Source organism: Setaria viridis, chromosome 8 (assembly GCF_005286985.2).
Source record: "Setaria viridis chromosome 8, Setaria_viridis_v4.0, whole genome shotgun sequence".
Taxonomy (NCBI): Eukaryota; Viridiplantae; Streptophyta; class Magnoliopsida; order Poales; family Poaceae; genus Setaria; species Setaria viridis.
The window spans coordinates 19,511,235-19,582,109 of record NC_048270.2 but is presented as its reverse complement, the minus strand read 5'-3'; the positions used below and the strand labels follow the sequence as shown (position 1 = coordinate 19,582,109).

The following is a 70,875-nucleotide window of genomic DNA, read 5'->3' as shown; positions in this document are numbered from 1 at the left end:
GAGCCACGACGAGCCGCGGCACGAGGGCGAGCTTGCTGCATGTGGACGAGCTGCTGAGGAGCTGCTGGACGTCGACGTGATCGACTACGTACGACTACGTTGATCGACTTCACTGCATCGACGTGAATCTACATCTTCCGCACCAGTAGTGCATCGAGTGGTAATCCCGTGATCCTTATACGGTAGTTTTTCCTAATTTACGCGGTAGAAATTTTGATTTGCGCTAGTGTAGCCTACCTCGTATCCCAATAGTGCAGCCTCTCTGTCACTATGACGCCATCGCTGCTTCAGCCGACTTCATTTCAAACTTCGCTGCGATGACCTCAGGTTTCTGTTCGCCTACACATTGCTTGGGGGCTTGAGGGATATGGGTACCCTATGGGTCCTCACTGACCAGCATACTGGCTGGTCCTAACAAGTGGGCCCGTCCGACCAGGGCATGTGGGCGAAGGACATGAAGATACTTGGAGTACAAGTCAAGGAGGCTGGGCGATTCAAATCAGCCCGAATATTGCAAAATAGGTATTGTAATCCGACTCAGATTATCTCCCATGTAATAACCAAGTAGATTAGATTCAAACCAACTTGTAACTATAGGTCGTCAGCCTATTTAAGGCGGCCAAGGACGCCTCCCGAGGGCATCCGATCTCAATTCTCAAGCAATACAAACTATCAGAATATAGGACGTAGGGTATTACTCTCTGGAGGTCCGAACCTATCTAAATTCTCGTGTTCTCGCGAGCATTTTCAAGTTCTTGATCTCGCAATCCTCTCTGCTTACAAATCACCAAGCTACTGAGGGGTGTTTGGTTCCACAGACTAAAGTTTAGGGCCTGTTTGGATACACCCTCCTGATATGAACCCGCTAGGGTTGATTCCAACTGATACCAACTGATATGAACCCGCTAGGGTTGATTCCCGATCTTTCGATGAGAGGCGTGGGATAACTCGATTGGTCGATGAAGACGATGTTCACGGCCCGACTACAGCCTTCCAAGCTGCGCCTTAGCAACCGACACACCACCTCCAATTGATGCCGCGATCTTGTGGAGCGCGTCACCCGGCCACTAGGGCACTCGTCCTGCAAGCAATCGAAGAACAAGCAAGAACAAGCAGAATAAGCAACTCAATTGCAAATATGGAGATGAAAACTAATCTGAACTCATAAAGTTGGGGTTCTGAATCAAGTAGAATGGATGGTCTATTCGACACACGCGTCTACAAGGAAGTAGCAATGGCTAAACTTTCAACAAAACAAAATCCCATCTGTTTGTGGTGGCTCTAATCCTTATTAATACCTAGGAGGACGACCAGGAGGGTGTTGGGGTCGTGCTCCAACCCTAGGACATGTCCCTAATGGACCCAACTTGATACACGGCCCATTGGACCAAAATAAGACGACGCAGCACCTCTGGACAGAAAATCTCTCGGTAGTATTTCGGTGATTGCGGCTGACTCAGAATATATATGGATATGAGTCCAGATCCATATGAAAATAGACTTCATAAGGATTCTAAGGAGTACTTGAACGCCTAAAAGGGAGTCCGGATGAGATCGTGGCGGCCATTGCAAGTTGGGGTAGAGCTCCAGTCCGAATCCAGTGCCAAAACGTGTTTGATTAGATCTCTTTCTTTCCTTGGACCAAAAGTGACGTGGTGGCCTGGTGGAGGACGTTGAGAATACTTAGACTTGGTTCCTAATCTACTTCTTTGGTCCTCCGTACCTTCCATGTGTATTTAACATTATTTTTATCCACGTATGTATTTCTGAAATTGACAATGAACACACATCATGGTGCAACATCAATTCATCAAATGTATCAAATACAATTATGGTAAAGAATTGTTTCACCTGTGAATCAAAAGTTACTAATGTGGTTGTATCCGAGCAGGTGATGTCCCCATCACCTCCTAAAGATTAGGAGTCCACTTTTAGGACACTTTTTGGACTTGTGCATCCAAACATGGGTCCTAAAAGTGAACCCCTAAATTTTAGGAGGGCCATTTTCATTAGGAGGGTCAAGGGGTACTAATGGATCCTATTTCTCCTAAAAGTGGTCCCAAGTCCCCCTTTACCCATATTGCCCTCGCATGCATTAACGACGTGAACAGTGGAGGGGTAATTTAGAGGAGTAATTGAGGGGTAAAAATGACATTTTGCCTCTAAGATCCTAAAAATTAATAGTCCATCCAAACAGCCCTTTACTAAACTTTAGGACTAGCAATTTGAGGGTCCTAAACAGTTTAGTACACTACTAAACTTTGGGAGTTTGTATCCAAACAGGACCTTAGTCCCTATCACATTAAATGTTTAGATACTAATTAGGAGGATTAAACATAAGCTAATTATAAAACCAATTGGACAGATGGAGGCTAATTCGCGAGATGAATCTATTAAGACTAATTAGTCCATGATTTGACAATGTGATGCTGCAACAAATATATGCTAATCATGAATTAATTAGGTTTAATAGATTCGTCTCGCAAATTAACCTCAATCCGTGCAATTAGTTTGTAATTAGTCTATATTTAATATTTTTAATTAGTATGAAATATTTCAGGTAGCAGTGACTATAACTTTAATCGGTGACACCAACCACCCCGTGAATCCGACCACCTATTCACCTTCCGCTGATCACTTTGCGAAAGGCATCTGGAACGCCATATACCACGGACCTTGCGGCCCTTTCCGCGTGCGGGGCTGCCGGCGTGCATGTACGCAAACCCGGCATGAATCGCGCATACGGCGCCGACCGCCACAATCGCGAACGCGGTGCCCGGGCCCCCGCCTTTCTTTTTCACAGTTTTTCCCCGAGAGCTTTAAATTCGGTCGCATGAACCAGGCACTGCAGACAGGCGCAGCGAGAGCAGAGGGTCAGGTCACGGAAGCTGTGACAGGACGACGCCCTGCATGCCGCGCTTGACGCGTGAATTGAAAGATACGCACCACTCCCACACAGTGCCCACAGTCCATAGAGTTATGGCGTGCCAACCAACAGCATTCCTTATCAAAATTCAAAACAAGAAAACAAAACGGAGTAGTACTAGGCCTTGTTTGTCCACCTTTTCCTAATTTTGGCACTATGCAAAAAGAAGATTTTCCATCACATCAAACTTGCGGTACATGCATGGAGTATTAAATGTAGACGAAATCAAAAACTAATTGCACAGTTTTGTTGTACTTTCCGAGACGAATCTTTTGAGCCTAATTAGTCAATGTTTGGATAATAATTCATAAATACAAACGAAATGCTACAGTTGTGCATTCATGGCAAAATGCAAACTTTGCCACTCCCAATTTGGGAACTAAACAAGGCCTAGTATGCCTTATGGTCCCGCCAAGTTTTTCAAACTGCAAGTTTGAAAATAGTGTTTGTTTCTCGGAGAAGTAAATTCCAAATAAATCTGGCAGAGCCGCATCACGAGATAGTTTCAGAGCGATTTTGTGGAACTTTTCCCACTATATGGGGTCTTCAGCTCCTCGAATTATGGTGAGGCACAAGATATTTGTGCTAATTTTTGCTAGCTCCTCTATGTTAGCATTGTTAGTTATCCTCTAATCCTCCGCATGATATGCATGAGGCTGACCTAAGTAGCATGCAAGGAGGCATCTGAGTAATATAGTATTGGAAGAAGCCAATACTACCGAGAGATTCGGTTTGAGCTTCACACATTGACCTCAAAAGTTCGAGTTGATCGAGTATTAATTGATTAAAAGTCCCAGATTCGGTTTTGCTGAGCTCAGCCACTTTTGATCTCGCGGCCATGTGAAGAGCCAGTGAAGTGACGTGTCAAAAGTGGCCCCGTCGCCACATTTTTTTTTCAGCTTGGCTGCTTTTACCACCTTCGATCTTCCGATCGAACAAACACCCCGTCGTATAAAGGGCCACTTTCGTCATACAGCTTGAAAGGTGTTTCGGTGCATGTGAGGATTGTGAGCAGAGGAAAATGGCAAAGAAAGCCAGCGATTTGACGGCAACAACCCACGTGACCATCGCTCTCGAGTCTCGCTCTCGCCTAGTACCTCCGAACAAGGAAATTAAGTAATCGACTAATTAAACGAAAACTTGTATGAAGCAACGCGATCTACATGCATTTGTGTAGAAACTCCTTTTTCTTTAGATTAATTGTGCTTGGGGTAGTTTTATACCACCTATTTGAAATCTGGGATTGCAGAATTTTTTTTCTTAATGCCCCGGTTGCATCTTATTTTGTAACTTTCTTTGAGGTACTATAAAAAAACTCATCATCGAGAACCGGTGTTTTTTCAGAGCTTTTGTTTCTTTAGTATCAAAAAAACTTTCAATTTCAATCATAAAAAATGAGACTACCAACAACAACAATAACGGTAGCAAAATCGTATTTGACCTCTCCACCTCCCAAGCTCTCCAGTGCAAATCCACTCAGCCCCCTCCCTCCTACCTCCGGCGAGCTCACGCGTGGGGCAGGGAGTGGGGCTATCCCCAACCTAGATAGTATAGGGCTCCTTTGGTACAGCTTCAAGAACAGCTCCTGTAGCTGTTTTTGGTGGAGCTGTGCCAAAGCGCTTAAATGGGAACGGCTCCTACGGAAAAGCCATGCGGAGTTGGAGCAGTTTTTCAACGCACGAGATGGAGCCAGTTTTCGTGGCTCCGTGCGGCTCCCTCCCGCACGCCAGCGAGCATGTTACACAATTGCCCCTTGAGTTCACCAAATTTACATCAAAATTGCCATTGCAGACAGGCAGAAGCGCGTCGTTCCGTGCGGCTCCCTCTGCCGCACCCCATCCTCGTGTGCGCTCCCTCTCTCCTCGCGCTCGCAGGCAGAGGACGGCGGCCTTGCCTGCGGCGGAGCGACGGCGGGGGATCCGACGCCTCCTCCTGCACCCCAGGGGCAAGGGCTCGTCGTCGTCGCCGCTGTCGTTGTCGCCGCCCCCACCCGTGGCGGATGAGGGGAGGCGTAAGGGGTTCGCCTCGACGGCGCTGCGCGGGTTAGGGTGCACGGTGGCGGCAGCCTCGCAGGCATACGTGCCCGGGGGGGTGGCCGTGCGATCGTCCGCGGACTAGCATGGGCGGTGGCGGCGGAGGGGGAAGGAGAGGAGGAACGAGCGGGGAGGCGACAGGCGGGAGGCGACAGGATGGGAGGCCGGAGGAGAATAACGAAGGAAGAGAAAAAAAAGAAAGAAAATAAATATGAAGAAAAGGAAAAGGAAAAGGAAAGAGTATTATGGGTATTTCATTTTATCTAACCATTTTAAACTACACGGAAGAGTCATTTTGCCAAATGATTTTTAAAAAAACTTCAACTTCACTAGAGAAACCACTCTACAGGAGTCAGAATCGGAATGGATCCGAAGACCTACCTAACTGACGTAGCTTGTTTTTCCGGTGCTCGAATGGGCGTTATGCGGACTGACCTTGGGAGATCGAGGTGAGCCCAATAAAATAAGGCCTGGTTTGGTTCCCTGACTTATTTTTAAGCACCCGTCATATCGAATGTTTAGATACTAATTAGGAGTATTAAATGTAGACTATTTACAAAACCGATTACATAAGTGGAGGCTAAACGGCGAGACGAATCTATTAAGCCTAATTAGTCCATGATTTGACAATGTGTTGCTACAGTAAACATTTGCTAATGATGGATTAATTAGGCTTAATAGATTCGTCTCGCCGTTTAGCCTCCACTTATGTAATAAGTTTTGTAAATAGTCTACGTTTAATACCCCTAATTAGTGTCTAAACATTCGATGTGACACGTGCTTAAAAATAAGCAAAGGAACCAAAACAGGCCCTAAATCCCCCAATCCCTCCCATCCGAGCGAATCTTCACCTCGATTCCGCTCACCTCCGTTGGGATTCGCTCGTTCCCATCCCCAATTTAGCTGTTGTTATTGCGGATCAGGCCGCCTGTGCCGCGAAACGGGCCGTCTGTCGTGCAGATCGGGCTGTTCCCATTGCGGCCACCATCGTCTCAGCTCCGAATCAGGTCGCCTCCACCACATAGACCAACGGGTCTTCCAGTTCGGCCGCGACAACGTCCTCCGAGTTCTCCACCGGCCACCGCGGGGTTCCATCGAGCCAATCTTTTACACTCCAGCTCCATTGTTCTTCATCAGTCAATTCGCCGGAGATGTCTTTTGCTTGTGGTTTCATGTTTATATTTCGGAGAGTGCCACATAAGTAAGAATGCATTTAATTCACAGATGAAATATCTCACACAATGCATTGCTTCATGGTTTGTTGTTTCCAAGGTTATATGCACATAAAGCATTTTGAAAACCGTGTACACATGATTTCATCCCTATAAAATCAATTTCTTCTCCTTACCTTACAAATATGGTGCCATATCATCATAATTGTCTACATGGCATCTCATTTATTGTTCATGGAATTGCCATTAAGAATGCCCTTATAAAAAACAATCATAAGGATTCGCAGTGCATGTCTCGACCAGTCAGCATTCTTGAGTGTATTCGTGCCTATTTTGGATCCCTTGGACCTCGGTGTATACGGAGATGATCTGTATATAGGGTAATGTGACCCTATATATATGTACCTGAAACGAGTGATCTGTTTGAATTAAATTACATGGAAAGCTACAGTTTGAACTAGGAAATAAATTTGGCCAGATTTGCTAGTTAAAATTCTAGAAAAGCTTCTTCTTCAATTGGGGATGTTATTCAGTTGCCTGATCAAACACTCTCTTTTCGGGGAAGTGCCAAAATTTGCCGGATCAAACACTCTCTTCTTGGGGAAGTGCCAAATTTTGTCGGGTTTTGCGAGGCAGATCCGAAGATGCACTGGTGTGCTCCTAGCATACACCAGTACAGGAGCATGTTTGGAAAAGGGTGCTATAACTTTAGCATCTCACTTTTAGCACCTTTTAGCATATGGGCTCCCAAATAGGGTGCTAAAGTTTAGCACCTCCATTTTTTTTATACACTCAAGGGGTGCTAAAGGGTGCTAAACTTGCTAAGAGGAGGGCCGAAGAGGAGGGCGCGGAACTCCTCGAGGCAAATGAGGAAGGCGTCGAGGAGGCGAGCCGTCTAGGTGAGGGAGAGAAAGTCGTCACCATCATGGCCCAGGAGATCGTCGAGGAGGTCGGCAACGCGGCGCTGGAAGGCGTCGGCGGCGGAGGGAGCGGATGGAGCGGCTGATGGAGGCGAGCGGCGCAGCCGGGGAAGAGGAGGAATCGGTGGCTGAAGGAAGAAATTGAGGAGGGGTAAAGGAGAGGAGGGAAAGGAGGGGTATAGTTATCTTTTACCACTAAATGTGTTAAAGTTTAGCACTCTATCCAAACACCCAAAGGTGTTAAACTTTAGCTCTTTATTTAAAGGTGCTAAACTTTAGGACAGTGCTAAAATTAGCACAAGGTTTCCGAACAGAGCCTAAGAGTGCACGTCACCAAACTACGTCACCGAACTAGACCTACGTCGCTGTCCGTGGGACCGGGTATGTCGTGCGGTTTTTGCGTTCGCTTCGCTTTGTCTGCAAGCATCGACTTGCAGTTACAGCTTAAATGACAGCTAGGAGTCTAGGACCCCGTCAATTTCCAGTTGTACAACTTGATGTATCTATACTGAGCAAATTTGAGATCAATTCTCCCACTCAAAGTTGTAACTGGGGAGGACGACGGAAGGGAGGGAGTAGACCGATTTTTTTCCAGTATCCATGGCATGTTGCCGCTCTACCACGTCTAATGTTTATGAATTTTTGTTACCACACATTTTTTTACCCGTTGGCTCCACCTCCAGCGTGAGCATGGTAAATCACGATCAATCTGTTCGGGTAAGTACCTTCCATTCAAGTCAAACGATCCATCATGGCCAATCCGGAATAATCAAATCAAAAATAACTTCGAGTCCCTTCCAATTGAAACCTGCAAGCTCATTGTCCTGATTGACGATCAGTCGAAATAATTAGATCACCAATCATGTTGAGTCCCTTACTGTTACCTCGAAACCCTTCCAATTATGACTCCATTGCCCCACCAATCAAATTTATTGATTGATTGACGATCGATCACGATCAATCCGGAAATAATCAGATCACCAATCATGTCGAATCCCTTCCAATCACCAATCACGTTGAGTCCCTTCCAATTTCGTTGAGTCCCTTCTAATTTTGAGCCCAACAATTATTGAGCCCAATAACCCAATTGTTGGGGTAAAATATTAACGACCTCATAATGACCTTTAAAACAATAATCATGAAGGCCCAGGCCCACCTGCGGTAATGACGACTGCTGCCGGCCCAGCATGGGTAGGAAACGTTCCACTCCGTCTCGCCCGACCCAGGACCTTGGGGTCGGACACTCCCGACCCCTCGATGGCAGAACTCCGCCTCGCCAGACCCGCGGTTCCAGGGTCGGGAGCGCCCGACCCCTCGCCGCAAGGTTCCGCCTCGCCCGACCCCAAGCGTAGGGGATCGGACTCATCCGAGCCCACAAGACAAGGGTCCGCCTCGGGCGCAGACCGGCAGACGAGGGTGCGGATCTCGTGGGCCCCTCACCAATCTTGCCATAAATGCGCCGCGGTTCTGACGCGCAGAAAGGCACCCGCCGTCCTCGACATGACCGCCACAAGTACCCGGGCGGAACACTGTAGCCACGACCGCACAGGCTACAGTGCCCTCGGTGGCGGCAAGCGCAACCGTCGCGAGGATGGTGCCCTCGATCGGCGCATCGGGAGCCATCTCAGCAAGTAAGCGAACCCGGAGCATCAGCAGCGCCACCCTCCGAGCATGGTACGATCCGATAACTCTGGCCCCGGTCAGCCCCTTTCCCTTGAGGTACTCGACGGCCTGAAGCAAACCAGCGATCCGCTTCTTCTCCTTCTCCACTGGGCCGTACGACCACATTTCCGGCGCCGCTTCTGTAACACCTGGTGTTTTGATAATCAAAGATGACAAACAAAGGTTAAGGGTGAATTGTGGAGAAAAAGGAAAGAAATTGACTGGAAGTCAAATTCAAGTCGAATTTGATCAAAATTTGAATTTTGGAATTTAAATTCGGAAAAATGTGGCAAAAATATGAACTTGAGACTTGAGAAAGTTTAGAACTCAAGGAGATGAAATTGGAAACTGAATCAGGCTCAAAAATCCTCAAGAAATACTTTTGAAAACGAAAAACAAAGGGGTACTGTTCAATATCTGAAAACAAGAGAAATACAGCAAAACATTATGAGTATCCATTTTGGAAATTGATTTCTGCCAAACTTTCCAAGTAAGTGGGCAAAGGCAACTACACAGCAATGAAGTTTGATCTTTGGAAAAGTTTAATAGGGTGTTGTTGATCAGGAATAGTAAAGGAATCAAATTTAAATTCAGGCTCAAAGTCAGTGCTAATTTCGGCCTAAGTACTGAACCTGCACTTTTTCTAAGTCTGAAAACAGCAGCAAGTAGCTATGTTTGGAGCAAGATTCAAAGAAAAGTAGTGCTAGAGGTATATGTGTTCATGGGCAAAATGGAATCCTTGTTAGTTGTAGAGCACGAATGGTCAATAGTTGAGCTATATGGAATAAGTTTGGGCTACTGAAATTGAGTCAAAAGGAGGGCAAATGGCACTGTCGCGGTAACTGTCGAACTGAATCATGAAGTTCAGAGCATTTTAGTTTGCCCGAGAGAAAAATTCAAAAATGTCGGTGTTGGGATGTTTATCTCGAGTAAGAGCCAAAATATAAATTAAAGAGCTCAAGTTTATCTCCAACTTTGCTTAAGAGACTCATGGACCGTCGGATTCAAAATCGGCCGTGGGGAAAGTCTGAACTTTCGGGTGAAAGAAAGAAAGGGGAAGGAGAAAAACAGAGAGGCCGATACGTGTCGCCGCCGGCACCCTTGCCCGCTGTCCAGCTCAACGCTTAGGGCCACCTCTTCACCACGCAAGCCTACGACTAGGCCACGGTGTCGCCCATGCGCGCAGTGAAACCTTTGCATTTCTACCGCTCCTGCCGTCGCTTCTACCTGCTATCTTTTTACCACCGCCCGCAGTCCACGGCCAAGCTTCTGCCACCGAGCTAATTCCATAGCTACATCGCCTCCCGCGTCGATTCCTTTCGCCCACAGCTCCGCTAACACCTTGCCAACAACCGAGCCTACTTGTTTTCCAGCTTCCTCGCCGGTGAGCTCCTAGCCGTCGCGGTTTCCATCCGCCGCCGCCAACCTCCCTGCTCACGGTGAGCTTCTCCTTGCCGCCACTCTCCCTCCTTGTGGTAAGCTTTGGGTAAGTCCGTGGATCACTAGGAAGCTGTAGGTGTAGTTGGAGGGCCGAGTTGTGCCGTTGCCGTGCTTGGCCACGGCCGGCCGTCGGTCACGCCGCCTGCCGCCATGGAGAGGCTAGCCCCGGCCATCTCCCAGGGAGTCGCAGCCGCCCACGGGTGCGCTGTGGCTTGGGGATGCCTCCCCAGCCCGGCCCCGTCGCCGGTGGGGCGCCGCCGTCGAGCCGCGCCGTCCCCTGCCGCGCTCTGTTTTGGCGCGAGGTTGAAGGAGGCGCTGGCGCCGAGGGTCCGCGCGTTAGGAGGGAAGAAGGAGGGCGTGCGGTTGAGTTGGGCCGTAGAGAGGTCACGGGCCGAGGCGCAGTAGAAGCCTAGGAAAAATGGGCCCGTTTAGCAGGCCGGATGCTGAGGAAAGAAAAGAAAAAGAAAAATGGGCCGTTGGGCCGGCAAAGGAATAAGAAAAGGAGGAGGGAAGAGAAATCGGCCCAGTGGGCCCAGTGGCCGGTGGGTAAAAGAGAAAAGAGGAGAAGGTGGACCCAAGCCGCGGGCCCAGCGCGAGTGAGAGAGGGTAGAGAGGGGGCGAGTGAGAAAAGTTAGGCCGCGGGTTTTGAGATAAAATTTCTGTTTTCCATTATTAGATTAATAGATTAAATTCGTTTATCACCATTTAAATCACAGAAATTTCTAGGAGTGTCCAAAATTAGTGAAATCTATTTTGTTAGGATTGTTTTATTTTCCTTTATGCATTAAAATTCTTATACCTTAGGAAAAATAATAAAATTTAGGTATTTGTTTAATGCCTTTTCATTAAGGTATTTAAATAAATACTTAACCTTTATTAAATGCATAAAATATGGAATAATGTTTTCATATTCACAAATTGTTATTAACCCATAGGAGTTAGGTTTTGAGACTAGAAAATATTTATAATATTTTCTAAAAATAAAAGAAAAAGCCTAAGGTAGGATTAGTAAAGAAAAATAAAAATGATGGGTTAATCTTTTTGGGTTTTTTGTGTGTAGGCTTGCAACTTTATCATGATAAATTGTGTAGTCACTTGTTGGCTTGCAACTTTATCATGAAGGGAAATTTGTATAGTCTTGTATTCAAAAAGTTGCATCACTAAACCATGCATGTATTATATCGTAGACACCGAAGCACCTGAAGAGGAATTCTTGGAATTATCAGAAGGACCTTCGGAATTTGAGGAGATCGTTGAATTGATCCCCTGTGAAGCCAGTCTGTCGGACAGTGCTAACATTTTTATAGATCAAGGCAAGCCTCGGTGCATTTATACCTATCTATTTTGGAGTTATTATTTCATGTGTCCAATTATTGGTGAATTTCTATATGAATGTATTAAGTCTAGGAGTTGATTGAAACCCATTCTTGTGCATGATCTTACCTTGTTCTAAGGACATATTTGCCACTTATTCAATAATTAGTAATTAACCCAAGCTTAGCAATGCTTAGATACTTAAAGTAACTTGCTTACCGAACCTTAAGGTAAAATGTTGGGTCATACATGCTAGATATGGAAAGATAGCTTGGAAATCTGGAAAGCCGACAGAAGCTAGAGATGTTAGTTATGTCTGCTAGATTAATTTGGTTAAGGCCCGATCGTTGTCTAACCTTTGATCAAGTGAATGTCACCTGATTACTTATTGGGTATGGGACCAGTAAAGCCCGGTAGGTTAGTAGGCTGTCTGATCGGGAATATTTCGTACCCGTGCTTGATGTGCTGGAGATTGGCAGGAGCATAGCCTGAAACTCACATGGAGATCGGGACAGACGTGGGGTTCCATGTGGGGGTGCGTCCCTGGGTTTGGGTAGTCTTATTCCCAATCTTTGGGTATGCTAATCGGAAGGTCGTTATGTACGACCCGGACAATTGTACATAGCTGGTGATCAGGGTGCTCTCCTGCAACATGTAAATTGATCCGGATCGCCGCAATTCTCGGTTATGAATGCACTTGATTATTGTTGAGCATCGTAGTATAATCAGAGGAACGCAATGTCTTTCCGGAATTAATTTGTTGTATGACTTAATTTCCTACTGGTTGCAAAAGTATTTCTTTTTCATCATCTAGACTGGTTAGATAATAACTCAATTGATTTAAAAGATAAAGTTAAGGTCTCACTTTTAGTAAGCTCTTTTGGCAAAAGGTGAGTCAGCCAGTACACTAGAACAGCTATCATGTGGTTCCAGAAAAGCTAGTATATTGGTTAGTTGGGTAAGTCTTGCTGAGTACCCCCGTACTCAAGGTTATCCCTCGTTGCTGTTTCAGAACCACAGCATGAGTCCACAGAGGAGGAAGCCCCGAAGAACTAGGGTATTGTTACGAGTCTCGTAATACCCTAGAAATAAAACTTAGATGTATATCTTTCACCTGGACCAGTTTATGTTTTTAACTCCTAGAACCGCTCTAACCTGCACTATTAAGTTTGTTTCAAACTATGGTCTGTAATAATCCGTACCCCAGTATGTATGTAAAATGTAATGTTTGTTGATGCCTTCCCATCGTGGAAGCGATCCTGGTGTATGGCTATGAGACATGTCGTGGATCTTCGAGGAGTCCTAGGGACACTCGACGGACTACCAAACTTATGCTGTTTTAAGCGCGTTTCGGATAATTGTTGTTCCAACAACAATGAGACACATTTAAACCAGTTTTAGTTGGGCAGTTCCGCCACAGCTTTGATGACGTGGCCGGTGAACTTCGGCAAGGGGGAGTTGGAGTAGTTCTTCACATGGAACCACTGCTGATGCCACCCCTTGTGGGACGCTGCGGTCTTCATCGCCATGTATTCCTTGGCGCGAGTATGGCGAAGGTGGATACCGGCGCACCCTATCGACACCGGGGTCGCCCGCTGCTGGTTCCCCTTCTTCTCGGCCTTCTGGTATAGGCTGACCACAAAGAAGTACTTCTAGAGCGAGAAGTTGGGCTCGATGCCCAGGAACCCCTCGCACAGCGCGACGAACGCCGCGATGTGTTGGATCCCGTTGGGATTAAGGTGCTGCAGCTCGAGCCCGTAGTAGTGCAGCAGCCCGCGGAAGAAGAGGCTCGGCGGGGTTGTGAACCCGCTCTCGTGGAAGTGGGCGAACGACACGACGTAGTCGGCGGGCGGACTCGGCACCTCCTCCATCTCGGGGAACTGCCATTCGCCCCTCTCGGTCCTCTCGCAGAGGAGGCCCTTCCTCGTGAGGCCGTCAGCGCGCGAGGTACCAAAGGTTGAGCGCGCCCAGGATCTCATTGCGAAAGGGAGAAAGGTTCAACGACGGAGGGCAACGAAAGCTGCTGCGCTTGGCGGAGGAAGGCAAATGGTGCGCAAGAAGGCAAAGGGCGCGCGAGAAGGCGAAAAGACTTGGGAGCAGTTGTGGGCGGAACCGGCGAGGCAGACTCCCCATCTTATAGGGAGGCGCGCGGGGAGCGGAGCAGGCGGCCCCATCGCGATAAATGCAGCGCCACGTACACCCCGTCACGCCCGCCTTTTTTCGAAGTCATGCGCATGACCGACTACAGGAAAACATCCCCTCCTCCCTCGTTTCGCGGGCCGGCATCTTCCGCCACTCCGCCTCCCGGGGAACGCACGCGCACAACCTCCTCCATGTCAGGCCCAAGGCCCATCAATAGGTAAGAAAGGGATACGGGGCCGAAAACGCCCCTACGGCCCATTACGGTCTAGGGGTTCGAAGGCCGGTCCACTACGGGTTCAACAACCGCCACAGGATAACCCCGAGCGAGGGGTGAGAAGGGACGGGTCCGCTAGCAGCCATCACCCCGGCACACGACAGCCTAGGGCGTCCCAACCTCACGTTCGAGTCTGGACTGGCATCAAAGTTCATGGTTTTTCCCCGAAGAAAGGCAACGAGCCCCCGGGTTCGATCGAACGAACTCGGGAACTATATGAACTGGCCGGCCAGAATCTGGGGTACGCCACCAGCTTGGCCCAAGCCGAACCCCCCCCCCCCCCCCCAAGAACGGGGACCGGAACCTCACTCGAATCCACCCGTTTGCAACTCAACGAGCACCACGGTTCGTCCGGCGAGGATAGCATGGCACGGCTCACCCCCTCCGTCTCACTGAACGGACGCTTGAGGGGTAACGTTCAAAAGTCGATCTAGCCACCTGACCGGTCCCCTGCAAGGCGCGAGGGCTCGGGGGCTAGCGTCGCAGCTAATGACCAGACATGTGGTCGTGATTCGAGATCTCAAGGCAGGAGTGCCCTACGAAACAACGGAGAATCATCCCACACCAAGACATCCACAGGACGCCCCGCCTGATCACTCTCCTCGGTCAAGCCGAGCAAACAACACTCCCTATCCCTGATTAACTGCAGCTTGCAGGACGAGTAGAATTCCTCGACGAACGGCGAAAGCAGCCTCTGGAGGAGCATTCACACTCCACCATAGGCTCGGGGGCTATTGTTGGGGGGAAATATTAACGACCTCATAATGACCTTTAAAACAATAATCATGAAGGCCCAGGCCCACCTGCGGTAATGACGACTGCTGCCAGTCCTGCATGGGCAGGGAGCGTTCCGCTCCGTCTCGCCCGACCTAGGACCCTGGGGTCGGACACTCCCGACCCATCGATGGCAGAACTCCGCCTCACCAGACCCGCGGTTCCAGGGTCGGGAGCGCCCGACCCCTCGCCGCAAGGTTCCGCCTCGCCCGACCCCGAGCGTGGGGGTCGGACTTATCCGGGCCCACAAGACAAGGGTCCGCCTCGAGCACAGACCGGCAGACGAGTGCGCGGATCTCGTGGGCCCCTCACCAATCTTGCCATAAATGCGCTGCGGTTCTGACGCGCAGAAAGGCGCCCGCCGTCCTCGATGTGACCGCCACAAGTACCCGGGCGGAACACTGTAGCCACGACCACACAGGCTACAGTGGCCATGGCTCCCCCTGGTTCTTCGTGAGGCACTCATGGCCTGTGCCGCCCGGCACAGGAGGGAGCTCCGCCCGTTCCCGCGCCCCGCGTATCTGGCGACAGGGATGCGACGTCCGTGTTCCACGGGCCGCAAGCAGGACAACAGGGGTCAGCGGTCGCCAGGAAGATCGTCGACGGGGTCCAAAGGTAGCCACCCTCCTCCGGTGGACGCACTGACAGGGGCCGAAGGCCAGAGCAGGAGGCGGCAACCCGGGGACTTGGTCCCTCTCCTTGTATTTTACTTTATTCAGCTTATTTCTTTTACTTCTCTTCACACCTGACTCACATGTAGCCCGAAGCTCTCCTTGCGCTATAAAAGGATAACCGGGAGCCCTGAGATAGGGGGAGGCTCAAGCCAACAGAACACACACACTCTCCTCTAGAGCATCAGTACACACCCAAGAGACTTGGGACCGGCTCCCTCTCTCGCTCACCTGTAACCCCTACTACAGACCCCGCGTGGGCAACACGAGCAGCTCCTCATACTGGACGTAGGGCTTTCCTTACCCGAACCAGTCTAACCCTGTGTCCTCCCGTGCCACCATCCGAAGCCTTACGCACATAAAAGAAATTTACTAGCCGTAGTCTTGATCCACAAATCTTGACAACGACACCAATCAATTAATTTGATTGAAGATGGATACTTTGTATAAGGTGCTTAAACCCCCCCCCCACCCCCAAGCCAAATTTGTCCCATGATCCACTGTTTGAGAGGGTACAAACTTTGCTACATACTTCTTCCGTGTCTTTTGAGGTTGCTATGGCAAAATCTTATGGATCTAAGGTTTGACGCAGAGTTATGTTTTGTTGGTACAACAGATTGCAATTTACTTCCTATCCATATGGAACGGGAATTATATTTGTGTGATGCCAAATTAATTATTTTCAATCCACTAACAATAGAATTATTTTTTTATTCCAGTTTTCGTATGTCTATTATAATAACCTAACATTCCTCCGTCTCGCAATTGACAATTCAAATATCATTTAGTTTTGGACATCGTTGATATAAATAATAATAGCCTAATCAAGTGTGTATTTGATATCAAATTTATATTTATTATATTTTTTAAATGTGGCTCGAATTGGAATTTGAAGAATGCTTTTGTGAGAAAATTTTCTACCTGTCCAAATATTTATTTTCAACATCACGTCTACTAAGGATATGTGTTTATATTCTTGTTATTTATCAGTTGCAAATAAGTCTCATTTAGAAAAAACTCATCAGGCACGCAGACAATTTTTAAATATTCAAACCTAATACATACCGTGATGAATAGGCGGCTTATGAACGAAATTTTTATCCAAATAAAAAGCTAATAATAGTCCCCATGTGTTTGTCCCCACGATATTCCATGCATATCACTCACGTTTCATCACATGAGTAGCTAGAAGATAAATTTAGAATTTGTCGAAGAAGATTCGCACATTCTTTGGGCGAAGAAAGAAAGAAGAAGTGATTTGAAAATACAAATGAAAAGCGGGAACAGGGAATATTTATGACTACCTACCAACGAACGAGCAACAGCTACTGACAGCTGACCCCGTTCCTTTCTCTCATGGAACACTCCCATTAGATACCAGTAGCCTCGCGCTGCGTGCCGTAGGCCGTAGCCCTGTAAAGGCGAAAGGCAATTCCGGCTGCAACCGTCCACGCGAACACCTTGCGTGTAAATTTCATATAAGTAATTTTCAGATAAAATATATTTCAACAAAGAAATGACTAAAAAGCCCTTTTGTGAAAGTTCATCATTATTTGTTGCTCACAAACACAATTACATTAGGGAACACATAATGAATTAGTACATTTATTGCGATTACACATGATGAGTTATGAATAAACATGGATTAAATACCTAAGGTACTGTTTGGTTCCAGCCTCCTAAAATTTTAGCTTCTAAAAAATTTTAGTCCACTTTAGTCCATGGACTAAAGGGATGTTTGGTTCCATAGATTAAAATGGGCTAAAGTCCATAAAACTGTTGAACAAAGACACTTTTACCCTTCTTGCTCCTAATCCTGTATCCCTGCGCGAAAAAAGTCCGCATCAATTTCTTGGCCGGCAACGTAAAGTCCGCATCAATTTCTCGGCCGGCAACGGCAACGGAAACAGCTTTGCGCAGAGACCGTCGACGGCGACGTTGGCGTGGGTCTTGATTTGGGAGTCGGTGCGCGCGTGCAGGGTATGGGGTAAGAAGGTGGACAAGGCAGAGCTGCGAAGCCAGGTCGTCATACCACTCCACCTGCGCCACGCGGTCGCCGCGGCCATCGCAGCCAAGGACGAGGCCGCCGGCATGGCGGCGGCGGCGTCAGCGGCGGAAGAGGGGGAAGAAGGAGGCCTCGGGTCTGGCGTGTGGATCCTCCTACTCGTCGAGGGAGCAGGGGCACCATGGCTAGCCCGTGCGGCGGCACGAGGAAGCAACTTTTCCTCCCCTGTGGTGGATATAAACTGACTATTCATACCCCTATTCAAATATACACTTTTTTCCAACATTTAATTGGAAGTAAGTAGAAATTACAATGATGGAACTCGTTTTATCCTCATTGTAAAATCATTGCGACACGTTTTGTCCCAAGGTCATCACAAAACATAGCAAAATAGAGGGTAAACATTTATACTTATTTTTCAACACTAACAATAGGATCGACCTCATGTCATTTTTATATGACGTTGATTCTTTTAGTTACGCAAATTTGATCTTTTCTTGACCTAAGTCAGCACGGAAAATTCCTACCTATTTTATTTCAGATCTATTTAATTCATTCCCACAGGAGTTGAATCTGAGCGTGCTGGGTGCTACTTAGGTGCTCTAACCACTAGGCTAGAGACCCTTTTATGCAGATGGGATCTTTGGCCATTAGTTTTCTTTTTAAATACTTTATTAATAATTACAAAACATAAATCCTTTGCAAATACTTTAAAATACTAATCTATAACATTATCATTTTTAATACAACTCACATATGGTTGTATTATAACTCTTTCTTTAATTTCAATTTGGACCATCAATTTGTGGTGTATATAGATGAACAGATGAAATATCACCTTTTTGTGCTGGAAGGAAACATCTGTCATTGTATTATTATTTAAAAAATATTGTAATTATTTTAAGTTTGTTTGTATAACAGTCGATATACATAGATGATATTTTTCATTAACCGTGTTTACTATTTTGTTAAATTTTATTTAGCAACAAGTGAAATGTTCATGCCTCGTTGCGTTTGCGATATCATGCAAATCCATCTACTACGTTGAAAAAAAACTATGCAACGCCGACACGGATACGTGTATCAATATTGGCCCTATATGAATACACGGGAAAGTCAGTTTTCTAAAAAAATTAATGGTACAAAGCTGTATGGAAGTATTGGATACGATATGCGGATACGTGATACGGCCATATTGATGTATTGGATAACATAGAAAAAAATATTAGTAATATTACTACCTATATTATTACCTTTATATCGTTTTCTTTGATGTTGGATAGTTCTAACCAACTCCAAATATTATGTGTCGGAGGAGGAGTAACATGTATCTTACGATTAGAAATTATCATAACTACACATGAGATAAAGATTTTAAATTATAGATGGTTTTGCAATAATATCTTACGGGTAAAATTTAGAAGGATGATAAAATCAAATAGCAGAAAATTCTCTAAGGCCCAATCTATTTAATGGAGTAGGCTAATTTATGTTGGAATGTGGCATTCCACAACTTTCCAAAGTTTAGATATAAGCCTATCTTAAATTCATGGGGTGGGAGATAGAAATTGATTTTATAGATTATGGTTATTAGAATGGAGTTCAATTCTTATAGCACGCTCTTGGACTCGCTTCTCCATAGTAGAAGTGCAACATATAAGTATCTCTCCCATATCACCAACTATAATATACAACTATATTCTACATACAATTATATTAGCTTAATTAATTTATGTCTAAATTATGATTATTAGGATGGAATTCAATTCCAATGATCCAAACTGGGCGTAAACAAAAGGGAAAGAAATATTCGTAGAGCCATGTATATGGCCGTGTTGATGGAAAGCGACAAGAGTGGCTGAACCCACCACGCCCCCATCGCCAGCCCACACTTCCCAGGACGCACGCCGCGCAGCCGAAGAAGATGAATGAAACGAGATCCATCCAGGAGAGAGAAAGCTCCGACACACACACGCAAACTGCAACAAGAGAGAGAAGCTAGGGAGAGAAACGAGAGGGAGAGGGGGTGGAGGAACGGAACAGAACCAGAACCACAACCACCACGCTGCCGGAGACGCCCCAAAATACCATCCCTTCCCGTCCCAGGCAAGAAATCAATCCTCCACCAAAGAATCCGCCGCATTTGCGCCCCGGTCTGGCGAATCCGCCATGGGGAGGGAGGGATTTCTCCTCCTGCCCCTCCTCATCCTCCTCGCCCTCGCCGCCCCCGGCCCCGCCGCCGCGGCGACGGCCAATACGGCCGACGCGGGCGTCATCTTGGAGCTCGCCAAGTCACTGACCAACCCACCGCCGTCCTGGACCGGAACCGACGTCTGCGGCGGCGCCACCTTCCAGGGCATCACCTGCGACGGCGCTGGCCGCGTCACCGGCATCAACCTCGCCAAGCAGAGTTTATCCGGCACCCTCCCCGCATCCCTCTCCGACCTCACCGAGCTCCAGTGGCTGCTGCTCCAGGGCAACGCGCTGGAGGGAGCCGTGCCCTCCCTGGCCCGGATGGGCTCCCTCGAGACCCTCGCGCTCGACGGTAACGCCTTCACCGCCCTGCCCCCCAACTTCCTCGAGGGCCTCCCCTCTCTGCGAAGTCTCAGCATGGAAGACCTGCCTCTCAAGTCATGGAGCATTCCAGACGCCGTCGCGGGATGCGCCGCGCTGCTGAACTTCTCGATCTCCAACTGCTCTGTCTCTGGTCCCTTCCCGGCGGTTCTTGCCAACCTGACATCCCTCCAGCTGCTGCGGCTGTCGTACAATTACCTTACTGGGGGCCTGCCGATGGTGTTAGAGGGGTTGGGCTCGCTGGAGTCACTGCAGCTTAACAACCAGAAGTCTGGTGAGAAACTGTCTGGGCCGATCGATGTCGTGGCGAAGTTGCCGAGCTTGAAGACGTTGTGGCTTCAGTCCAACTCGTTCACTGGCCCGATCCCAGAGTTCAGCCCTGACTCGCAGCTGGTTGATTTCAATGTCAGGGACAATAGTCTCACTGGGGTCGTACCGCCCTCCCTGATAGGGATCGCAAGCCTTCAGGTTGTGAAGCTGTCCAATAACAAGTTTCAAGGGCCAAAGCCAAAATTCACAGCTACCACTGTAGATATTGATTCTGGGAATGGGTTCTGTCTCAAAGACCCTGGGCCTTGCAATCCACTGGTGACCATTCTGCTTGATGTGGCCTCAGGTTTTGGATACCCACCTCAGCTTTCAGTGTGGGCAGGAAACAGCCCGTGCGGAGGTAGCGGAAATGGTCAATGGCTTGGTGTTATCTGCAAAAACAATGATGTGATTCAAATCAATTTGCCTAGAAAGAACTTGTCAGGGATGATTTCGCCAGCTTTTGCAAACCTGACTAGGCTTCAAAAGTTGGATCTGTCGAACAATCAACTCACAGGGAAGATACCGGATAGTTTGACAACGCTGGCAACCCTCAATTATCTTGATGTCTCAAATAATCGCCTCACTGGACAAGTGCCTGAGTTTAACCAGCCGGATATAAAGCTGATGACAGCAGGAAACCGGTGGGGGGAATCAGACAGTGATAGTGGTGGAGGTGGTGGTTCCGATGGTGGGTCATCACCTTCAAATCCAGGTTCACGGAACTCAAAGTCGAATGCTGGAATGATCATTGGAATTCTTCTAGCTGTCATTCTTCTCGTAGTCTGTGTTGGGCTTTTCCTACATCATCGAAGGAAGAAGAACGTGGACAAGTTCAGTCCTGTCTCAACTAAGAGCCCTTCTGGTGAATCTGAGATGATGAAGATTCAGGTGGTTGGGACAAATGGCAATAGCAATGTAAGTGGTTCAATCCCAACTGAGTTTTTCAGTCATGTGAGCGCTGACAGTACAAACATTGCTGATATCTTCGAGTCTCATGGGATGCAATTGCCGATGAGTGTGCTACTAAAGGCCACAAACAATTTTGATGAGGACTACATCTTAGGTAGAGGGGGCTTTGGGGTGGTTTTTAAAGGGACTCTCAATGGAAATCTGGTTGCTGTGAAGAGGTGCGACAGTGGCACTATGGGGACTAAAGGGCTGCAAGAATTCATGGCTGAGATTGATGTTCTTAGGAAAGTGAGACATCGACACTTGGTTGCATTGCTTGGGTACTGCACCCATGGTAATGAGAGGCTATTGGTCTATGAGTACATGTCGGGAGGAACACTGCGTGAGCACCTGTGTGATCTTCAGCAGAGTGGTTATACTCCTCTTACATGGACACAGAGGATGACAATAGCTTTGGATGTTGCTCGGGGGATAGAATATTTGCATGGTTTGGCGCAGGAGACTTTCATCCATAGGGATCTGAAACCTTCTAATATATTGCTGGACCAAGATTTGAGAGCCAAGGTTTCGGACTTTGGGTTGGTCAAACTTGCTAAAGATACAGATAAGTCCATGATGACAAGGGTAGCAGGGACATTTGGATACCTCGCGCCTGAATATGCTAGTATGTCCACTTCTCACTACTATAAATATTTTGTTTCCATGTACCATTCAGCATTTTTCTTGCACAAAATTCTCATATTGTTACATTGGTTGCTTCAAAAATTGTATCATAGTTTATTTTTTCCTTGAGCTTTATGCTTTCTATCGACACTAGTCAACAATGTAGGATCTTTTAAAAATACTATTAGGCTCTTGACTCTAATATATGATCCTTGCAAGCGGAAGTGTTTACCACAGTAGAACTATGCCTTAACACAATATCAGTTTTTGGTAATACACCAGCAGATTCCTCAGGTCTTTCCTGAAAAGAAGAGAGTAAATTCCCTCAATGCCATTAGAATTTATAGAGATTCCCTCAATGCCATCAAAAATTTTCTCTTCCCTTCACTGCCACTATCTTTAATTTTCATTCCCTTGGTTGCCATTGTTAGAGTATATTTGGTAGTTGTATATATATGTATCGTAGACTGCCATATGTATCTGGGGGAGTCTTGCCCCCTAAGTCTCTGTACTCTATATATACCAGTCGAGGCCTCAATGCAATAAAATCCATCTATTATACGCAATCTATTCCCTCCTACATGGTATCATGAGTTTAGGGTTTCAGATCCTAGGCCAAACCTTCTCTTCTGCTTGTCCCCCTGCCTCTTGCGCGCCGCTGGCCGTCTATCACAGTGCGCATCCAGCGCCCCCCTATCGACGACCTCCTAGCGCGCCCCCAGGTAGGTTGCCCATGACCTCCGTCGGGGCCAGCACCCTCCATCTCCGCGGCGGATCCAGTTAATCCGCCGCCCTCCGTCGTCAAGCAAGATGAAATCGTGAAGAAACTCACTCGGGTGTCATCCTCCACGGGCTAGCCACGTCCTCCCTCCTCGGCTCCGCACCGTCGGGCCTTGGCTCGCTGGTGGCCGTGGCGGCGGCTGGCCCTACCCAACCTTACCGCCGCTCCTCCGAGGCAGGATCCCCTAGGCTGCGCCCCCTCCCCGTCCCTCAGGCCGCTTGCCCACCCCTCGGGCTCCTCCACCACCGGACGGGCCTAAGAAGAGCAACGCCTGGCGCCGGCTGACCCGGTGAGACTCCGTAGCCCCGGTGCGGCTCCGTCCCACCACCACCCCCGGCGGGATCTGCTCCACCTCTGCCACCTCCACATTGTCGGGCTCCTCCGCCGGCCAGGCACTCCATCGTCGCCCCATCATTGGTCCCTGCTCGCCCGGCCCGATTGCTCCTGTCCCTCTGCTGTATTTGTTTTTTTGTTTTCTTTGCCATCGTTGACCGCGGAGGCAGGAAAATGAACGAACAAGTGAGCTGGGTTTGGGTATAAGGTCTGCTACGTGCACCTGGAGGTTCTACACGAGATGCTCTTGCTGTGTCTTCTTCTTTTGCTCGATCAGAGATCGGGATTGCGTCGCTCACCGCCCGTTGACCTCTCGCCTCTACTTCGACATCGGCGTCGACTTCACCAGCTCCTGCCCCGTCTTCGACTGTGCGGCTTGGCGAGATGGACGGCGCCCTAGGGGACGCCCGTGTGCACCGCCCTCCTCGCTGCTTCGTCCGCATGTCGACCTCTGCCGGCTCGTCGTCGCCTCCACCGATCAAGCCACCTCCGCCGACTTCGCCCATCATCGTCTCGCCTCACGCATACTCAGTCTGATCAGCCAATGTGCGTGATCCACCTAGCTCCCGTGACCTTCGTCCTTGTATTGCGTGCCTCTTCCCCGAGTATGGAGGGCTACCGCTGCATCACCTCTTTGGGCAGCAGCGGGGCCACCCGTGGTCTCCTTCGCCGTTGCATCCTCCCATATGCCACTGACAGCATGACCCCACTAATGCCATAATCCCTTATCTTCTCAAGACCATCACACATAACCAGCCTGCTGTGTCCAAACCGATAGCACGCAAGGGAGGAGGTCGCCGAGCAGCCGCGTCTGGAGCGCATGTTCATGCTGCCCTGCGCCGGCGCAGCTGAGGCCGCACATGTGAAGAGGAGCGTCACGTCTTGCCCTTCAATGCTGCTGCCCTGGCCTGGAACGCGCTACGCAGCTGGAGTTGCTCGAAGTAGAGCATCTTCAGCTTGGCAAGCATGGCATGCATGTCCCGGGTTCAGTTTGGTGTGGGAGGTGAACGCAGATGGGAGGATGTTGGAGTCGAGCGTCACCTCTGTGACTTGAGGTAGCTGTGCAGGTCATGAGCTTAAGGCTAGCTTCGTTGGCGAGCTTAAGGCTAGATTAATTATTCAGAGCATCTGTACGATTAGTAGGTTCTAGCAGCGGTAACTTTGATTATTAAGTTTCCTGAATGTCCGTGGCACTGAGGCACTTGAACGCCTCGAATGCCACCACCACGTGCCACCGCCATAGTGCCTGCGCGGCCACATCGGCTCGAGAAGGGCAGGGGCTGTTGCGGCGCGCACGCTGCACCATGGCCGCAAGCACCTGCACCAAGCATGCTGTTGAGGATGAGCAGCAACGCGAGCACCTGCTGCCGCTTGCTGGCACAGGTGGTCATGACCGTTAGATGTTAACAGAAGTACTAACGGAATGGCAACCAGGGAAAAGAAAATTATAAATAGTGGCAGTGAAGGGAAGAGAAGAATTTCGATGGCACTGAGGGGATCCATATAAATTCTAGTGGCATTGAGGGAATTTACTCAAAGAAGAAACATGGATTAGTAGCAGAGGTGTACTTATTCTTGTGTCCTCTGATATGTAGGTCTATTATTTTGTGAGATATTGCACATGGGTTTTTGGAATTTGGAACAAGATAGATTCTTGATGCAGTCACTAATTCACTATCATAGACTTATCCCTTAAACAGAACATAGGTTATTTTATTGGCATGATCTGGACGACTTACCAAACCACAAAAGGCAGTTATATAATTGAATCTACAATCTCACTCCATCACTTTTGAAGTGTAATAAGTTACAGCTTCAATTGACCTGTATGGTGCTAGTATGATTGTTGGATATCACCAGAGCTCTGCTTTTACATGACAACTGCACAACATACCTGGAATCACCTACACCAGCAATTCACGTTTCATTTTGTTGATCATTTGAGATGCGATGTGATTTTTATTAGTTTTTTTGTTTTTATGGGCGCCAGTTGTGTGTGAGTTTTCTTTTCTTTATTAGGAACCTTAATGCCTTACATGTTGTGTCCTGTTACTTTGCTCACAAATAAGTGGCTTTGATAACTGCTTTACATGGTTCTCACCCTTTTTAATCTCAAGATGGTTTCTCTACCAACCTCCTCATGAGTCCTTTGTCTTGCCGTTTTTGACTGGACAGATGATGTTTGATGCATCCAAACATTTGTTTGATTGCAAATAGGTCTTATTTGTCCAGTCATAATCTTGTGAGGATGAACATTTCCATGCAACCCTTATTAGGTTTCTGCTGGCAATAGCATATAAAGGCACGGACTTTTGCTAAGCAGATTTCTGGACAAACATACAATGACACTGCTGATAATTGAGGCCATTGGTCAACTCTGAATGAAATTATTCTTGAACCTTTTCCTTTGGTTTAAGTCCATGTTTTCTGAAGTACAGAATTTGTGTACATGAACTGTTCTTTTTCCCCCATTATGTCAAAAGCATATCTTGAATCCACTGGTAGTATATGACTAGTCCTAGTCCAACCTGTGTGCAATCTTGTACTCTGATATATGCAGTTGGTACTACATTGGCATTTCTCCATTGTGTCCTTGCATGCCCTGGGATAATGTAATATCTTATTTTCTTAGAGAGATAACTTAGTATCCTGATATTATCAACATTTGGAGGTCTTTAGTTTTCTGGTAAATACTCCAGCTTAATGTCTGCAACATGAGTTAAACTGTTCCCTAATAATTTTTGTTGTCATTGATGGCATAGTTACTTTATGGAGAAGATGACAAAATGTTTATTATTGGCAGAGAAAATGTTATATCTAGGCCTGTGCATGGATGGGTTTACATGGAGTTGGGTGGTTTTTTTATCCACCCATTTATTGATCAGTTTAGATGGACTGGATAGGATTGTGTTGGGTGGGTTAGACGGTTCCATGGTAATCACCTTTTGCTGCTAGCAGCCCAACTAAAACCTTGTTTAAAGCTAGAACTCAGAGGGGCAGTTGTGGCATGCTACACGTAACTAGTACTGTTCTACTTACTATTACCAATTATCGTTCAATAACTGTGGAAAGGGATGACACAACGTCACAAATGGGATTTTGATTGTGGAAAGGGAAATGATGGGAGGCCGATGCGCATGCGGCCAGCGGGGCTCACCTCTCTCTTCAAGGCCGTTGTTGTCGTGTTCCTGCCAGACAGCGCGGAGCGCGCCGCCGGCCGTTGCACCCTGGTCCCTGGCCACGCACAGCTGCATGATCCGCTCGGCGGCCTCCGCAGGTCCCTGCTCTCCTTCATCAGCTGCGCCACCTCGGCCTAGGGCAGCCGCACCGCGCCGTCCGCGCCGACCTCCACGGACGATGGCGGTTTGGGTGACCTGGCGATGGAGCCGGTCACGGCGAGGCGCGCGGCCGACGACGGCATGATGGACGCCACATCTGACAGTGTGCCAGGACAGCATCAGGTTCTCGAGCTGCTCCTAAGCGCCCACATCTTGTGGGGCGTGCGCAGGTCATCATTGCCAGCCCTGCCCCGGGCCCCGGCGACGGCGGCATCGTGTGGGATCTGGACGAGGTTGGGAGTTGGGACTAGCTGTTGGGTTAACCCATGGGTCTAATGGATTTTACCCATATCCATCTGATGCATATGTCACATGTTTTAATGGGTTGGGTTGAGTTTAAGGATGGTGGGTTGGGTGGATTACATGACCCATGAACAACCCTAGTTATATCTGTGGTTCCCTACCTAGTAAATCCTGTCTATAGTTCTGTTATTCCTATTAATGGTGATGAGCTTTTGCATTATTTACTAGTGCATTGCAGTACAGTTAAGTCATGTTACTTACTTGAATAAAATCAAACTGCAACTGATTTCATGTGTTGATAGATGGATGAAGATGAAAAAGATAAGGTTTCATAAATCAGTTCTGGAAATTTTTCAGCTATTTCCCAGAGTTGTTTTATTTTCATTGGGCTCAAATTTTTCTCCTTTTTCTCCATGTTTTCTTTAAATTTAGTTTTCCATCAATTTTATGTACTCCTTACTCTAAAATTGATTCCTCACAGAGCTTACACATTATCCATGCTATGCAGATGCTAAAACACATGCATATTTTAACTGGGTAACCTTTTGGCCGTTTATATCCAAGTTACTCTTTGATTAATTAGGCACATTTTAGTGGAATAATGGAGGTTTGTAGAAGTGTAAGCATGTTTTCATAATAGGATATCATTTATTGGCATTTTTCTATGACAGCAATTAGAAACTAATCTACAAGGGTTTGGAAGTAAACATCGTTGAAACAACCTGCAACCAAGTATCCTTATTTCTACATTCTATCAATGAACAGAAAAATAACCTAACAATGCTTGGAGAGCACCCATGGCTCTACTAGGATAGATGCTTACCATATGGGTTGTATGCATACTTACAAAAACGAATTGTATTCATGTGAGCATGAGGACATTTTTTCAATTGGGGTTACTAATTGTTTAAGATACAAGAAATCAACATGTTATTTTATCCAGTATACTTCGGAGAATGCTGGGGTTTCATGTGACGTATATAATTCATAAAGAGCTGTTGCTTTTATGCTGTATGATCAATCGCAATCCGACTAGGAATTGAGAAAGAACTTTTCAGTCCTTTAACTGATGTGTGTATCTGGGGAGACTAAAGCTTTCGAAAGACATATCATATTCCATAAAAAGAAAAGGCATTTTTCGTTGTCACAATATATAATTTTCTCAGCCATCTACAAGGCAACTTTGCTCAAATTAAGGATCTTTTCAACTGGCTGAGTCTACTGTGTTCCGAGTATCTCTTTTATACATCTGTTTTGGAAAAGGTCTTTTGGAAAGGAATGCAGAGTTGCATGTGAAAAATTATTTTCTTCACGTTTTTTTTGCATTTTCTGTCTCGATTTGTTCCATTTTGTGGCATAGTATTGATGAACGTACCATTTATATGTTTACAGCTACAGGAAAGGTCACTACAAAAGTGGACGTGTATGCCTACGGTGTTATACTTATGGAGATGATTACGGGAAGAAAAGTACTCGATGACTCATTACCTGAGGATGAAACACATCTTGTAACAATCTTCCGAAGAAATATGCTTGACAAAGATAAGTTCAGGAAGTTTGTGGATCCCACTCTTGAACTCAGTGCTGAATCTTGGAGCAGCTTGCTGGAGGTAGCAGATCTTGCTCGCCATTGCACGGCACGAGAACCATACCAGCGGCCAGACATGTGTCACTGTGTGAACAGACTTTCCAGCCTGGTGGATCAATGGAAGCCAACGAATATTGTTGACGAGGAGGAGGATGAAGGAACAAGTGAAATGGGTCTTCACCAGCAGCTGGAAAGATGGAGACGTGATGATTTCACTATATCAGATTCGGATTCATTCAGTAGATACAACATGTCAAGGAAGTACCATTGACAGTGCAAGGCACCCATTACATCATGTATAAATGAGAAGTCATGATCCGGGGCATCAAGAGGCTATCTACAGCTCTTTGGGTTGCAAACAACATTGAAGGTCAATGTGCAAGGTATCGTAGTTGGCCCACTGAAAACAAGGGTTGCTTCATGATCAGCATGTTGCTCTGCCTGCATTGGTGGCTTCTAAACCAGGCTCAGCGTTTCGTTGAGGAAGTCGTATGATGCTTGAAACTTCATGATGTGTGTAGCATCCAAGTCTATATCGTTCTAGAGACATTGAAGAGAAACGATTTGTAATTTGATGGTTAAGAGGGAAAAGAGATGAAAGAAACCGTAGCTTCCATAAGTTTTACTCTGGTGGTAGTTTTTTTTTTTTTTTTTTTTTTTTTTTTTTTTGTGTGTGTGTGTGTGCGTGTAGGATGTAGGAGGGCTGCTTTATGTACAATCAACCTTGAGAGATTTATATGCTCGGTATTTTTTATTCGTTGTGTACATACCATTTTATTTTGCTGTTTCCTATGTTTGGTGATGTGGCCTTCTACCTTCTTCAAATATGAGAACTTGTGAAATCATGCTACTTAAGCCTTTCAAAGCTTGAGAGTTATACATTCTCTTACCTGGCATTGCGTCCAAGTTGAAATGCTTTAACCTGAGGACATAGCTAGGTTAACAAAACCCAATCAAAACTTCCTGTACGTCCCGGTCCTGCCAGCTACCATAAAAGTTACTCCAGTTGAAGAACACAACCTCTTTACCTCTCATGACAGACGAAACAAACAATGTCAGAGAAAGAGACATGTAGTGGTTATACTAGCATAATTCCCCTCCTCAACCAAAAAACCATTCAATAATCCACATATGCCAATACGGATGCATAAGAATTTGGGAACCCATTTAAATAGTGGTGCAGTGACGAATATCCCGCGACGTTTACAAAGGATGAGAGACAATATAAGGTTGGATCCACGGGAATACAGCGTAGAGAGTTCTTTACGCAACTCTAGCCTGCTCAATTTGGCATCTGAAAAAAAAGAGTTAAGCATGGGGAAGGCGTTGTTTCGTCTGATTCTGGTTCTGGTGGCTGTACTTGGTTGCAAGGCAGATCAAGATTTTGTGTCAGGTTTGTTCGGTTCAGCTACCAAATATTTGGATCTTCAGCCACTTTGCAGTGCCCAGGCTGTTCTGTGAATTTCTGCGGTTACATATTTTCTTTAATCGGGGTCATAAATAAGGACTTTTGATGCACTCCCTCTGTTCCAAATTGTAGGTCGTTTTAGTTTTTCTAGGTGCACAATTTTTGATATGCATCTAGATATAGTGGATGTCTAGATGTATAATATTATCTATGAACCTAGAAAAGTCAAAACAATCTACAATTTGGAATGGAGGGAGTATATGCTTAACGGAGGAAGGTAATTTTTGTGTCCTGCACTTCGAAATGAGGAGGGTTGGACAGTATCATCTTGGCCGGTATTGAGACCTACTTACCTCTTTTGGGCTGTAATAACTGTCTAGTTATTATCGTAGACTGTTTCATCCCGGTTTTCAATTCTGTAATAGAATGATGTGCTTATATTGAGTTATAATTGTGTGTCTGCGATCAATTTGTATTCGTAATACTTAGAATTTTGAATTATAATGGTCAGACCATCTCATCCAACTGAACTATAGAATGCATAATTAGGCCATAAAATGTTGATTGCATCAATGACTGAAAGTACAATAATGACATATCTAACGAGATCTTTCTGACAAATGCAGACGGTGAGTACATCAGGGTCAAACGTAAGCCCAAGCCTGTCTTATGCGTTCACACCGCCCACCTTAACACATGCTTCAAAAAGTCTTAACTTTATTGTGTTCGCAAATTTCAGGTAGCACATTTGCAGTCCTGATAGTTTTCGCATTCCTGGTAGTCGGATTAGCCATCGCGATCACCAAATACCTGAGAAACATCAACAGAGCCAATGAAACCACAGCAGAGTCACTGAAATCATCTCAAGGTAGATCCTCCACACGTGAACATATATTCCATCACCTGAAGTAAAAACCTTACCGTAGCATGTACTAATCGCTCATGGTTTGTTTCATTCACCCACCCTACCACAAGGCAACATAAGGGTGCATGGGGAGGTGACCAGCAGGTGGTCAGGGCTGTACAAGTTCACCAAGGAGGAGATCGAGAGGGCGATCAACTACGCGAGCACCAGGATCTACCTAGGCTCTGGCAGCGCAGGCCAGGTGTACCAGGGGGTGCTACCTAGCGGCCAGCTAATTGCGATCAAGCACATCCACAAGACCGCGATGTCAGGATCCTTCATGAGGGAGGTGGAGCAGCTGTCCAAGGTGAGGCATCCCAACCTGGTGTGCCTCTTTGGTTACTGTGATGAGGAGGGAGATCAGTACCTGGTGTATGAGTACTGTGCCAATGGGAACCTGGCCCAGAACCTACTGAGTAAGGGCAATTCAGCTTTGAGATTATCCAGTAGCGCTTCTCGGTTTATTCTGAGACTACTACAACAATGTTCTGTTGTTGGTTGACAGGAAGTGACTCTGTTCTACCATGGGAAACAAGAGTAAAGATCCTGAGGGATTGTGCATCCGTCCTGAGGTTTCTTCACACACACCCTGATGGATGTATTGTCCATAGAGACATCAAGGTGAGACAGCGGCGGAGCTCGCCCAAACTTTTAGCTGGGGCAGAATTTGCCGCCATCTCTCTATTCTGGTGCGCCCACCACTCCTGAGTACGCAAGGCAAGGTCTCACGTCGGCGCGCACAGCACAAGCAGCACGCCGTCTTGCTCCTTGGAGGTGCGCAGCTTCCCTTGTTGCTTGCTGCCGGCCGCCTGCGCGGCTGCTATGCGCCCCCTTGATTCTCCCCTCTGCACTCCATGGTTCCCTGTGCCTCCGCTCGATGGTCGACAGCTCGTTGCCTTGTGTTGTGCACGCCCGTGCTCACGCGAGTCATGGAGGGGCAGGGTGCCATGGCCTCACGGGCTCTTTAGAGGACGTTCGGTTCGGTGCCGTTGTCAGCCAGGCCAAATATCAGCCGTTGACCGTGGCAAGGTAGTTTGCTTGGATGCCTGCCAAGATTTGGCTAGCCCTCAATCCTCTACCCAGGCTCAGTTGATTTTTGCGCTCTGCTCCGATCAAATTGTGGGCAGCCAAATCGTCGGCCAAATTTTGGCCAGCCGATGCTTTGTTACGGCAGGCGAGGCGCAGCATCCAAACAGCCCCTTAGAGCCTTGCTATTATTTTGAACTTTTGGGCTATTAACTATTAAGTAGTAGGAGAAAGGGATGGCCCAAATAATGTTTCAGCTCTTTCTTCCTCCGCACACTCCCGCGGCGTCTTTCTTGCTCAGGCCAGCAGAAGCTTCAGCTCACACAGATCCATGGCGGACGGCGACCGAGCACAGCGAAGTCCATTAGCCATCCACCGAAGAAGGGGTATACGATCTTGTGTCACTGGGTAGGTGGGACCCTGCTCTATGGGGAGCTCCGCCTCGAAAATACTGATTGTAATTTGCAGGAATGAGATTGCTTCTAAACCATAGGGTGATCTAGGGACTCTTAACATACTATGATCTGAAATTGTATTCTGATTGTTGCAGCTCACAAACATCTTGCTGACAGAGAACACGGTGCCAAAGCTGTCCGATTTCGGGCTAGCAAAAATGCTAGAAATGGAGGAGACCAAGGTGTTCACAGATGTGAGGGGAACCATTGGGTACATGGATCCCGAGTACATCACACACTCCAAGCTCACTTGTGCCAGTGACATTTATAGCTTTGGTGTGGTTGCTCTGCAGCTTCTGTCAGGGAGGAAGGTCATAGAACTCGATATTGTTGCACGTGATTCTCTTACAAAGAAGGTAATTCAGTTTGGTATTTGTTGTTGCATGTGAATTACTTTGGTAAGCATGTGGAAATGATCTCCCTATTTTATACTTAAGATTACATGAACTGTTCGTTTATATTTTCTCTGGTTAATTTTCATTTCTTTATTATGATCTTTTACACTGTCAAAGGAGTTAAACTTTCAATTATATTCTGCACATTCGTAAGTCATAGGAAAGTCATATATGTTTCATCTTTTTTTTTTTTGAAGGCAAAGGATGTTGTGAGTGGGAAAAAGCCACTGGAAGAATTCATAGATCCACGTGTTAGGGATGACGTTATCATAGAAGATTTCGTTTTGATATTGAAAATCGCAGTCCTTTGTGTGGCGAGTTCAAGTATAGGGCGTCCCACAATAAAGGATGTATTTGAAGAGATGGACAAAGCGCTGAGAAATACAACCATAAAGGTTAGAATTTCAACATCTATCGCACATAACGTTTTGAATCGCGTAACAACCGTAAATCAATTTTGGATGAATAAATTTAATACAAAATTTGAGAAATGATATAAAAAATCTTTGGAAACAACATTTCCCTAACAATTCAAAATACAAGAATTTCACATATGATTCCCTTGGGAATTACACTATTTCCTTCAAAATTCATGCATTCTAATTTTGATGGATCTTAATATTGTCGTTGTGCAGACTAAGACAAGGAAGGAGATGAATGAAGCAAATTTGGTCATTCAATATGCGAAAGTGCTGGATGTATAGATCGTATTTTGCCTTCAGATTTACAGCACCCGCATGGAATTTCCAAGGCTACACCTTCTTCACATGGCTGAAAAGAAGATGCGCGGTGGTGAGCTGATTTTGCAAAGGAGTGAGGTGTACCAGCTGCAATACTACTGGAAGTGGTTGTACAATAGTGACCAATGTGCCTGCAATAGCACTACTGGTTCTACAAAGCATCTGCCTATAGTAATGGGTGTATGTTAATACTTAAAAGGCTCTGTAAGCACAGGTAATTAATAGAAGTCAAAGAACCTAGATGCTAAGTGCAATCAAAATTCGGGCTACGGGTGCATGTTAATACTTACAAATTTTGTAATTATTTGTAAATACTAAAGAGATCCCAAGAACCTTGATGAAGAGTTCAGTCAGAATTTGGCTTTGCAGAGATCTCATTCTGGACACTTCTCTTAAGCAGCATGCCAGGGATGAGGAGGATAGGACCCAATTATAGCGTTGTGTGAGATGAGTTGTCACTTGCAGCTGAATAATATCTACATGCAGCGATAAATTCAGCTTCTTGCTGCAGACATGTTGCTGTTGTTTTTCCTTCCCCAGTTTTCCTTTTGGGTAGCCTGAGTTCAGTCACATCTGCGTGCACTGGGGTTACCTGTCCTTATGATGATCTGAGCTGTCCATTGCTTTTTATAATGCGTTGGCTAGTTTTCCTCTGCCGTCTCGCCTGCCACCACGTCGGGCAAGCCGTCCACCTTGAGTTTCTCCGTAAGCCAGCAGAAATCAGGGAAGTCTAAAGCTCACCTCCGTAACCCTAACCATTTGGCTTCTTGCCAGCGCGGATGAGGATGGCGGAGGAGAAATCAGAGGCACACATGACCCAACAGCATCAGGGTTAGGAGCGAGCAGGGGAGAAGAAGCGGATTCAACAGCTTGATATGGACGACAAGGAAAAAGGAAATACATTGAGAGAACAGACATTCGAAGGTGGTCCCCCTCTAGCTCCCCCGCAGCCACTGCCACCACCGCCAGTGACCACTCCGGTCCGGGTGTCCACAGCCAGGGCCGAGCCGGTAAAAATCGAGGCCCTGTACCAAACTTTAAAATGAGATCTACCTTAAAAAAATAGAACTTTAAATAAGATATATGATATATATCACAATAAGATATATCAAAAACCGTACCTATTCAACTTTTGCTTTCATAATCTTTAATTGAAGTACTTCATTCTTTTAGTATTCCTTGAAATGAAATCTTCAATGATATGCTCATAATCAATCTTCTCCAGTAATCCACTTTCAAGTGCTATTGTAGCCAAATCATTAAGTCTTTGTTGTGTCATTGTCGAACGTAAATATGACTTCAATAGTTTCAATTTTGAAAAGCTTCGCTCTGCTGATGCAACGGTCACAGGAATGGTTAACAGAATTCTATATGCAATACTTGCATTGGGAAAACAGTCATGCCGCTTTAGGAACTTTAGAATTTCAACAGGACCCATATTTTCTTTAGGAATGAAATGTTGAAGAAACTTTAACTCCACATACAAATCATTAGCATCAACATCAGATTTTCCGTCTTTTGTAAGGACAGCCCCAAGATTATCACAAGAAGATTTCAAACTCGTGTCATCCAATGACTGTAATGTTTCAAAGGTAAATAGGAAACCAAAATTTTGTTGGTAACTTTGGTACTGTTCAAATCTTGTTGTGAGTGAGGAAATTGCTTGATCAACAACAGGTAAAAAATAGCTTATTCTAAATAGCTCCTCGGCAGACTGTGTAGTAGCATTTGTGTCATCTAGGTTCTCATCAAATTGTTTCTTTCTTTTAATTTCTCTTCTTTTACGAAACGTTGTACCAATATCCATCTCAAGTGCAATCCCTTTGGCAATCTCTAATGCTTCTGAGAAACCAGTTTCCCTATAACCCTTGAAGAAAGAAATCAACCCTTCCACTTTCTCAATGGCAACATCAATAAGCATATCTTTTGCTTGCAAGTGTTTGCTTACTAAATTAACGGCATATAATACCTCATACCAAATGACGATTGACAATATAAATTCATATTCTCCAAGTTCATTGTTTGCCAAGCCCTTAGCCTCACTGCTTGTTTTTGGATCATTATCAACATCAGATACCTGAAATTGAAAGGAAGAAAATATGTGTTATAGTTGGAGATTGCCAAAATAAGTATATCATTATCAAATATCAGTACAAGTGTACAACAATATTGGGTACCTGAAGTAGAGCCTCTCGAATGTCTGTGCACTGAAATCTTATAGCTTTAACACTTTCAACACGACTCTCCCAACGTGTAGCTGATACTGACTTAAGAGTCAATCCTGATATGTTATCTTTCAGAATCTGCCATTTCTTGGTAGAATTAGCAAAAGTTGTATAGATGCGCTGGATGATTCCAAAGAAATCCTTAGCTTTACCACAAGTCTTAGCCATATCACAAAGTGTTAAATTAAGGCTATGGCAACCACAAGCAGAATAGAAAGCACGAGGATTTACATCCAAAAGTTTCTTTTTTACCCCTTTATGTTTCCCTTTCATATTTGACCCATTATCATAACCTTGTCCTCTCACATCATCTATATCAAGACCAAGGAGCTTTAGTTCATTCTCTAGCACATCAAAAATTCCTTGCCCAGTTGTATCATTGACATCCAAAAATCCTATAAAGGATTCTTCTACGCGAACATCACTTGAAGATGAGTCAACATATCTTATAATTAAAGACATTTGTTCTTGGTGGCTTGCATCAGGAGTACAATCAAGTATGACAGAGAAGTACTTTGCACTCTTTATTTTCTTAATAATTTCAGACTTAATAGCAGAAGCAAGCAAATGTATCAACTCATTCTGAATCTTAAAATCAAGATAATGAGCTTGAGTTTCCTCACTTGTAATACGACGAACATGTTCTTGAATAATTGGGTCAAATTCAGCCAACATCTCTACCAATCCCAAGAAATTCCCATTGCTATCTTCATACATTTTGCTATTAGTCCCACGAAAAGCTAGATTATGCTTGGCAAGAAATTTAACAATGCAAACAATTCTGAACAAAACTTTTCTCCAATGGTCCTTTTCTTTCTCGAGTTGTCGTTGAGCATCTTTATCAATAGTTTGATCCTTTTGCAATCTACTACGCAACTCATACCAAGTTGTCATACTCAAAACATGATTTGGACTTGTCTCATGCTCTTTAAGTCTAATACCAAGATGTATCCAATCATTAAACCCCTCATTTGCCAACTGACCTTTTCGATGGACTTTTGTAAATAATTTACAACCAAAGCAAAAGACCTTGTCGAGTTCCTTAGAATAGACAAGCCAATCTCTATCACAATGCTCCCCATTTGATAAAATTCTTGTATAGAATAGTGCAGAAAACCTTCTGGAATATCTATCCTTAGGACCTTTTGTAATTGATAAATCTCTTGTAGGGCCCTTTTGTGCTAAAATATCAATTTGTTTATGATCAAGGGAATCCCAATATCTAGGATCAAATATATCAGGCTGAAAGGAATCATTAACATCTGCAACAATATTGTCATCATTAACTTCCTCAACCCCAACAATATTTTCTGTCTCTATCTGACCATCTGTAGGATCATTGTCATCATTATTATCAAGTGCAGCTTCCCTGTCCTTGACCAAGTGATTGATTATCGGTGGACTCTTTTCTAACAAATTTATCCATAGCACCCTTTTGAGATTAAGTTAAATCCTCTATTCTTTGTTTTTTCTTACGCTTTTGGTAACCAGATTCATACTTTCTAGACCGATTTGCAGAAGACATGACTACAACCTCAAATTGACACCTAGATGGATCAATATAATATTAATCATCACTAATTAACATTTATTAACATATTAAAAATTAACTGAACCAGATTAGGTACCTGGACTCGTGGAGACTCGACGATCGATCCCAATTCAAAAATTAATCGACCGGCGGCAACGGCAAATTAATCGGCCGGCGGTGATGGCAGCCAGCGGCAGCCTGGCCTGACGCCGGGCAGGAGTCCCTGCACGGCTGCTCCCTAGTCCCTAGCCTGGAGGATCACGCGGTGACGTCTACTGGCTGCTGCCTGCGCTGGTCGGCGGATGCGGTCGCCTGCGGCCCTGCGCCTGGCGGCAGGCCTAGCGTGGATGGACGAGAAAACAAAAAAGCGATCGCGTGGATGGGAGACAAGACGCGGAGGCATGCGAGACGGCGGAGTTAGGGCCTTGCGGAGACGGACCGAGCTAAATTGACTTGTTTTGCTTCCGGGTGCCTGATGGGCTGCAGGCAAGCTAAATTAACCTGTTTTGCTTCCGGGTGCCTGATGGGCTGCAGGCCTGCGTGGCTGCGTAGAAAATATTTTAGGCCCCTGGAAATTGGGGGCCCTGTACCGGCGTACCGGCTGCACGCCCATGCGCTCGGGCCTGTCCACAGCCTCCCGGCAGTGGCCATTCCGACGTCGTTGGCCACCAACCCGCCTCACCCACTCCTCTCGCTCTGTCCCTCTTCCCCCGTAGCCACCATGTGTGATCTAGATCTAGATCCAGCTAGCTCACCCACCACCGCCGCATCACCACCTCCCAGCATGACCCCCCACCTCCTGCACGCGCATGGCGGTGGAGCCGGACTCCTCCGAGGTGAGGCCTTCGATTCCCTCAGCTTGGGAGCTGTTGGCCTACGCTGCCTCGGGCTTCGTGTCCTCCACCTTGTCCTCATCATCAGCGGAGAGGTCCCCCTCCCCTTTGTTCGGTGACATGCTCCGCAGATCTGGGGTACCGGTCTTGGAGCGGATGCCGTCCCAATCGCCGATGCTCCTCTGATGCTGGCCGCGTCCCCCCCACCCCCGCGGTGGCGCTCGCTTCCGTCCCGAGACCTTCCTCTAGGTCAGGACCAGCGCGGAGCTCCCATTCTCCAGCGACCCTAGCCCTCCTGTCGTCATCGCTTCTCGGTGGGCAGGCTGGTGGCAAGCTCCCACCTTTACAACCGCCGCGTCAGCCTCTCCCCCGTCTGGTCATTGGGTCGCTGCTGCCGCTGTCCCTCCGAAGCGTGGCACATCACCTACCCCCACGCTTGATTGCTGATCCCCCCCCCCCCCCCCGCCTCCTTTGCTTTGGGTCGCCGATTCTCCACCGCCGCCTCCTCCTCCTCCCTCATGTTGGGTGCCTCTGCCTTGCCAGAGCTTGGTCGCGGATCCACCACCACCACCACCACCTACTGGGGGCTTCATGGTGCACGCCAGGCATTCCGCCCCCTCCTACGCTGCGGCGGCAATCAGCGCTGGTGACACAGAAGAGGGTTGGGAGGTGGTGGTGCCTCGCAAACATCGGCAATCCCGCTCTCCTCCACGCCCGTGCCAGTAGGTCCCGACGAACTTGGTCGGTTTGTGCTTTAACTTCTTTGCCGATAACCACATTGTTCCTCGGTGCCCAAGTATGGCCAGGTGCTTTAGGTGCCATGTGATTCGGCACCGAGCGGAGGATTGCCACCTTCCAAGGGTTCGCGTGCCAGCGCCTGGAGGTCACATGGTGGTGACGCGTCATAGGGTGGCATCGCAGGTCACGCCGATCGCCGGCAGAAGAGAGCTTGGGCCTCGGCAAGTGGTGCCGCATGCTCTGCCTATGTCGTCTCGGGCGCGGGTCACTAAGCTGCCGCTAATGGTGCAGGGTGGTCAACAGCGTGGACCGCCACCAGCTCGTCAGTCACTACATGATGCCAGCAACGGGGCCGCATCTGGCTCTACAGCGACGGGATCTGCGGTGGACTGCTCCACACCTTCAGAGCCATCACCTGCCCGGGCTGGAGATTCTACAGGGCCAGAACTTGCTACAGCCAACTGCCCTCCTCCATTTAGGGTGCCTTGCAGGCGACCAAGGGTGGAGCTTTGCGTTATTCTGCGCATAGTTAAGGTGGTCGCTAATGAGGTTGCTCTTGAGCGTGCCTTGGTCGTTGTTGTCGCTGGGATGCGGCTAGAAACGACACCCGCCGTCATCCAGGCTTATGTGATGGGTCACTATGGGGTTGAGCCAAGCTCTTTCATGGTGCATCCTCATTACCTAGAGGATTTCCTAGTGATGTTCAGGGATGTTGATGTGATGTGGAGAGTGCTAAATGCTGCGGTACCATTGGCTTCCTTCTGGATTGTATTCAGGCGCTGGCACCGTGAAAACTAGGCCAACACGGCCACTATGGATTTTTATCTCAAGACTGGTTTGGTCGGGGTGCCCGCTCACTTGTGGCTCATCAACACCGCACAGGAAATTCTAGGCTCCTCCTACACTGTCATCTCGGATCTTCTGCAGTTGGAGAAGGTCATGGTGGCCCCTATCCCTGTCGACCGACCTAATGTACAACCATGCCTTTGCGTTCGGCTGTGTAACATTCTAGAGGTAACGGACCTGTGTTTGGCTGACGGCCTGTTCTTGGTGATGGGGGAGATGGGCCACGTGGACCTACGGCCTCGAGCGGTTGGAGGGCTTAGCCTCTGGCCCTGTCGGTAGTGAGTACGGCAGGTTTGGCAGCACTGCCGGGGGAGGGGGGAGGCTAGGTACTGGAGCACCCAGGGTCCCTGACAGACGCGCCGGTTAGCCTTCTGGAGCACTGGGAGGTTGTGGTCGTCAACGGTGCCACCTAGTCGCGACGACTTTCAGCGCCCCTGTTTGCTCTTCTCCACCCTAACCGCGCCTTCTGTCATTCCCAGACTGAGGATTGCAGAGCATTCACCATCCTGCATCACACCCGTTGCACCCACCACGCAGTGGTGGCCTCTCCACCACCTCTCCACCCTTGAATCCCTCCTCAGTCGCGACGTCTATGGTACCCGCCAGGTAGTCGGAACTGGCCCAGGTGAGGCAAGGCACTTGTGCCTCCCCCTGTGCTGGCCGTTTGGGCCTATTGCGCTCGAGTTGGATGTGTTTCGGTGGGATTGTTTGGTCCCGGAGCAGGGGGTCATCGACCCTATGTGATGCGAGGCTGCCATTCCCGGGTGGACTGGTCGCATGAGGTGATGTGGAGGATGGGGGCTGTTGTGGTCGTCCCCTTGCATCTGTGTTTGGCAGGCTAGTGGCTGATTTAGTGTTGCCGCCCGTCGGGCGCCTGTCCACTGCCAGGCCGGTGCTCAAGTCGGTGTCGTTTCCAAAGGTGGGCATGCCGCATGGCATCCTGGAGGGAGCAGTTTGCGGCACGGTGTCACCGCTGCCTGATGCGGACACTTGCCCCGAGCCAACCCCCTCGGTCGCATGTTCTACACCACCTATTCGATCTCCCATGCCCGATGTAGAAGCTCTCCCTTCTTCAATCGCTCGCCTCTCTCCACCCAGGACGTTGCCTGCCACACACCTGGGATCTTCTCCACAGGCTGCAGGCTCCCCTCTTCTTGTAGTTGATCTCACTAACATCACTACCAGGAGGGGGTCCTCCCCAAGTAGCTTGGAGGCGTTGGTCACGGATTTTTGTTCGTCTTTGCAAAAGTAGTCGTAGCTGCATTTCCTGATGAAGCCATAGGGTCGTCATGCCAAGGCTCTAGCTCCTAGGGCTTCTTGCCTTCGTTAGAGTAGTTGTCTTGATGTGCTCTCTAAGGGTCATGGGCTAAGCCCTATCACTGCGGGCTAGAACATCCTCATGCGGCGTCTTGGCCTCATTGCCATGGATCAGGTTCTGGACACCACATCCTTTTAGGAGTACATCCGCCTGTTCATGGTCAGGTTGTCTGATGATCACTGCATAGCCATCCAGGAGCTTTTTTGAGGCAGGTTGGGTGCAGCCCTCCAGAGCTGCATCATGGAGGACGACGAGCTCATCGCGGCCACCAAGGAGCTGTCTCGGAGGACCAGGTGGTCGAGGAAGATTGTTTTGACTAGATAGTTCCTGTTTATGTCATTTCGATCATTTATTGTAATTTCAATGAGTGAACATCTAGCTGTTTGGAATGTGAGGGGCTTGAACCGTCATTTGAGACGCAACGCGGTTTGGGAGTTAGTTCGGTCAGAAAAAATTTCTCTTCTTTGTCTGTGTAGAGAGATAGAATTGGGGGAAACACCACACACCCAATGGGGGGGTGACCTCTTATATATATAGCCAATGTGGCTTGGAGTACAAGAAACATCCTATACAAGGAAGACTATAATTAGCCTAGCTATATACGGCTGTACTAGACATATATGTCTAACACCCGCCCGCAGTCGCAGCGGGAGAGTCTCGGACGCAAAGACTGGACTTAAACTCGTTGAAAAGCTGCACAGGCAAGCCTTTGGTCATGATATCCACGAATTGGTGGGAAGATGGGACATGAAGCACGCGCACTTGTCCCAAGGCAACCTTCTCGCGGACGAAGTGAATGTCGATCTCGATATGCTTGGTGCGGCGGTGATGAACAGGATTGGCTGCCATGTAGACAGCACTCACGTTGTCACAGTAGACGACCGTCGCAGAAGAAATCGAGACGTGAAGTTCCTCAAGGAGCTGCCGCAACCAGCAACATTCAGCAACGGCGTGGGCCACGGCCCGGTATTCAGCCTCCGCGCTGGACCAAGAGACCGTGGTCTGTCTCTTGGAGGACCAAGAGATGAGATTGTCACCGAGGTAGACGCAGTAGCCCGAAGTGGAGCGCCGAGAGTCAGGACATCCCGCCCAATCCGCATCCGAGTATGCGGTGAGAGACTGAACAGGGCCGACGCCCAGGTGAAGACCGGAGGAAAGCGTGCCCTTCAAATAGCACAAGATCCGCTTGAGCAAGGCCAGATGGGGCTCTCGCGCGGGTCATGGATGAAGAGGCACACCTGCTGAACCGCGTATGCCAGATCAGGACGGGTCAGCGTGATGTATTGGAGGGCACCAGCGATGCTCCTGTACGTGGAGGGGTCGGCGACTGGAGCACCATCGGTTGCGGAGATCTTGGCGTGAGTGTCAACAGGAGTCGACGTGGAGTGACACTCAGCCATGCCTGCACGCTGAAGGAGCTCGATGGCGTACTGTCGCTGAGATAAGAAGATCCCAGCGGAGGAGCGCTCAACGGAGATGTTGAGGAAGTGGTGGAGATCCCCAAGATCCGTCATAGCGAACTCGGAGTGGAGCCGGTCGATGATGCGCTGAAGAAAAACTGGCGAAGAGGCGGTGAGGATGATGTCGTCGACGTATAGTAGCAAGTAGGCCATGTCCCCACCCTCTTTGTACACAAAGAGTGAGACATCGGAGACGGAGGCAGTGAACCCGAGCCGGCGAATATACGTGGCGAACCGCTGGTACCAAGCTCGCGGTGCCTGCTTCAGGCCGTAGAGAGAGCGCTGAAGGAGGCAAACATGGTCAGGAGCCGCTGGATCAATGAAGCCAGGCGGCTGCTGGCAGTAGACTGTCTCCTCAAGATGACCGTGAAGAAAAGCGTTCTTCACGTCCAGCTGTCGAATCGGCCAGGAACGGGAAGCGGCGATGCTCAGAACAGCCCGAATAGTCGGTGGTTTGACCACCGGGCTGAAGGTCTCGTCATAGTCGATGCCGTACTGCTGAGAGAAGCCGTGGACCACCCAGCGCGCCTTATGGCGAGCAAGAGTACCATCGGAGTGGTACTTATGCTTGAAGATCCACTTGCCGGAAACGACGTTGGCGCTAGGTGGCCGCGGGACAAGGCGCCAGGTGCCGTTGTCGATCAGCGCCTTGTACTCGTCAGCCATGGCCGCCCGCCAGTTGGGGTCTGCTAACCCACTGCGGTAATTCGCCGGAATTGGTGAAGGAGTCGTAGCAGACAGGTTCCTGTATGACACACGCTGGATCGTCCCGGTCTGCGTGCGCATCGCCGGACGGGACGGTGCTGGAGCAGGGGCCGTAGCAGGTGCTATTGAAGGTGATGGCGCAGGTGGAGTCCCGGTAGGGGACTGGGGCACTCGAGTCGGCTGTCGCCTGCTGTAGACCCGAAGAGGTTGGACGGACCGGGAGGCGACCACTGGACTAGGCGCCGGTGTCGGTGGCGGAGCCTCCGACCCAGAGCTGCTCGGAGCAGCAGGCCCGGCGTCGTCGATCGATCCTGACGGGGGCACAAGACCACACCCGCCCGGAGCAGTAGCATCCGAAGCACTGGATGGGGGTACGGAACCACACCCACCAGAGGAGAAGGTGCCGGGTAGAGGCACAGGGCCAAGTCGACCAAGCGAGGAGACGTCGAGGCTTGGTGGGGGCACAGGACCACGCCCACCAAGTGAACTAAACTGGATGATGTAAACCGGTCGCTTATCTTGGATATGTTAGGTCTTGATTTTGACTACTTTGCTCTCCCTGCTGTTCATACTTGAGGTGACATTTTAATTGCTTGGGATGTCAATGTTTGGAGCATTTCATCTCCAACATTGGGGTCCCACTCCATTTCAATTAAGGTCGCTCAACTAAACTCACATTTACCGCACTGGTGGCTTACGATGGTTTATGGACCACAGGAGGACGAGCACAAGGTTGCCTTCCTTCAGGAGCTTCGCACTACACGTGCCTCTTTGGTCGGTCCCTAGGCTTTGTGCAAGGATTTTAATCTGATTTATCAAGCCCAAGACAAAAATAACGATCGCCTATCAAGGCGAATGATAGGCAGGTTCAGGAGGTTCCTCCATGATTCAGAGCTAGTGGATCTCCACCTGCATGGTTGCCTCTTCACATGGAGTAATGAGAGAACACACCCTATCTTGGAGCGCATTGACCTGGTGTTCATTTCCACGGATTAGGAGGGTCTGTTTCCACGCTGCTCTTTGCAAGTGCTAGATACTCAATGTTAAGACCACACACCATTGCTCCTCTAGCTTGAGGATGGGCTCCACCCTAAATGCTGCTTCCATTTTGAAGCGTTTTGGCCTTAGTTTGACGGCTTCCTCCAGGAAGTTGAGTCAGTTTGGACTGGACCACGCCCAAACGCGGATCCACTTCGGACCATCGACCACCTGCTACGCGAAACGGCAAAAGCTCTAAAGAGATGGAGTGCAAAGACGGTTGGCAGCATTTATACCCAGATTCAAGTCGCTAAGGAGGTCATTTTTTGCCTCGATTCCGCTCAGGACCACCAGTTGCTTTCTTTGGCGGAGCAAGCTCTACGCCACTTTCTCAAAGTGAGATATCTTGGACTCACTTCCTTAGAGTGCACCATCGCCTGACAACACTCCAGCATGCGATGGTTGCACGAGGGGGATGCGAATACCAAATTCTTCCACATGCATGCCAACCACCGATGCTAGAAGAATCACATTGCATCCCTAGAGGTCAAGGGATTTATGCTCATCGCCGAGGCAGACAAGGCTGAGGCTGATTTTAACTATTACAATGTGATCTTGGGAGCCATTCATGACACAGGTTGTCGTCATTACTTTGCGGAGCTTGTGATCCAGTGACGGGACCTTTCCTCCCTAGGATGCCCATTCATGGAGGAGGAAATCTAGGAGGTTATCAAAGACCTCCCACTTGACAAATCCCCAGGACCCGATGGCTTCACCAATCATTTCTATAGGTCGACTTGGTCAATTATCAAAGGTGACATCATCAGGGATTTTAATGCTCTATCATCTATGGATTGTAGGAGCTTTCACCATTTAAATGATTCTCTACTAACTCTACTACCAAAGAAGACTGACCCCACCACACTTGGTGATTACCGTCCGATCAGCCTAATCCACAGCTTTGAGAAGATCTTCTCCAAAGTGTTGGCTAACCGCTTTGCCCCACTCTTACAAACATTGATTTCACCAAATCAAAGCACTTTCATTAAAGATCGCCAGATTCAGGATAACTTTTGTTACATCCTAGGAACTACTAAAGTGTTGGCGTCCAAGAAGATCCCAATAGTCATGCTTAAAATTGACCTAGCAAAAGCTTTTGACTCGGTCGGTTGGGTCTTCCTCCTGGAGCTTCTCTCGGCAATTAGTTGCCCAAGAACTTGAACTGATTGGACTTCGACGCTACTCTCCACCGCAAGCACTAAGGTCCTCCTGAATGGGGTGCCGGGTAAAAGGATTTTTCATGGTCGTGGGCTCAGGCAAGGCGATCCTCTGTCACCAATGCTTTTTGTCCTTGTCATGGAATGCCTAAACGCCATGATCAACACGGTTGACAGCAGAGGCCTGCTTGAACCTCTGGGAAGGTCAACAATCAAACACTGGATCTCCCTCTATGTAGATGATGTGGTCGTTTTCTTTTCACCGATCTCTTAGGATCTCACTTTGGTTAAGGAGACCGTATCTATTTTTCAGAGGGTGACAAATTTAGCAGCGAATTACTCCAAAAGACAAGCTTTCCCAATATGCTATTTGGAGGAACACACTGACCTTATCAAATATATTCTGCGATGTACAATATCCGAGTTTCCATGTACATACCTAGGGTCCCCTTATCCATCGGCAGGCTCCGTTGGTCGACAAGGTCGCGAGGCGGCTCCCACCCTAGAAAGGAAGGACACTTCATAGGAGCGGTTGTCTAATCCTAACTAAGTCCACTCTTAGCGCTATTCCGGTCCACATCTCGATGGCCATCAAGGTAGCGCCTTGGGCGGTGAATGCAATCGAGACTCTAATCCGGGGGTTCCTTTGGTGTGGGACGAAAGTGGCTTCAGGTGGAAAATGTGCGGTCGCCTGGGTTAATGCCTGCTGCCCAAAAGAATTGGGTGGCCTCGGCATTCCCAACTTGCATTGGATGGGAATGGCTCTGAGGATGCGTTGGATGTGTCTCGCCTGCACGGACCCATCTAAAACTTGGTTGGGGTTTAAGTTTCCATATGGGATAGAAGTGGACAGCTTCTTTCAGCCGTCGGTCTCGACTGTCGTGGGTGACGGTCGCTCCGCCTTATTCTGGTCGGATAGATGGATCGATGGAGTTTCCATCTGGTCGCTGGCGCCCAACCTATGGGCTGCGGTAACACCTCGAGTTATGAACTCACGCACAGTTAGGGATGGACTTCTTGATAGATGATGGGTCCACGATATCTCTCGAGCACGAACAGTGCAGGTCGTGGTACAATATATCAGAGTCTGGGACCTCATTCAGGATTGGGTGTTGACTCCCGCCTCAGATAGGTTCATATGGAAGTGGTCGAGCTCGAGCAAGTTCTCCTCAGTATTTGCCTATCGCACTCTCTTTCTTGGTCGGTCCTCGTTGTTGGGAGCTAGGTAGCTTTGGAAGGTGCAGCTGCCTGGGAAATGTTGTTTCTTTGGTTGGTTAGTCCTTCACGGTCGCTGTTGGACATCCAATCGACTACAACGTCACGGACTACGGGACAGGGATGACCATGCATTATGTGCACAAGAAGTAGAAACTATTAACCATCTATTGGCTAGTTGTGTGCATAGTCGCGAAACTTGGTTCCACGTCCTCCGCCATGTTGGTCTGGTTGCTCTAACGCTGCAAATGGAGTTTCCACTAGCTGAGTGGTGGATCCAAGAATGAAAGGCGGATGTCAAGGTTCGGCGGAAGGGTTTTGACTCTGATAGAGTCAGAGTGCCCGATCTTTCGGTGAGTGGAGATAAATTCGACTTGGTGGAAGTAGACCCTCACGATCCGACTACGACGAGCGAACCCGAAGCGCCAATGCAATCGCTGAACCAACTTCCTGTGGTTACCAACCTTGTTGGCGCAAGATCAGCCTGATCACGAAGATCGATTCCTGTCCGCAATTGAAGAACGAACAAGAAAGAGAGGCGAGCAATCTAAATATCACTCGAAGGTGGAGTTCTGAATCACACAAGGACAGCGCGTATTTGCGCGTGTTCGAGAGTAGCTAAAGCTAGATGTAAAACAAAACTCCAGTCGTAAACAAAAAGGACTCCGACTAAATAAAGGGGGCATAGCCCCTGGAGTCCGGAGGGGTCACGCGCGCCCAACCCTAGGCGCCCCACCTGGGCTGCCCTGTTGGGCCATCTTCTTATTCCGATGGACCTTCGTTCCTTAACACCATGATGAAGTTTAATTCTCTCGCACGGGCCCGAGTGATTGGCCCAACTGGATGATCAACTGTAGGCGCCTGAGGTGGAGGAGCAACTGGAGGCGCCTGAGGTGCTGCTGGTGTAGATGTACTCGTGGTGTCCTCATCATCCTCCCCTTCTTGAACTGAAGTCGTCCTCGACGGCAACTCCTCATCTTCGCCCACATACGGTTTCAAATCTGCAACATTAAAACTCGTGGAAACACCAAACTCCGCAGGCAGGTCAAGGATATAAGCATTATCATTAATCTTGGTTAGCACTTTAAAAGGACCAGCAGCACGTGGCATCAATTTAGAATGACGTAAAGTAGGAAAACGATCCTTTCTCAAATGCAACCAAACCAGATCACCCGGTGCAAAAGTAACATGTTTTCTCCCTTTACTACCCGCAACCTGATATTTAGCATTAGCAGCAGCAATGTTTTGTTGAGTGTGCTCATGCAAGCTAATCATTTGATCAACATGTGCAGCGGCATCTATGTGTGGGGCGTCCTTGGCATCAAGTGCAAACAAATCAATAGGCGCCCGAGGAATATAACCATAAACAACCTGAAAAGGACACATCTTTGTAGAAGAATGTGTTGCATGATTATAAGCAAACTCAACATGAGGCAAGCAATCTTCCCAACGTTTCAAGTGTGTATCTAAAACAGCCCTAAGCATAGTGGACAAGGTTCGATTAATCGCCTCAGTTTGTCCATCAGTCTGAGGGTGACAAGTGGTGCTAAACAGCAATTTAGTTCCCATTTTATTCCACAGTGATCTCCAAAAATGACTGAAAAACTTAGCATCACGATCAGAGACTATTGTATTTGAAATACCATGCAAACGAATAATCTCGCGAAAGAACAATTCAGCAACATTGCTAGCATCATCAGTCTTATGACAAGGTATAAAATGAGTCATTTTGGAGAAACGATCAACAACCATAAAAATATTGTCCCTCCCCTTCTTAGTTCTAAGCAATCCCAAAACAAAGTCCATAGAAATATCAAGCCAAGGGGAAGTAGGAACAGGCAAAGGCATGTACGAACCATGGTTGTTCAATCGTGACTTAGCTTTCTGGCAAGTAGTGCAGCGTGCAACAAGGCGCTCAACATCAGCACGCATCCGGGGCCAAAAGAAGTGGGCAGCCAGCACTTCATGCGTCTTGTAGACACCAAAGTGCCCCATGAGACCGTCTCCATGCGCTTCCTGTAACAACAAACGACGAACCGAGCTAGCTGGAACACACAGCTTGTTAGTGCGAAACAGGAACCCGTCCTGTATGTGAAATTTTCCCCATGGTTTGCCATGAATACAGTGGGCGAAAGCATCTTTAAAATCGGCATCATCCATATATTGATCCTTCACAGTTTGCAAGCCAAAGATTTTAAAATCTAACTGTGACAGCATGGTATAGCGACGAGACAAAGCATCAGCAATGACATTTTCCTTCCCGCTCTTGTGTTTAATAATGTAAGGGAAAGACTCAATGAATTCTACCCATTTAGCATGACGACGGTTCAGGTTTGTTTGGGTACGAATATGTTTTAAAGCCTCATGATCAGAATGAATTATAAACTCGCAATGCCAAAGGTAGTGCTGCCAAGTATGCAAAGTGCGCACTAAAGCATAAAGCTCCTTATCATAAGTAGAATAATTCAAGCTAGCACCACTTAATTTCTCGCTAAAGTAAGCAACCAGTTTTCCTTCTTGTAACAAAACAGCACCTAGCCCAATACCGCTAGCATCGCATTCAAGCTCAAACACTTTAGTAAAATCAGGTAACTGCAAGAGAGGAGCATTGGTTAACTTATCTTTCAAGGTGCTGAACGCAACCACTTGCGAATCACTCCAAGCAAAGGGAACATCCTTCTTTGTAAGCTCATGTAGAGGCGCTGCAATGGAGCTAAAATCACGAACAAACCGGCGGTAGAAACCTGCAAGGCCAAGAAAGCTTCGAATTTGTGTGATCGTCGTCGGTGTAGGCCACTCCTGAATGGCATCAATCTTGCTGCTATCCACCTCAATGCCCTGTGGAGTAACAACATAGCCAAGAAACGAGACACGTTGTGTGCAAAACATGCATTTTTCGAGGTTAGCAAATAAATGGGCCGCACGCAACGCATCAAAAACAGCACGCAAATGTTCTAAATGCTCTTCCATAGACTTGCTGTAAATGAGGATATCATCAAAATAGACAACTACAAACAATCCTATGAAGGGCCTCAGAACTTCATTCATCAAACGCATAAATGTGCTGGGAGCATTTGTCAAACCAAACGGCATAACCAACCATTCATATAACCCAAATTTCGTTTTAAAAGTCGTTTTCCATTCATCACCTAATTTCATGCGAATCTGATGGTAGCCACTACGCAAATCAATCTTAGTGAAAATAATGTCACCACTAAGCTCATCTAGCATATCATCAAGGCGTGGTATAGGGTATCTGTAGCAAATGGTAATGTTATTAATAGCACGACAGTCTACACACATACGCCATGAGCCATCTTTCTTTGGAACAAGTAACACGGGAACAGAGCAAGGGCTAAGAGACTCACGAATATAACCCTTGTCAAGCAACGCCTGTACCTGGCGCTGGATTTCCTTCGTCTCATCCGGATTTGTACGGTACGGTGCGTGGTTCGGAAGTTGTGCGCCGGGAATGAGGTTGATCTGGTGCTCAATGCCACGAAGTGGTGGGAGTCCCGGTGGCAAATCTTTTGGAAAGACATCAGCATACTCCTGCAAAATGTTAGCAACCGCAGGGGGAATATCCAAAGATGGTGCATCATCAAGTGAAACGAGCACACTAGAGCATATAAGGGCATAGCATGGCAAAGGAGCATCGCGTAACTCATCAAAATCAGCACGTGTGGCAAGCAAAATAGGAGCATTCAACTTGATTTCAGAATTAATAGATGGCGATGCGTCAAGTTGTTTAGCAGTTTTAGCAGCTCTAGCAAGATCATCTTTAAGAATTTGTTCAGGTGTCATTGGATGTATAATTATTTTCTGACCCTTAAACATGAAAGAATAGTGATTTGAACGACCATGATGCAAGCTATCAGTATCATATTGCCAAGGTCGCCCAAGTAACAGAGAGCATGCTTCCATGGGAATAACATCACAATCGACAAAATTAGAATAAGCACCCATGGAGAAAGGAACACAGACTGATCGAGTAATTCTAATTTTCCCACCATCATTAAGTCATTGAATGTGATATGGATGTGGATGCTTACGAGTGGGTAAAGACAACTTTTCAACCAGCGTGGTACTCGCCAAATTGTTGCAGCTGCCGCTGTCGATGATGATGCGAATCGACCGCTCCTGCACAACGCCCTTGGTATGGAAAAGAGTGTGTCGCTGATTCTTCTCGGACGGGGCGACCTGTGTACTAAGAACACGCTGCACAACAAGACTTTCATACCTATCGGCGTCGCCCGGGTTGACATGTACCTCCATAGCTGCATGGTCAGTGGCAAGCATCGCATGTCGAGTATCTTCAGAATCACTAGTGGAAGAGTACTCACCATCGTCACGAAGAAGCAAAGTGCGCTTGTTCGGACAGTCCCGAATCACGTGGCCAAATCCTTTGCAACGATGACACTGAATATTCCGTGTACGGCCTATGGGAGGGGTGGCGCCTGTGGAAGGGGCAGCGCTTGTAGGTTTGGCCGTTCGCTCACGCGGTGTAGTGGTGGGCGTGGGTGGCGCAGGGAGAGCGGGTGCGGAGTTGGATGTCGAGCTTCTTCCTGCAAAAGAGTTAGAATATGTCTTCGAGCGGCGTCCCTGCACTTCACGTTCAGCTTTGCAAGCATATTCAAATAATGTTGTCATATCTGTGTAGTCCTTATAATCAAGTATATCCTGAATTTCGCGGTTCAAACCACCACGAAAACGTGCTATAGCAGTGTCATTTTCCTCCAATAACCCACAACGAATCATGCCTATTTGTAATTCCTGGAAATATTCCTCAACAGATTTGGAACCTTGCTGAAAACGTTGCATTTTATTAAGCAAATCTCGGGCATAATAAGAAGGCACAAATCTGTGGCGCATAGCAGTTTTTAATTGCTCCCAAGTGGTTGGAATGGTATTGGGATGTTTGTGTTTATATTCACACCACCAAATTAAAGCAAAATCAGTAAATTCACTAATAGCAGCTTTAACTTGAGAATGAGCAAGAATATCATGGCATAAAAATTTCTGTTCAACTTCTAATTCCCAATCAAGATATGCAGCAGGATCATATTTGCCATTAAAAGGTGTAATTTTAAATTTAATCTTGGAAAAGGAATCATTACCACCGGGACGGCGTGGCACGCGGCGGGCACGGCCTCGGTGGTCACCATCGTCCTGGTCCGAGTCACCACCATAACCCTGCTGCAACTCTGCGACTGTTGTGTGCAATGCATCGAGTCTTGCCACAACTGAGTCGAGTGTGGCCTTAGCGGCCGTCTGTGCAAGGTCGAGCTGATCACACCGCTCGGTCGACGAGGAGATCGTCGAGTCCAGCCGTTCATGAATCGTCTGAATGTCGGTGACAAGCCCTTCAACTTGTGCCCGTATGCCCTGCAGCTGGTTAGCCCCCGCGTCGACATCATCTGCCATGGTTAGGGCAAATACAAGAACCAAAGCGACGACAAAACAGGGGTGTAACGGCTCACAAGGCGCTCACACTAGTGCTGTTATCAAATTCTTATCCGTTCTTACCACGCACACAGGGGCGAACTGCAACCAACCGGTGGAACTCGCGAAAGATTGGAGGAGCGATTGCCTGGAGAAACAAAATATGCTCGTCGTAGAACTATGTGGAGTTCTGGGAAGGCTGCACTCAAATGAAGGATTAGCACAATCAAACAATAATGCAAAGTTGAAATATAGTGCCAAACACGTAACAAGAGTTGCTGGTAACAAGGGAAATCGAAAGAACAGAGGCAAAGGTGGAGAGGGCGCACCTCTTGTTTTTTTTCTGTTTTTTTTTCACAGAGGGTGCCCCAAAACTGATAATATGAACACAGAGGATCACAAGGAGCAAATTGTGGCACACACACTCTCTCTCTCTCTCTCTAGAGTAAGGCGGACCTCAGAAAAAAAAGTACCGAGAAAGAGAGATACGGATATGAAAAGTTGGCACGGAATGCGTGGGGGGGGGGGGGGGGGGAGTTGCCCGGGAGTGTCGTGACCCAGGGGGGTTCACGGCGCGCGCATAGGGAGTTGCCACCGAAACAAAACCGGATCACCTTCCTTCTCCCTGTTGGATTCTTTTTTGTTTTTTTTGCTTCTTTCCTTTTTTTTTTGCACTTTTCCTTTTTTTTGATTGCTTTCTATATTTCTTCTTTTTTTTTGGACAGGGGAGGGGGCGATCGAAGGGGTGGGATGGTGCGGCGCGGTTGTCGCGGAGGGGAGCGGTGGGCGCGGCGTGGTAGGGTTGGTGAGCAGCGGAACGGCGGTGGCTGTGAAAACTAGGGTTAGAGGAAAACGAGAAACAAGAGATTAAACACAAGTAACCAGCAACAATTGAACAAGTAGGCACACAAATTCAACAAAGACACTTATTGAAAGAATGTGCGAGGCTAAACGGTTGCTGGGACAAAGGATCTAACCTGAAAAAAAATTTGTTTTGGTTTTTGTGGACTGTAGGAAGGGAAAAACACTCGGTAAAACTCACCGATCAACCTGGAAAGGTGATACCACTTGATAGAGTCGGAGTGCCCGATCTTTCGGTGAGTGGAGATAAATTCGACTTGGTGGAAGTAGACCCTCACGATCCGACTATGACGAGCGAACCCGAAGCGCCAATGCAATCGCTGAACCAACTTCCTGTGGTTACCAACCTTGCTGGCGCAAGATCAGCCTGATCACGAAGATCGATTCCTGTCCACAATCGAAGAACGAACAAGAAAGAGGGGCGAGCAATCTAAATATCACTCGAAGGTGGAGTTCTGAATCACACAAGGACAGCACGTATTTGCGCGTGTTCGAGAGTAGCTAAAGCTAGATGTAAAACAAAACTCCAGTCGTAAACAAAAAGGACTCCGACTAAATAAAGGGGGCACAGCCCCTGGAGTCCGGAGGGGTCACGCGCGCCCAACCCTAGGCGCCCCACCTTGGCTGCCCTGTTGGGCCATCTTCTTATTCCGATGGGCCTTCGTTCCTTAACACCATGATGAAGTTTAATTCTCTCGCACGGGCCCGAGTGATTGGCCCAACTGGATGATCAACTGTAGGCGCCTGAGGTGGAGGAGCAACTGGAGGCGCCTGAGGTGCTGCTGGTGTAGATGTACTCGTGGTGTCCTCATCAGACTCCCTGGTATGGTTGGTCGCTTGGTCGCTTTGGAAGGAGCGGAACCATAGAGTTCACAAGCGCACAGCTCTGCAGCCGGTGGCGTTGGCACCAAAGATCATGGACGAGGCGAGGCTTTGGGCCCAGGCGGGGTTTGCTAGCCTTAGGCAGGTTTTGAGTCCTAGGCTGCGCTAGGTTTGAGTGTTGGATGAATCTGTTGTATTTTTTTCTTCTTGTTGGGTAGTTTTGCTCTTCTATCCCTTTCCCTTTCTTTCACTTTGTATCATGTTGTTGTATGTTGTTCGAAACCTTCTCTCTTCTTAATAAAAAACATGCTATGCACGTCTAAAAAAATGGTGGATAGAAATCTCGAACAACAAAAGGCATATAGTTCCAACCCATAGTGTTCATAGGTAGTGTCTATACTGCCACATAAGCAAGACATCACTTTAGACATTACACTCTACAACTCATGATTTCTTAGTATGGGTCATTAATAAATTCATCATCTCTCCTCTCAACTAATCATATTTGTTCCTCATCAATTATGAAGACATCATCTTCTCCCAATGCAAATTTTGGCAATGTCTAGTGTATAAGTTCTTGTGTTGACACTGGGTATTGCATGAGACCTAGTTTCTTGCTCTTTCCATTCTCTCTCTCATTTAATATAGTGACACATAAACTAAAAGTCCTATGTGGCAATACAATTAATGCTATGGAAACCATTCTCGTTGGAGGGTTGGGATTCCTTTAGCTCATTCTTCCCTTTCTTCTAAGGCCTCCTCCAACATTAAGAGTCAACTATATGCCTATGTGGCACACTCCATATCAATAATAAATGGTATACGAGACAACCCATCCAATGGTCTAACTTTTAGTACATAGATCAAACATAAGTGGTCCTACAAATTAAACTCACATGGTGTAGAAATGTGTGCACGAGAAGAGACAGCTTATCTTTCTCTCCCTCCTCTCTTTTCTAACTAGACAGAAATATGACGTGGCACTTCTATAAGCTAGCTGACATGTATAGTTGGAGGAAGCATGAAAGATGGATATAATCCTGTTAGAGCTTCTCCATTTCCGAGAACTTGAAAAACATGAGGGAAAGCACCTAATATTCCTTCAATGGAATGTCCCAATCTTTGCTTCTGTTTGGATTATTGAATATAGAAGGTGTTTGGATACTAGGTGCTAAACTTTAGCAATGTCACATCGGATGTTCGGATGCTAATTAGGAGGACTAAATATGAGCTAATTATAAAACTAATTGTAGAACCCCTAGACTAATTCGCGAGACGAATCTATTAAGGCTAATTAATCCATCATTAGCAAATGGTTACTGTAGCACCACATTGTCAAATCATGGACTAATTAGGCTTAATAGATTTGTCTCGCGAACGAGAATCCGTCTATGTAATTAGATTTGTAATTAGCCTATATTTAATACTCCTAATTAGTATCAAACATCAGATGTGATGCCTATATTTAATACTCCTAATTAGTATCAAACATCAGATGTGATGGGTGATAAATTTTGATGGGTGTATCAAACACCCCCTAATTTGAAGCATGATATCAATTGTCTGCTGGATTGGGACATATCTTCTGCACCGTGTCTTATCACGTGGCGTGTTTATTTGGATTCCCGTGTTTCCCTGTCTCGAGAAAGAAACACGGACGAACTGAAGAATCTGTGGACCGGCCCAACATGCGGCCCACTGTCCGTCCGAGCCTGAGTTTTGTTGTGTCTGACTGAGATCCCCTTATCCAGAGAGACCAGACCAAGAGCGAAATCCATCCCCACCGTCCCCTCCCTCCACCTCCTGACCTCCTTCCTTCCCGGCAGCAATGGTGACGGGCCCCTGGTGAGCCGAGCAGCCAGCCAGCCCGCCCTGGCTCGCCGATGGCGTGCCTGGCGCCGCAGTTCAAGTGGGCTCCTTCCGCCACCGCCCACGCGACCTCCTCCTCATCCAGGTGCTCCGCCCTCCGCGTCCACTGCGCCGTTACTTCCGCCGCCGCCGTCGTCGACACCGACCGCGCCAACGGCGGCGGTGCCGCGCAGCTCAGGCTCGCCTTTTCCGCGCCGGCGCTTCAGGTGACCCTCTCTGCTCGGCTCGATCGTCTCTCAGGATTGCATTTCCTGTGCTGCCCGTCCTTTCTTAGCTCTGAATCCTTCAAGTTAACCTACCCTTTTTTTTCTTTTCTTTTTTTGGAAAGACAACCTACCTTGTTTTCCTTTGTTTCAATTTAGTGCGTGAGGATCTAAGGAACACGGCCCGCTCCTTGTTCGATTTCACGATCCGAATATACGTGCACTTTGTTGAACCAGAGTCCAGACAATCAGTTCACTGCCAGTACCATTAATCACACCTCGAACAATTTCATGGGATGCAATTTCCTGGACAAAATGAGAGCCAGCTGAAGGTATTACTAATATATAGGCACATTGACTGCAGCATTAAACAAATTTCTAAAATATTCACTCTAAAAATGGAGGGTTGCATAACGTACGATGTTGTAGAAATTTGCATCGAGTCTGTCACTGATTTCCCAGTTTCGAGACAGTACATTTGACAAAATCTGCTCAAATCGGCAGGGACAATTTTGACCCACAGGGACACTTATCTTTACTAATCAAGCTAGTTTCCTTTATTTGCTTGGAGTATTTATCTAGCAGTATTGGGAAAAAAAGAAACATAAAGTTTAAGGCTTTGGAAGGGGCCTCAATTAGAAAATATGATTCTAGTTACCAAAAGCGTTGAAAACACAACAAAGGCTTAATAATATGACCATAATAACACTTTAAAATGATGGAGAAGTTTGATTATGAGAGTATCATTGAAGATTTTATTTTAAAGAATACTAAATAAATGATGCAACCAAGAGTTGAACATGTACAATTCTTGATATATCCCATTTCTATGTAATATATTCTAGCCTATATATTATTATTATTATTATTATTATTTTATTTTTCTGGAACAATAGGGTCTGTTTTAGAATTTGGTACAGGGCCCTGGATTTTGCCGGCCCGGCCCTGATATTGTGTCACTGAATAGGGAAGGCAGACATAATCATGTTTCTTAAGTGCTGATAAGTCCTTTTCTTTTCTCTTTGGCTGTGCTCCGCTATTGCCTGTAAGTGTAATGTTACAAATTTCCTAAGAGCAATATATAGAATATCATAATATTTTTTTGTTCTCTAACGTATGTCACAGAGAAACTTTGAGTCCACTCTGGCATCAGAGGCACTTCTGAATGAAGAAGCTGTAGTAGAAGCTGCAGCAGCAGAGGCAGTTGCTCTTGCCAGAGCAGCTGCTGAAGCTGCTCTAGAAGTTGTTCAGATGGTACAAAATAACAATCATCAGCCAGTGATTAGACAAAAGAAGGTCGTGGACAGCTACTTGGCAAATGAAATTCTTCGCACAGAGATACAACCAAGCAGCCCTGATGGATATGCTAATGATGTTTTGCTGGAGGACTTCGAGTCCTACGGTATCATGGCCGGTGGTGGTGAATTAGATGATGATGCACAGTACACTGAGAACATAGCTGTGAAGTCTGCTCGCCAGTCCGAGAGAAGAGCTAGGAGAACCAGAGCAGCAATAAAGGCTGCGACAACTGTCCGCGCTTCACAAAAAACTGCAACATCCTCAAAGAAGAAACGACCCAAGGGTTCCTCACCTAGCATGAATCCTTTAGGTTCCTTGTGGAAGATGACTGGCAGGAGACTTCTTACAGCTAAGGAAGAAGTTGAGTTCTCAGAAGGTATTCAGGTGGGACTATTGTATTAGAAGTCAAGAGCATCTTTCTTCCTTTCAGTTGTATATATATACTAATGGATCTTCTCAACTGAGATGTTACCTTGACAGTTTAAGCATGTTATTGTGCTCCAATTAGTAACTAGACAACTGAACAACTGTGCAAGTCAAACAAAAAAATTCTTAGGCCAAAGAAGTTATTCTGTGCATTGGGATTAGATGTAAGCTAAGGCTTTCTGGACTCAATATGTGTTATTTTACATTAAGTGAAGTCCTAATGTGTTTTCTGAATCAGGCCATTGGGTCGTCCATTACTTCATTATTCTTTTCGGTCATGAAAAGATGTCACTTGAACATCAATATGGTCCATCAATTAGTGTTGTAATTATTATGTAGAAAAAAAATAATAATATGAATCCACTTCTAAAGACAACTCTACTCACATCATATTTAAAATTCTAATATCAATATAACCTGATGGCCAATATTTAAGTAGTCTGATTGCACAAGACCTGAAATGTACCTTTTGTGATAAAAAAGGATTTAGGAGGTATGATAGTACACAGTACAAACTAGATTGACTTGATGGTCCATCGTAACCAGAAATATTCTGAAGTTCAAGTCATGTAAGTTGCATAGTTCACTCGACTCTCATAGTGGGATAAGATGTGAACTCGTGTTTATTTTTTGGTTTGCCATTTCTCATGTGAAGAGTCTAGCCTATTCATGCGAGAAGTATTTTCATTTCAGTGTCATGCATGACAAATGACATTTGAATCTTGCAATAGTATTGTATGCAGTTTTTTTCTTTATCTATGATAAGAATACAAGGGTCTGGAAACAACTAGTGAAACATGTGAGCTCTTCACATTTCTGAAGTTGAAATTTTATTTGGTATTGTTATTTGGAAAGGTGCTGCTTATCCGTGAAACCATGCAGTGCTGCCATTTGTTGTTGTCCTCTTGTTGCAGTGTTAGTTTTGGTGATAATTATGAACCGTGCACCTTGAACTGGTGCAGGATCTTTTGAAGCTTGAGGCAATCCAAGCTGAGCTTACAGAATACAATGGTGGACAACCAACATTCTCGCAGTGGGCAACAGCAGCGAGAACTGATGAGAAAACTTTGCGGAAGCGTCTAGATCATGGTATCTATTGCAAGAACAGAATGGTAACATCTAATGTGAGACTTGTAATCTCCATTGCCAGGGAGTTTGAAGGCCCTGGAATGGATCTTTATGATCTTATTCAGGTAATTGTGTGCATGTACACTTCTTTGTTATTGTAAAATTAGTATCTGCCATGCTGTATTTAGCATTGGCATTTTATTTTAGGTTTTTGTTACAGGAAGGAATGCAAGGCCTTATAAGGGGAGCTGAAAAATTTGATGCGTCAAAAGGTTTTAGGTTCTCTACATATTCTCACTGGTGGATCAAACAAGCAATGCGCAAGTCTGTCTCAGAGCAGTCCCAAATATTTCGCTTGCCAGTACGTCCCCCACTACTCAGATCCTTCTATTTTCCCTGAATCAACATTTTGATACACTGTTTTCTCTCCAATTCTGTATTGACCGAAGCATGCTGATTGTGGGTTATTCATGCCTGAGTGACCCATATCTAGTCTTGCAAAATTGTTGAGAAAAAGATTATATTGAGCACATGAATCATAGGGTGAAGGTGTTTCCAAGATTTTGTGCAACTGCTAGTCAGTTCACACACGTGTGATAAACTGATAACCATTAATGTAATAGATTAAAGCAGACATGGTAGTGTGCTGATTTAGCAGACATAACAGTTTGTATTGTCTTACTTCCTTCATGATTTGATGTGCTTGCATATTGCTGCTATATGACTCCTTTTGTTTGATTTTCTAGACTAATATCGTTAGTGTCTATTTCGTAATATTGTCACTTGCCAATTAGCGTGTCTATTTCGTATAATTAGTGCATGGTTATCTCAGATGCAATATTAATCACTAATTGATTTTGGTGACAAGGCTCACATGGTTGAAGCAAGTTACCGTGTAAAGGAGTGCACAAAACGACTTCGCCGTAAGCTTAGAAGACGACCCACTAATGAAGAAATAGCAGTGGACACTGGTATGCCAATCAAACGAGTAGAGGCAGCAGTAAACCTCCCTAAGTACAGTGTATCCCTTGACAGTAAAATTGGTTCCACAGACATGACTTATCAGGTATGGCTGTTCTATGCTTTAATCTCACTCTGTGCTTCCTACCATACAACTAAGTAACAGCTCAATCTCTGTTTTCAGGAAGTCACAGCCGATCCCAGTGCCGAGACAGCTGAAGAGATGCTGAACAGATTGTCCATGAAGAAGGATGTGCACCAGGCACTGGACACTCTGACCGCGCGCGAGAAGCAAGTTGTTGTGCTGAGATTTGGACTTGAGGATGGTCGGATAAGAACCCTGCAGGAGATTGGCAATATCATGGGTGTGAGCAGGGAGCGGATTCGGCAAATCGAGTCTGGTGCTTTTCGGAAACTAAGGAGCAAGAAAAGAGTGAAGGCTCTGAAGGATTATCTGGTGCCAGTAGGCAATTGGTGAACCATTTTGTTTAAGGATCATTTTTTTCCGTTTTGAATCCCTCAGTTTTTTCTTTGAGGATTCTTTACTTGCCCATTTACACGAGTCCTCATGTACAACACATTATCAGAACACTCGTTTTACAAGAGAAAATAGTTTAGTGCCTTAAAAGCGAAGGGATCCAAAATTGCTGAGCTGCTCATTATCGCTGAAATTTAGAAATCAAACATGTGGACATAGCCTGGTACAACACAACACAGAATTATTTCTGTTGGACCATCCGAGGCACAGGAAAATAACTTTTTTTTCCTTTGGATTTTCACGTACATTTCTCTTACGTTGATGCGTCTCCGGTCGGACGGATAATGCGGAGGCACTGGGAAAACAAAACGGTGAGGCGGTCCACGCAGCAAACTTCGGACGCAGGCCCATGCGGCTTGGGCGGCGTGTCGTGCTACGGGCATAAGCGGAAGGTGAGTGGCTAGTATGTCGGATGCCATCATACCAGTACCGGATCTCATCAAAACTCCAATGATAAACGTGCTTTGGTGAGAGTAGTACTAGGATGGGTGGGTTGGACGGATAACACCATCCGAGGCTTGGGACTAAAACGGTAAGTGGCCCATGCAGCGAACTTCGGATGTGGGGCCCACGTGGCTTGGGCAACGCCGGATCTCTAGTTAGACGGATAACGCGATCGGACCATCCGAGGCACGAGAGAATAAAACGGTGAGGCAGCCCGTGCCGCGAACTTCGGATGTGGGGCCCACGTGCCTTGGTTGTCGCATTGCGGTACGAGCATAAGAGGAAGGGGAGTGGCTAGTACATTGGATGTGATCATACCAGTACTAAAGCACCAGTTTCCATCAGAATTTGAAGTTAAGCATGCTTTGGTGGGAGTACTATTAGGATAGGTGACCTCTTGGGAAATTCTCGTGTTGCATTCTTTTTTTACTTCGAATTTTCACGTACATTTTTTTGATGCATCTCCGGTCAGATGGATAACATGGTCAGACCATCCGAGGCACAAGAAAATAAAACGGTGAGGCGGCCCGGTTCCTAAGCACCATATCCGACCGTCAACTCTTGTAACAAACAACAAAATAACAATCACCAACCTTGTTGACGCCAGATTTCATCACTAGTGGAATCGGCACCAAGAAAAGAGGAAATTGGAAAAGTACAGTTGGGAATCGGCCGAATGGCGCTACAGTTCGAGATCGGTTGGTTGGCGCTACAGTCCAAGATCGGCCAATGCTACAGTACGGGATCGGTCGATGACTTCTGCCTCGCTTAACCCTTGGGGTTCGGATCGGACACGCCAGGTTCCCGATCGGTTACCTTTTGCCGATAAGGAATCGGCCGATTAGGAGGTTGGGATAATTGGGCCGATATGGGCTTGGAAAGGAATAGAAGGATGAAGGGGAGATCAGCCCGTGAAGCGTATAATAACCAACCTAGCACGAATCGTACTTGTAAATATTCGTTTTCTATTTGAATTAGGGATAGAGTTCTAGTCAGTTAAGGAGTCATCTGTACGGGGCTATAAATAGCTACCTTTGTAAATCTGTAATCATCAACAAATCAATACAACCAACTACTATTTCCTCGTACTTACTTTCAAGCAGGCGACTTCGCCAAATACTTTCTCCTTTTTCACGAGTTCGTACGGGTTGGCAGGGCTGCATCAACTTGACCTCCAGCCGATCTTGTAAGTTCCGTTTACCGAGTAAATTCTAAGCTTTAACTTCGAGCGCATCGCTGTCGTTTCATTTAGATTTATTCACTAGTTATCGATATTTACTAGAATCATAGGTTTTACCTATTTTTCTAGTTTTATCACTAGTTATCCAGCTAGGAATCGACGGTTTCGGCTTTCTTTACATTCTGCTATTAAATTCATTTATTTCACATATAGCCGATTAGATCTATTCCTAGTGTTGTTACTATAGCATTGTGTCGATTATTCCAGTAGTTTCTTGTCTACACGGCTACAGTGATCGGCTGCTTCATAGCCGATTTCTTTATTACGACAAATCAGCCGATTCGCTGATAAGCTCTCTCGAGATCGGAAATTTAGCTGATCGTGATTTCTGGACCTGACACGTATTCTTCCTTGCCAATCAACAGGTCAGATTGGCTGGCACGCCGCGCGAACCGCACCAGGGCAATCACCCGAACAGAAGTTAAGCAGATTCTCCCGGGTCGTGTGTCAAACGCTGGGGATTCGGTTGACCGATTTCTAGCGCCAACACACTTTTGGCACGCTCGGTGGGACCAATACAACCGCCGCCATGTCGAAAGCTGCTGAAGTCTCTGAAGATAACGTCATCGAAGTGACGGAAGCAGATCTCAAGGACGACCAGAAGGAAGAATTGGAGAAGCATACGGCACAGTTTCGGAAAGCTTGCCTGCAGTCTTTCAGTCGCTCCAGAAGTGGGGAGACTATCAAAAAGTCTCCGTTTCCAACTTCCCGCCAGATCACAATCTCCGAGGACTCGGACAAGATGGCCGATATGGTCCAACAGTCCGTTTATCACGCTTTCATTGATCAATCCCCAGTGCTTGCAAATACAGTGTACAATGCCGTTATCAGCTCCTTCGCTAGCGGGGTATCTCAGGGATACAGGGGACCGGCATATATTCAGCCGATTCCACCAAACCAGGGTTATTTGAATTCGGTTTATCAGCCGATCCAATTTCCTGTTGGGAGTTCGGGCGCTTCCTCATCATCAATTCCTATGGGGTATAACTCCGTCCAACTGTCCTCTGCACCGTTCCCTCCGGTTAGCCCAGCGCCTTGGGGGGCACCATCAGCCGCGGCCGGTCAAAATCAATCGCCAGTCAGGGAAGTCCCTAATTCCAGGCATCTTTCCAAGCGGCCACTCGACCAACCATGCCGCCGTACCAGCCTGTTGCACCATAGATGAGCAAAGCAGCAGAGCTCATACTGTATGATGAAACGAGTGGCTCTTTCAAACAGCCGACCCTAAATGCACAACCGGCTTTCACTAAGATGCCACCTGCTTTCACTCAGCATCAGGCTATTCCACCTCCGGTATACCAGCACGTGCCAATACCTCAGTCGACGGTTCACCAGCAACAGCCGGATTGGTCGGCATGTATTGCAGAAGTGATTCAGGAACAATTCGGCTTGAAGCCGAAGGTACAAACTTACACCTATAGGACACCATACCCTTCTACATATGATCTACTACCGTTTCCCCATCGGTATAAAGTTCCTGACTTCACCAAGTTCTCGGGGATGGATGACACTTCAACCGTGGAGCACGTGAATAGATTTATCATCCAATGCGGAGAAGCGGCCACACAAGATGCTCTACGGGTGCGGCTATTCTCATCATCCTTATCCGGATCGGCCTTCCAGTGGTTCATGACATTACCGCCGAATTCGATTATTACATGGGCCGATTTGGAAAGACAGTTTCATAAATACTTCTACGCCGGGGTGCATGAGATGAAGCTGTCCGATTTGACCAGCCTCAAGCAGAGAAGCGACGAGCCGATATCCTCATATGTTCAGAGGTTTCGGGAAATCAGGAACAAATGCTATTCTTTGGCTCTAAACGACGCGTAGCTGGCTGATATAGCCTTTCAAGGTCTCTTGCCCCACATCAAAGAGAAATACGCCTCACAGGAGTTTGAGAGTTTAAGCCAAATTGTCCACCGATTGTCTGGACAGGAGGTACGTTCTTTCGATCCACGGAGGAACTTCCAGAAGAAGGTGGCGTTCCTGGAAGAGGTGGAGACCGAAGAAGACGTTGAGGTCGGACTTGCGGAGTGGGTCAAGGGAAAGAAGCCAATATCATGCCCGTTCGGCAAAAAGGAGCCGGAAGCGTTCGGTTTTTACACGACGAAGGCCGATAAAATCTTCGACCTTCTCCTCCAGGAAGGGCAGATCAAGGTCTCGCCATATCATACAATACCTTCTGCCGAACAACTAAAAAAGATGAAATATTGCAAGTGGCACAACGCCACATCCCATGATACTAATGAGTGCAAAATCTTCAGGCAGCAGATACAGTCGGCCATTGAGCAGGGCAGACTTAAATTTGAAGTGCCAACAAAATCGACCAAGCCGATGAAGATCGACCAGCACCCCTTCCCCACCAACATGGTTGATACGGGGAAGAACTCACTCCAAACAAAGGTGCTGACGTCCGAATCGGCTAAAAAGAGTGGTGCCGTAGACCCCAGAAATCAAGCAACACCTGAGGACGTCAAGGGAAAGCGGCGGATGGAGGACGACGACGGCGAATCAGAAGAGCCACGCATTACTTCCCAATTCCTGCTCCAGAAATATCAGCGTCAACATGAACGCTCAAGATCCCGGGAAGAAGCGATGCGGCGGCACGAAGATCACTAGAGGTGCCCATTCTTCATCCACTGTTGGGAAAGCAACCTCAGGCTACCTTCGGCCGATAATTGCCCAGAATGCAACGATCCGTATCGTGGTAATCGGCCGTTCAACAGGTCTCGCTCCAGAGACGGAAGACCAGAACCGATCAGCAGGAACTGGCGCGACCAAGATGACCAGCGCCCTCCCGTGCGTGATCGGCTGGGGGGGCAGAAGTGACCGATATGACCGGTCAGAAGACAGACGCCGTGACAGACTAGGGGGCAGGTTTGATCGACACGACCGGCCAGAAAACAGGGCCAACGTTCACAGTCGGCTCGCAGAGATGGCCGACGCTCAGGTGACAGACAGAAACCCTTTAGGACGCGAGCCGGAGTAGGAACGCACCAAGTCAGGAACCAAACAAATAAACCCCAGGTGGTGTCCCCACGGATTGACCAAATCTCAAAAACGAAGAATCCAACGTCTCCACCAGTGGGAACAACAAGAAGAGGAACAACAGAGCACGACTGACAAGAAGGACGGACGGCCTCGGGTATGGCGCCCCAAAAGAAATGATAGAAGGGGCGACGAATCGGCGGGTGATGAATCGGCAGCCGATATCGGTATGGTTTTCATACTGCCGATGGAATTTATGACTCCTGCCGATCGACATGATGTGTCGGCGATAGAAGAGCAGATGGCACAGTTGGCTTTGGAGCCAATGATAGCCACGTTCGAGAAGCCCGAGGACGACAAACGACAACACCTGAAAGCATTGTTCCTCAAAGGGCATGTCAACGGTCGCCCCCTCACCAGATTAATGGTAGATGGAGGAGCTGCAGTCAATATCATGCCATATGTCGTGCTTCGGAAGCTTGGAAAGAGTGATGATGACTTGACCAAGACAGACATGATGCTCAAAGACTTCGAAGGCAACGTGTCTCCCGCTCGCGGCGCCCTCTGCGTCGACCTCACCATCGGTAGTAAGACCCTTCCCACTACCTTCTTTATTATTAATGGCAAGGGATCATACAACATGCTACTCGGCCGGGACTGGATACACGCAAATTGCTGCATCCTGTCAACAATGCATCAATGTCTTGTACAATGGGTTGGTGACAACATCGAGGTAGTCAACGCCGATTCCGAATACAGCATCGCGGCAGCCGACACGCAGCAGTGGACCTGCGAAACCGTCAAGTGCATATCCGGCAGAGTATGGGATACCGATTTCCTGAAGGTGACCGATTTTGGCCTACAGCCGATCTGAGCAGTCGGCTCCGAAGACTCAGAATAAATGGATCAGTTCGCGCGAGAAGATGGGAAGCTAGGGCACGGGTTCACATCGGCCGATTCATTAGAGATGATAGACTTAGGCGATGGTACCAAACCAAGGCCGACTTATATTAGTGCAAATTTAGACCCAGAATACAAATATAAATTGACAAACTTGTTAAGAGAATTTAAGGATTGTTTTGCTTGGGAGTATCATAAAATTCCCGGTTTAGATCGATCTATTGTTGAACATCGGCTACCCATAAAACCAGGGTATCGGCCGTACCAACAGCCTGCACGGCGCTGCAATCCTAAAATTCTACCAGACATAAAAGCCGAAATAACTCGGCTAATCGAAGCAAAATTTATTCGGCAATGCCGTTACGCCGAGTGGATCTCCAACATTGTACCAGTGTACAAGAAGAACGGAAAGTTACGCGTGTGCGTGGATTTCAGGAATCTTAATCAGGCCACACCGATGGATGGATACCCCATGCCGACGGCCGATGTGCTGATAGACGCTGCCGCGGGACACAAGATTATTAGCTTCATGGACGGAAACGCTGGGTACAATCAAATACTTATGGCCGAAGAGGACATACCCAAAACGGCCTTCAGATGCCCAGGCCACCTTGGTTTATTCGAGTGGGTGGTGATGACTTTTGGTTTGAAGAACGCCGGCACCACGTACCAGAGAGCCATGAATTACATATTTCACAAACTCATCGGCATTCTGGTAGAAATCTACATCGACGACGTCGTGGTTAAGTCCAAAGGACACGAAGAGCATCTGGCCGATTTGCGAAGAGTGCTAGAGTGCACCAAGAAACATGGGCTGAAGATGAACCCCAATAAATGTGCCTTCGGTGTGTCCGCCGGACAGTTCTTAGGATTCATGGTGCACGAGCGGGGAATAGAAATCAATCGGAAGACCATAGCGGCTATCAACAAAGTCGTGGCCCCGCAGAATAAAACTGAATTGCAGTCTTTAATCGGCAAGGTGAATGTCATCAGAAGATTCATATCTAATCTGTCTGGGCGGATTCAGGCGTTCACACCACTGTTGAAGTTGAAGCCTGACCAGGAGTTCATATGGGGGGAGGAGCAACGCAAAGCATTGGAAGATATCAAGCAGTACTTGGTCTCACCACCGGTATTGGTTCCTCCTCAAACTGGTAAGCCATTTAAACTATACTTATCAGCCGATGAAAAGGCTATTGGGTCGGCTCTAGTCCAGGAATTCGAAGGAAAGGAACGAGTGATTTATTATGTCAGTAGAAGACTTCTGGACGCTGAAACAAGATATCCTCCGGTGGAGCAGTTTTGCCTATGTCTTTACTTCTCATGCACCAAACTCAGGAACTATTTACTGTCGGCAGAATGCGTGGTCGTATGCAAAGACGACGTAGTAAAATACATGCTATCACTGCCGATCTTGAAAGGATGAATCGGCAAATGGATCTTAGCTTTGTCAGAGTTTGACCTGCGGTATGAATCGGCAAAAGCCGTCAAGGGTCAGGTCATGGCCGATTTCGTCGCCCAACACTGTGGACCAGAGATTACCCTCGTAGAGCCGGCGCCTTGGACTTTATACTTTGATGTGTCGTCATGTGGGGTCGGATCAGGAATCGGCATCGTTCTCATATCGCCTCGGGGGGCAAGCTATGATTTTTCTCTGCCGATAGAAGCCACCGCCACTAACAATCAAGCAGAATACCGGGCTGTATTGAAGGGCTTACAACTACTAAGAGAAGTCAAGGCCGATTCTGTCGAAGTCTTCGGGGATTCCATGCTTATTGTGGATCAATTAACGGGGCGGTCCGAATGCAAGGACGATGTACTAAGAATTTATTACGAAGATTGCCTGCAACACTTAAAAGAGTTTAAATCGGCAGTAATCGAGCACATCCCAAGGGACCACAACGAGGATGCCAACAAGCTCGCCCAGCACGCATCTGGATATCGGCCAATTCTAGGCGCTATGGCTCTGGAACTCGCGGCCGATGACTGGCGGAAAGAAATTGCCGGCTACCTGAAAGATCCGTCTAAGAAGGTGGAAAGACGAGTGCGTTTTTATGCTACTAAGTACGTACTGCTCGAAGACGACTTATTCTACCGAACAATTGATGGCGTCCTGCTCAAATGTCTGGGAACGGAAGAGGCTAAGACTCTAATGGGAGAAATCCATGAAGGGGTATGTGGAGCCCACCAATCGGCCCATAAGATGAAATGGATGATCAGGAATAATGGGTATTACTGGCCAACGATCCTCGAAGATTGTTTCAAATATTATAAGGGATGCTAGGATTGTCAAAAATTTGGAAACATCCAACGTGCACCCGCATCGGCCATGAATCCCATTATCAAACCATGGCCGTTCAGAGGATGGGGAATAGACCTTATCGGCCAAATTTACCCACCATCAAGCAAAGGGCACAAATTTATTCTGGTGGCTACTGATTACTTTACCAAATGGGTGGAAGCAATTCCATTAAGAGCCGTAACATCGGCTATCATGGCTGACTTCGTAAGGGATCATATCGTCTACCGATTCGGCATTCCCCAGACTATTACGACCGATCAGGGAACAATGTTCACATCGGGGGAATTCGAAGAATTTACGACCGATATGGGGATCAAATTGTTAAACTCCTCTCCGTACTACGCCCAGGCCAACGGCCAGGCCGAATCTTCCAACAAAGGGATAATTAAGTTAATCAAAAGAAAAATAGAGGAGCAGCCGAAGAAATGGCACCTATGCTTAACCGAAGCCCTATGGGCGTACAGGATGGCTTGTCATGGAGCCACCAAGTTATCCCCTTATCAATTGGTGTATGGTCATGATGCAGTACTACCATGGGAATCAAGGGCGGGATCAAGGTGCATTTCGCTCCAAGACCAGCTAGCGACCGATGACTATTCGTCACTCATGAAAAGGGAACTTGATAACTTGGCTGGCCAGCGATTGAGAGCCTTGATAAGCATTGAAGAAAATAAAAAGAAAGTAGCCAGGTGGTACGATAAGAAGGTCAAAGTCAAACAATTCTTCCCTGGGGACTTGGTTTGGAAGTTAGTATTGCCGATTGGGTCGAAAGATCCTAAATTCGGAAAGTGGTCCCCTACATGGGAAGGGCCGTATAAAATCGGCAGATGTGCTTCGTGGAACGCTTATATTTTGGAAACAATCGAGGGAGAAGAGTTTACTAGGGCTCTGAACGGAAGGTACTTAAAAAGATACTACCCTAGTATATGGGTCGGAGCATAAAGGATTGACCGTAATACAATCGCACACAGCCGATACAAAACGGTTCATCTATAAAAAACATGTAATCGTCCAAATCGGCCGATGTATTCATTCGGTACGGATGGTGGATTACACGGCCGACAAGGTACAAGTCGCCCTTAGAACAAAAATATATAATAACTAATTATTCTTTTTCTTGCGCTCTTTCTCAGCCCGACCTAACTCTATCATGAGGCGGATGTACTCTTCTTCTATTTCCTTCATTGAAGCCTCCGCTTCGACTTGACGGGCGAGAGGGTGGCTCCGGCCCACCGCCGGGCGTGACGTTCCTGCCGCCGCGTCTTCAAGGGCGACTCGCGGAGGAAGCGGATGACTTCTGTCAGCTTGAGGTCGCCGACGGGCGTTGCCTTCCAGAAAGTCCAGTACCCGACGGGCGTCAGCAGAAACGTGTTCTCGAAGTTCATCACGATGAGCCCTGATTAAATCCTTATCCTCCGACGACAAGGGTTCATCAGAATGTATAACCTCGATGGCGCGCTCAAGTCCGGGGCTAAGGCGTCGAGGCTGGGGAAAGAAAGAGTAAAAAGTGATCTCCTTTAGAAAAGTTGAACGGAGAAGAAGGATAAGGTTTTCACCTGGTTAACAGAGGAAGAGGAAGACGACGAAGACATGACAGGAGGTCGCGCCGATGAGAATGGGTTGAGAAAATAAGACCGAAGCCAAACTGGTGCTCTCGGAAGGGGGAGTCTAGGCCGGCATTTATAAGAGAAAGAGGCGTGGAAATTTGGTAAGGGTGCGTCCCATCGGAAGTAAGAAGGGCAATAAATAAAAGAGGCGTCGCGAAGGATGGTCAAAGCTGTTACTAAAGGTTCGTACAAAATAGTCAGTGCTTTTACAGATTACCCAGAAGGGCATCGATAGCCGCAATCGCCCGGCACCGGATCTGATCGGCAGAGTCCAAGACCCGTTGGTCTTCATCCGCCGATCCGGGAATTTCTGACGCGCTACGGTGGAGCTTCAGGGCTTCATGGGCCAAGTGCTGCCTCTCCTGTTTTAAATCGGCAATGACGGAAGGGAGTTCTTGAAGCCTTTTCTCTTCGGCACTGATTGCCTTGGTCACCTGCTCCATTTCCTTGGCGAGCTCTGCCCTTCAGCGTTTGAGGTGGTCTATCTCGCCGACGATCCCTGGGCGGGAATCCTCCAGAAAGTGAATGCGTTGGTGTACCTCTTGAGCCTGACGTTTGTACGCGTCCTCTTCTTTACGGGTCTTGGCCAACTTGGCGCGATCGGCCATGTGACGAAGGGCTCTGAAGACCGGGATCCTCATGGACTCGATGAATGCAGCCAGCGCCAAGGCTTCCTCCGCTTCTTCTGGCACTCGTCCGCTGATGTCACCGAAAAGCTGCCGAATCGGTGAGGCATCTTCTACTAATCGGCCGATGTCTCCTTGAAGAAGGGGTCGGATACTAGTAAGCTTGGCTCGGACGTCGTCAGGGATGGAGCTCAAGGCGACCTAGCGAGAAGCGACTTCTTCGTCGTCAGAGAGGACGACCGCGAAAGAGAAGAGGCTATTGTCAGGGGTGTCCTGTTCCTGGAAATAATAAAGAAGAAAAAATAAATCGGCTGACGGTGATAGCAAATCGGCTAAATAAAGCTGAAAGATGTCTTACCACTTTGAAGTGAATCTCTTCAAGTTGCATTGGGAAGCCGTCGTTCCCTGCTCAGGGGCCTGTACCATAGGTTCATCAGAAGAGGAAGACTCCACGATGATCGGCGCGGTGCTTGGACCAGCTTCCCGAGAGGGGACCAGTGGTTGAGGAGCGCTTGGCGTGCCGATGACCTGTGTCAAAAGGTTGAGTAAGCATATTATTCAAATACTAGGGGAATCGGTGAAATAGTGTTGTACCTCAACGGATGGAAGCGGGGGCGCGTCGATGGCCGATTGGGTTGCTGCCGATTGTTGTGTGTCCATGGGAGTACTCTGTGCAGTCTAAGATAAGAAGGATTAATATCGAAACGACAATCGGGAGGATTAAAACATAAGTTTACCTGAACGGCCTCTAACAACAGTGACGCGGCGGCTGCCCCAGCTTGTGCGACGACTTGAGTGTCGATATCTCTGGTAGCCTGAGGGGGTGGCGCGGCCGAAGTCTCTGCCGATACAAGCATGGGAGGATCCGCCGATTCTATACGGGCTCGGACTCGGCGGCTGGTCTTCTTAGTAACTCTCTTATGTGCTTGTTTCGATCGGCCAGCAATCACGTCCACGGACGGAGCGTCATAGCCGATGAGAGGGTAGGAGGTGTATGGATGATGATCCTCTATTAGCCGACCACTCCGGCTGTGTGTTGGAGGAGTACGATTCTCAGACTGAAGAAATGAAGCGAAGCATTAGTATTCAACTACATTGAAAAAAGAGTAAAAATCGGCTAAGGAAAATACCTCGGCGTTCGGGTGGATGTTGGCTGGATCCAGGAGATTGTAGTATGCCGATGCCAAGTTGCAGAAGAGGAATTGTTTC

General features: G+C 47.3%; 4 protein-coding genes and 1 pseudogene across 4 annotated transcripts; 4 read left to right on the top strand and 1 right to left on the bottom strand.

The window, feature by feature from the left end:
• Positions 1-19,231: 19,231 nt before the first annotated feature.
• Positions 19,232-28,693, top strand: LOC117867059 (receptor protein kinase WSS1). The gene is made up of 2 exons (XM_034751385.2): positions 19,232-21,792; positions 27,879-28,693. The coding sequence occupies exons 1-2, from the start codon at positions 19,503-19,505 to the stop codon at positions 28,343-28,345; spliced, it is 2,757 nt and encodes a 918-aa protein (XP_034607276.1). The 5' UTR covers positions 19,232-19,502; the 3' UTR covers positions 28,346-28,693.
• Positions 28,694-28,812: 119 nt separating this feature from the next.
• On the top strand, positions 28,813-32,966 carry LOC117834020 (probable serine/threonine-protein kinase PBL28). The gene is made up of 8 exons (XM_034713629.2): positions 28,813-29,467; positions 30,109-30,132; positions 30,222-30,350; positions 30,458-30,802; positions 30,892-31,007; positions 31,963-32,223; positions 32,460-32,657; positions 32,898-32,966. Exons 1-8 carry the CDS (start codon positions 29,206-29,208, stop codon positions 32,964-32,966), a joined length of 1,404 nt encoding a protein of 467 aa, XP_034569520.2. The 5' UTR covers positions 28,813-29,205.
• Positions 32,967-34,149: 1,183 nt separating this feature from the next.
• Positions 34,150-37,713, bottom strand: LOC117834351 (uncharacterized). Its single transcript, XM_034713952.2, has 4 exons — positions 37,637-37,713; positions 36,704-36,774; positions 35,180-36,636; positions 34,150-35,079 (listed from the first exon to the last, which is right to left on the bottom strand). The coding sequence occupies exons 1-4, from the start codon at positions 37,711-37,713 to the stop codon at positions 34,150-34,152; spliced, it is 2,535 nt and encodes an 844-aa protein (XP_034569843.1).
• Positions 37,714-54,939: 17,226 nt separating this feature from the next.
• LOC117833404 (RNA polymerase sigma factor sigB) lies at positions 54,940-59,651 on the top strand. The gene is made up of 6 exons (XM_034712873.2): positions 54,940-55,268; positions 56,391-56,948; positions 57,953-58,183; positions 58,279-58,419; positions 58,927-59,124; positions 59,203-59,651. Exons 1-6 carry the CDS (start codon positions 55,077-55,079, stop codon positions 59,494-59,496), a joined length of 1,614 nt encoding a protein of 537 aa, XP_034568764.1. The 5' UTR covers positions 54,940-55,076; the 3' UTR covers positions 59,497-59,651.
• A 653-nt stretch (positions 59,652-60,304) lies between these two features.
• LOC117834883 (5S ribosomal RNA) lies at positions 60,305-60,422 on the top strand (annotated as a pseudogene).
• The last annotated feature ends 10,453 nt before the right edge of the window (positions 60,423-70,875 follow it).

What these genes read in the sequence shown, in the direction of transcription:
- LOC117867059 (XM_034751385.2), top strand. Translation starts at nt 19,503, where the DNA reads ATGGGGAGGGAGGGATTTCTCCTCCTGCCCCTCCTCATCCTCCTCGCC. An exon ending in CCTCGCGCCTGAATATGCTA is followed by an intron (nt 21,793 to 27,878) that starts GTATGTCCACTT and finishes ATATGTTTACAG; the next exon opens with CTACAGGAAAGGTCACTACA.
- LOC117834020 (XM_034713629.2), top strand. Translation starts at nt 29,206, where the DNA reads ATGCCAATACGGATGCATAAGAATTTGGGAACCCATTTAAATAGTGGT. An exon ending in AGATCAAGATTTTGTGTCAG is followed by an intron (nt 29,468 to 30,108) that starts GTTTGTTCGGTT and finishes TGACAAATGCAG; the next exon opens with ACGGTGAGTACATCAGGGTC. An exon ending in CCTGGCCCAGAACCTACTGA is followed by an intron (nt 30,803 to 30,891) that starts GTAAGGGCAATT and finishes GTTGGTTGACAG; the next exon opens with GAAGTGACTCTGTTCTACCA.
- LOC117834351 (XM_034713952.2), bottom strand. Translation starts at nt 37,713, where the DNA reads ATGTCACCGAACAAAGGGGAGGGGGACCTCTCCGCTGATGATGAGGAC. An exon ending in TGAATCTGGTTACCAAAAGC is followed by an intron (nt 36,637 to 36,703) that starts GTAAGAAAAAAC and finishes TAAATTTGTTAG; the next exon opens with AAAAGAGTCCACCGATAATC. An exon ending in TTCGAGAGGCTCTACTTCAG is followed by an intron (nt 35,080 to 35,179) that starts GTACCCAATATT and finishes TTTCAATTTCAG; the next exon opens with GTATCTGATGTTGATAATGA.
- LOC117833404 (XM_034712873.2), top strand. Translation starts at nt 55,077, where the DNA reads ATGGCGTGCCTGGCGCCGCAGTTCAAGTGGGCTCCTTCCGCCACCGCC. An exon ending in ATCTTTATGATCTTATTCAG is followed by an intron (nt 58,184 to 58,278) that starts GTAATTGTGTGC and finishes TTTTTGTTACAG; the next exon opens with GAAGGAATGCAAGGCCTTAT. An exon ending in CCCAAATATTTCGCTTGCCA is followed by an intron (nt 58,420 to 58,926) that starts GTACGTCCCCCA and finishes TTTGGTGACAAG; the next exon opens with GCTCACATGGTTGAAGCAAG.